General features: G+C 46.4%; 6 protein-coding genes and 1 pseudogene across 8 annotated transcripts; 2 read left to right on the forward strand and 5 right to left on the reverse strand.

The window, feature by feature from the left end:
• The first annotated feature begins 26,781 nt into the window (after positions 1 to 26,781).
• On the forward strand, positions 26,782 to 28,985 carry LOC119311898 (cytochrome P450 81Q32-like). Its single transcript, XM_037587615.1, has 2 exons — positions 26,782 to 27,765; positions 28,109 to 28,985. Exons 1-2 carry the CDS (start codon positions 26,830 to 26,832, stop codon positions 28,721 to 28,723), a joined length of 1,551 nt encoding a protein of 516 aa, XP_037443512.1. The 5' UTR covers positions 26,782 to 26,829; the 3' UTR covers positions 28,724 to 28,985.
• A 1,262-nt stretch (positions 28,986 to 30,247) lies between these two features.
• Positions 30,248 to 33,496, reverse strand: LOC119311900 (TIP41-like protein). 2 transcript variants are annotated; one of them, XR_005151182.1, is made up of 9 exons: positions 33,296 to 33,496; positions 32,482 to 32,667; positions 32,039 to 32,126; positions 31,820 to 31,927; positions 31,692 to 31,751; positions 31,523 to 31,564; positions 30,857 to 30,988; positions 30,528 to 30,714; positions 30,248 to 30,426 (listed from the first exon to the last, which is right to left on the reverse strand). XR_005151182.1 is itself a non-coding variant. In XM_037587618.1 (8 exons), the coding sequence occupies exons 1-8, from the start codon at positions 33,439 to 33,441 to the stop codon at positions 30,610 to 30,612; spliced, it is 867 nt and encodes a 288-aa protein (XP_037443515.1). In that variant the 5' UTR covers positions 33,442 to 33,496; the 3' UTR covers positions 30,248 to 30,609. The 2 variants fall into 2 exon arrangements, 1 of the variants encoding a protein (XP_037443515.1); XM_037587618.1 differs by having other exon boundaries at positions 30,248 to 30,714.
• A 3,463-nt stretch (positions 33,497 to 36,959) lies between these two features.
• On the reverse strand, positions 36,960 to 41,945 carry LOC119311899 (dual specificity protein kinase shkD-like). Of its 2 annotated transcripts, none has more exons than XM_037587616.1 (8): positions 41,744 to 41,945; positions 40,060 to 41,599; positions 39,894 to 39,971; positions 39,569 to 39,721; positions 38,902 to 39,213; positions 38,626 to 38,748; positions 37,882 to 37,969; positions 36,960 to 37,312 (listed from the first exon to the last, which is right to left on the reverse strand). In XM_037587616.1, exons 2-8 carry the CDS (start codon positions 41,434 to 41,436, stop codon positions 37,152 to 37,154), a joined length of 2,292 nt encoding a protein of 763 aa, XP_037443513.1. In that variant the 5' UTR covers positions 41,437 to 41,599; positions 41,744 to 41,945; the 3' UTR covers positions 36,960 to 37,151. The 2 variants fall into 2 exon arrangements, with proteins under 2 accessions (XP_037443513.1, XP_037443514.1); XM_037587617.1 differs by having other exon boundaries at positions 40,060 to 41,613.
• A 5,835-nt stretch (positions 41,946 to 47,780) lies between these two features.
• Positions 47,781 to 51,068, forward strand: LOC119311901 (aspartate-semialdehyde dehydrogenase-like). The gene is made up of 8 exons (XM_037587619.1): positions 47,781 to 48,471; positions 49,043 to 49,129; positions 49,205 to 49,249; positions 49,333 to 49,428; positions 49,554 to 49,655; positions 49,986 to 50,072; positions 50,384 to 50,451; positions 50,555 to 51,068. The coding sequence occupies exons 1-8, from the start codon at positions 47,917 to 47,919 to the stop codon at positions 50,637 to 50,639; spliced, it is 1,125 nt and encodes a 374-aa protein (XP_037443516.1). The 5' UTR covers positions 47,781 to 47,916; the 3' UTR covers positions 50,640 to 51,068.
• Positions 51,069 to 51,699: 631 nt separating this feature from the next.
• LOC119311902 lies at positions 51,700 to 54,544 on the reverse strand (annotated as a pseudogene).
• Positions 54,545 to 58,137: 3,593 nt separating this feature from the next.
• On the reverse strand, positions 58,138 to 58,935 carry LOC119311903 (peamaclein-like). The gene is made up of 2 exons (XM_037587620.1): positions 58,760 to 58,935; positions 58,138 to 58,623 (listed from the first exon to the last, which is right to left on the reverse strand). The coding sequence occupies exons 1-2, from the start codon at positions 58,848 to 58,850 to the stop codon at positions 58,430 to 58,432; spliced, it is 285 nt and encodes a 94-aa protein (XP_037443517.1). The 5' UTR covers positions 58,851 to 58,935; the 3' UTR covers positions 58,138 to 58,429.
• A 3,385-nt stretch (positions 58,936 to 62,320) lies between these two features.
• LOC119311905 (peamaclein-like) lies at positions 62,321 to 63,101 on the reverse strand. The gene is made up of 2 exons (XM_037587621.1): positions 62,927 to 63,101; positions 62,321 to 62,815 (listed from the first exon to the last, which is right to left on the reverse strand). The coding sequence occupies exons 1-2, from the start codon at positions 63,015 to 63,017 to the stop codon at positions 62,622 to 62,624; spliced, it is 285 nt and encodes a 94-aa protein (XP_037443518.1). The 5' UTR covers positions 63,018 to 63,101; the 3' UTR covers positions 62,321 to 62,621.
• Positions 63,102 to 63,891: the final 790 nt, after the last annotated feature.

A 63,891-nucleotide genomic window follows, 5' to 3' on the forward strand; every position in this document is an offset into this window, starting at 1 on the left:
GCGGTAGCAGGTTGAAAAAAATGGTTCGCATAATGACCTGGCCGCAGCGTGATGTCACGCTATGACAAGTTGTCAGCAGATTACATTTGTGGAATATTGTACTCTCTACGGTGGTATGTGGAATTTGTTTTGCAGAGTCGGACACGATCCTTGTGTTCAAAATCTTCTATGGAGTATTCAGAGAAGGAACCCGCCTTGCAATGACGAAGGCAATCTGCGCGCCGGACTCATCGTCATTGAAGCCTGGTTCAGGGGCTACTGAGGGAGTCCTGGATTAGGGAGTCCTCAGACAGTCGGACTATTGGACTATGAAGATACAAGATTGAAGACTTTGTCCCGTGTCCGGGTGGGATTCTCCTTTGCGTGGAAGGCAAGCTTGGCAATTCGGATATGTAGATCTCCTTCTCTGTAACTGACTCTGTGTAACCCTGGCCCCCTCCGGTGTCTATATAAACCAGAGGGTTTAGTCCATAGGGCAACAACAATCATAATCATATGCTAACTTCTAGGGTTTAGCCTCTACGATCTCGTGGTAGATCAACTCTTGTAATACTCATATCATCAAGATCAATCAAGCAGGAAGTAGGGTATTACCTCCATCGAGAGGGCCCGAACCTGGGTAAACATTGTGTCCCCCGCCTCCTGTTACCATTAGCCTTAGACGCACAGTTCAGGACCCCCTACCAGAGATCCGCTGGTTTTGACCCCGACAGCCGTCGCGCCTCGTTGGTCTTGGCGATGTTGATGAACTTGGTGTTGAAGTTGTATGGGTCCTGCTTTGCTCGGACTTCTTGACGACCTGTCGGCCTTGTCGGGGTATGCAAGGGTTATGCCTTGCATGAGTAAGTTGTTTAGGAGACAAGTGTCGGTGTAAAATCGTTGCACACGGCATGACCGATGTGGTTGGCGTCTCGTCTCGGCTAGACGCTGAATATTCGGCGGTCCACCAAGACAAAGGGCGCCGCCTTACACGACCGTGGAAAGGTGGCGTCGTAGAGGTCACGTCACCTTGAGCTAGTGCTACACCAAAGAGCGACCTGTATGCCAGCAACGCCATGGATCTGTACGCCAAAGACTTGTCCGTCGTGGTGGGTACGACTGACTTGACTGAGCGATAAAACAATGGCAGTCTGTTTTTTCAACGATGCCGCCTGGAGAGCTCGTGGAGAGATGGCGTCGTAGAGGACCGCGTCGCCTTGGGCAGGTGCTACACCAAAGGGTGACCTGTACGCCAGTGATGCCATGGACCTGTACGCCGAGGACCCATCCGCCATGGTGGGTGTCTCATCTAAGCTAGACGCTATATCGATGGTCTGCCCAGACACGGATCACGCTGAGGCGTGTACATTGGTGACATGTTCGTCATGGACTTGTCTCAGACTACATCGTCGCGAGCTCTAGTTCCGCCATGCCATTTTCTTCAGGATGTGGGATGTCGTCCCCGTCCAGCGCTATTGGAATGCCATGGACATGTGCACATGCGTCTGTTCGCCATGACTCACGCATCGCGACCTATACGTCATGCCTTGTTCGCCGAGAACGGGTAGACCGCCATGATAGAGCACCGGGGCTAGTGGTTGGGATACGTCGGTGGAGAGCTCGAGCTGCCCCCAAGTCAAAGGTGGCACGCGAGGATGATGGGCTTGGTGAAGAGTGGAAGGAGACATAACACAAGTACATCATGCAGGCCCCATCTCCGTGTGAGGGAGACCCCTTACCCGAGATCTGCCGGTTTTGACACCGACATTGGTGCTTTCATTGAGAGCTCCATTGTATCATCGACAGAAGGATTGATGGCATGCCTCTTCATCAATGATGACGTTGCATCCAGGGAAACCTTTCTCCCCAGAAGGCCTTTGTGTTCGGCAGGTTTGTGCTTCGCGCCAACTCGATCGGCCGCCTCGAGCAGGTCGACAGTTACGCCCCGGCCACCAAATCAGGTTTGGAAACCTAAATTACATCACCGATATCCGAGGAGATCTGGTCTTTGAGGGGTTCACGGCCCCAGTTGTCGCCCTTTCTTCTATGAAGGAAGCTCTTCGGATCCGCTCTTAGATCCCATCTAGGGGTCAGCACTCACACCTGCCTTGGTCGTAGATTCGGAGCGGGTAGTAACGTTCGAGGACGGGAGGATCACCCCTGCCAGACTCTCTTCTACCATGGAACTTCCTACCGGAGACCCAGATGCGGTTTTGGACTCGCCTTTGGATGATAGCTCCGAACTATCAAAGTCTGCATCGATCGGGCCCGATCAGGTGTTTGTCGTCGAACTTAGCCCTCTAGATCCGCGGACTCACACCCAGCTTTCACCCTTACACGAAGTGTTGGGCTTAACGCGATCCCTCACCATTACCAAAAGCTTGCCTTCGAACGGCACCAAGTGCGGGTTGGAGGCAGAGAGTGGGGAATTTTATGACCCGCCCACCACCCACTTAATAGCCACTGTCGAGGATTTAACCGACATGCTGGACTACGCGTCTGAAGACATCGACGGTATGGACGACGATGCCGACGCCGAATCAGGCCAAGTCCCAGCCATCACAGGGCGTTGGACGGCCACTTCAACCTATGACGTATACATGGTGGACACTCCTGATAAAAAGGACGACGAGGATAATCAGGACCCTGATGAGGACAAACCTGTCAATAAGCCACCAAAGCATCGACATCAGCGGCACCGCTCACGATCGCGTCAGGCGAAGGATAGTAATACCGGCACCAGAGACAATGAGACTCTGGATGATACCAAAGATCCCGAACACCCCGTCGAGCCCACATCCGAACAGGATGAGAGGAAAGAGGGTCAGTATAGCCCCGAAAACGCTGATCATGAAGATTTGGAAGACAACAACTGTATGGCAGTCTCCGAAGAGGATGTTAGCCTCGGTGACGAAGACTTTATTGTCCCAGAGGAACCCCGTGAACAAGAACGCTTCAAGCGACATCTCATCGCCACAGCGCGGAGCCTGAAAAAGAAATAGTACTAGCTCAAAGCTGAGCAGGATATGCTCAATGAAAGGTGGACTAAGGTTCTGGTTGCTGAGGAGTATGGCCACGAGCGACCTACCAAAAGTTACCCCAAGCGCAAGCTGCTGTCACAAGCCCTTGAGCCAATACCTTCGAAATACAATCAGGCAGATCAACCAAACCGCCCACCACCTGGACGGGATAAAGCGGCATATCAAGTTGAACACCAGCCTGCACCCCCTCATCGAAGAGGCAAGGAGACAGCAGTTGCGGATTACACATATGACTTACAACAGGACCGGGCCAATAAAGCCGGTCGCACCAGATCGATCTATGGATCAAGAGGTCGTGCCCCGGCACAAGATAAGGGCTATGAAGTCCGGCATGATGAACATTACAATATTCGGGATCAGAACCGAACTCAGATGTCATCCGATCTCCGTCGTGATGTTGCATGATACAGGGGTGCCGCATACCCTATGTGCTTTACCGATGAGGTCATGCAACACCAGTTTCCAGAAGGGTTTAAACCCGTGAACATCGAGCAGTATGATGGAACGACGGATCCGGCCGTCTGGATTGAAGATTTCCTTCTCCACATTCATATGGCTCGTGGAGATGACCTCCGCACCATTAAATATCTTCCTCTAAAGCTGAAAGGACAAGCACGGCACTAGCTGAATATCCTCCCAGAAAACTCCATTGGAACCTGGGAAAATTTGAAAGATGCTTTTCGGGACAACTTTCAGGGCACTTATGTCCGGCCACCAGATGCGGACGACTTGAGTCACATAATCCAGCAACCAGGCGAATCAGCGAGCAAGCTTTGGAATCGGTTCCTAATTAAAAAGAACCAAATCATGGACTATCCGAACGCCGAGGCCTTAGCGGCCTTCAAACACAGCGTCCGAGATGAATGGCTTGCCCGACACCTCTCGGGCAGGAGAAGCCGAAGACCATGGCAACCTTAACTGCACTTATGACTCGTTTCTGTGTGGGTGAAGATAGCTGGTTGGCTCGTAGAAGCAATAGCTCGGGCGACCCCAGCACTTCTGAGGCCAGGGATGGGAATGGTAAACCACGCCGCAATAAAAACAAACGTCGAAGCAACAATGACGACACAGATGATACGGCAGTCAATGTCGGATTCAGTGGTTCTAAATCCAGTCAGTGGAAGAAACCTTTCAAAGGCAACATGGACGGTCCATGCAGCTTCGATAAAATCCTTGAGAGGCCCTGTCAAATTCATGGCACACTTGATAAGCCTACTAACCACACCAACAAGAACTGTTGGGTTTTCAAACATGCCGGTAAGATAAATACCAAACACAAGGGAAAGGGACCTCCAAGTGAGGACGATGATGAGCCCCGTGAGCCGAACACCGGGGGCCAAAAGCAGTTTCCCCCCGAGGTGAAAATAGTGAACATGATCTATGTCTGAAAGTGCAACTATGCCTAGGTGGTTTTGGTAATCCTAACAACATATAGCTCATTGAGCTAATACTGTTCCAAGACAAATATTTCAGGAAAGCTCAACGAATGGCATGGCATGGATGAGAAAAGTGGATCCCTCAAAATGCTAAGGATAAAAGGATTGGCTCAAGCTTCAAGCTCAAGACTCTACATTTTATACTTTAGTGATCCCAGATCACATTGAGTCTATAGGAAAAGCCAATACTATCAAGAAGGGATGAGGTGTTGCTTAATGAGTTTGTTGCTTCATAGTGCTTAGTGATATTCTCCAAAACCCTCAACTACTTTCCCACATCCACATATGACCTAAACCTAAAGTCCAACTCATCCCCACCGATTATTTCTATCCAGCGCCACCGAGTTCAGATGTCATAGCCACTGCCACAAACCCTAGGCAAATCGGTCTCACCGATAGGGATCTTGGTCTCACCGAGATGGGATTGTAATCTCTCTGTTTCCCTTCGTAACATTTCGTCTCACCAAGATGAGCGAACGGTCCCAGAGAGATTGCAATGTAAACTCTCTATTTCCTTTTCGTAGCATTTCGGTCTCACCGAAAAGAGCGAACCAGTCCCACCGAGTTTACCTGACCAACTCTCTGGTTAGCTTATTACCAAAATCGGTCTCACCGAGTTTGTGTAATCGGTCTCACCGAGATTATGTTATGCCCTAACCCTAACCATATCAGTCCTACCGACTTGCATGTCGGTCCCACCGAAAACCCTAACAGTCACTAGGTTTACTAAATCGGTCTGACCGAGTTTGTTGATTCGATCCCACCGAGATTGGTAAATTGTGTGTAACAGTTAGATTTTGTGTGGAGGCTATATATACCCCTCCACCTCCTCTTCATTCGTGGAGAGAGCCATCAGAACAAACCTACACTTCCAACTTACCATTTCTGAGAGAGAACCACCTACTCATGTGTTGAGACCAAGATATTCCATTCCTACCATATGAATCTTGATATCTAGCCTTCCCCAAGTTGCTTTCCACTCAAATCTTCTTTCCACCAAATCCAAATCCTGTGAGAGAGAGTTGAGTGTTGGGGAGACTATCATTTGAAGCACAAGAGCAAGGAGTTCATCATCAACGCACCATTTGTTACTTCTTGGAGAGTGGTGTCTCCTAGATTGGCTAGGTGTCACTTGGGAGCCTCCGACAAGATTGTGGAGTTGAACCAAGGAGTTTGTAAGGGCAAGGAGATCGCCTACTTCGTGAAGATCTACCGCTAGTGAGGCAAGTCCTTCGTGGGCGACGGCCATGGTGGGATAGACAAGGTTGCTTCTTCGTGGACCCTTCTTGGGTGGAGCCCTCCATGGACTCACGCAGCCGTTACCCTTCATGGGTTGAAGTCTCCATCAACGTGGATGTACGGTAGCACCACCTATCAGAACCACGGCTCAAAAATCACCGTGTCTCCAAATTGCGTTTGAAATCTCCAAACCCTTCCCTTTACATTCTTGCAAGTTGCATGCTTTATTTTCCGCTGCTCATATACTCTTTGCATGCTTGCTTGAATTGTGTTAAGATTGCTTGACTTGTGCTAAGTTTGCTAAAATCTGCCAAAGACTAAAATTGGGAAAAGGTTAAGTTTTTATTTGGTCAAGTAGTCTAGTCACCCCCCTCTAGACATACTTCAAGATCCTACAAGTGGTATCAGAGCTTTGGTCTCCATTTGCTTTGATTTCCATAGCTTTTGGTGGTCATAGCCTTGGTTTCACAACCTAGGAGAGTATGGCGTCTAGCGAGGGAAACTACCACCATAGAGGTCCTTACTTTGATGGTACTAATTTTGCTAGTTGGAAGCATAAGATGAAAATGCATATTCTCGGACATAACCCCGCCGTTTGGGCTATTGTGTGTATTGGCTTGCAAGGTGAATTCTTTGATGGAAGAGAACCAAACCGTGAAGCTAGCGAGGAAGAGTAGTAGATGCTGCAATACAACGCTCAAGCTTGTGATATCCTCTTCAACGGATTGTGCCTCTAAGAATTCAACAAAATCAGCCGTCTTGAGAATGCAAAGGAAATTTGGGACACTTTTATTGATATGCATGAAGTTACCGACTCCGTCAAGGAATCCAAATTGGATGTGCTTCAAAGTCAACTTGACAAGTTCAAAATGAAGGATGGTGAAGGTGTCGCTGAAATGTACTCTAGGCTTGATCTCATTACAAATGAGATTGCTGGCTTAGGAAGTGAAGAGATGACCGACAAATTCATCATCAAGAAGATCCTAAGAGCCTTGGATGGAAAATATGATACCGTGTGCACATTGATCCAAATGATGCCCAACTACAAGAATCTCAAGCCAACGGAGGTCATTGGAAGAATTGTTGCTCATGAGATGTCACTCAAGGATAAGGAGGAGCTGCACAACAAGTCAAGTGGTGTTTACAAAGCCTCATGTGAAGCTCCCACATCATCAAGTGAGAAACAAACCTTCAATGAAGAATTGAGCCTAATGGTGAAGAACTTCTACAAATTCTACAAGAGTAGAAGCAAGGAAAGAAGCTCCAAGTCAAGGTCCTACAATGACAAAAGATCTTCCAGTCGAGAGCGAAATTGCTACAACTATGGAAGACCCGGACACTATTCCAATGAGTGTACGGCTCCCTACAAAAGAAGAGAAGATTCACCTAAAAGGAGAAGTAGAAGAGAAGAATCACCACCAAGAGAGAGAAGGAGTAGAGATGATCGTTATGAACGAAGAACATCCCATAGAAGCAAGGATTCGGAAAGGAAGGACAAGTCATCAAGGAGATTCACAAAACGAAGACATCAAGCTCATGTTGGTGAATGGGTATCCGGTGTCGACTCTGAACATCACTCCGAGAGAAGCTATCACTCCGACTCCGAACATACTCAAGATGAAGGTGTTGTCGGTCTAGCACTTGTGTCAACCAACTCCTACGACATATTTGATTCACCAAATGAAGGACTTGGAAGATGCTTCATGGCTAAAGGCCCAAAGGTAACACACCCCGAGTATGTTGATTTCAATAGTGATGAAGATGACTTGCTAGGTGATGATGATTTACTTATTGACAACTCTAGTGATGAATACTATGATGAAACGTCAATTAATCATGCTAATCAAGATAACACGAATGACGATGATAAGGAGAAGATTGAGCTTCTAACTAAAGAACTAAACACTCTCAAGTTAGCTCATGAAACTATCTTAGGGGATCATCGAGAACATTGAAGGACTCATGAGAAGTTACGCTTTGAAAAGCTCACTCTTGAGCAAGAGCATGAGTTCTTAAAGGCAATCAATGATGATCTTCGCAAGAAAAGTTCTTCTTACATTGCCAAGCATTTACTCTTATCTACTTACATGCCTCAAGTCAACTCTAGTAACAAAAACAAGAAGGATTCTTCCTCTAGTAGTAACAATCATCATGCTAAATCCAATATTGTTGCTTCTAGTAGTTCTCTTGATTCCACTAATGATTCTCTTAGCCAAGTTACACTTGAGCAAGAAAATAGTTTATTGAAGGGAATCATAGAGAAAGGTGTTTACAAGAGCCTTGTCGGGAGTAAGCAATTCGAGGAAATTGTACGCAAGCAAGGAAGGCACCGGAAGAACCAAGGTGTTGGTTTTGAACGAAAGTTCAATGCCAATGGAGTTGAGTGGGGAGAAGATCAATACCCCAAGACGAAGTTTGTTCCTCAACAAGAGAAGTATGATCCTACTTCATTCAAAGGGACACAAGCTCAAGATGATCTTCCACCACAAGCAAAAAGGCAAGGATGAGCTTCAAGAGGAGATTGATGCATTTGAAGAAGCTCCCAAGGCCTTGGTCAAGTGGATTCCCAAGACTATGTCAAGCTCTACCTCATCAAGTACGACTACAACTCCAAGGATTCCCATCAACATGGTGTGGTTCCCGAAGAAGAAGAACTAGAGAGTTCTTGAGGGTGACTCCGCCAACATTCTTCACTCGTATCATTTTGGCAAGGACAAGTGCAATCAACTTTCACATCTTGCACTAGTTCAAGGAGTCACAAACCCTCTTGTTGGTAAGACAAGGGACAAGGTAACCTAATGCTTTCATAGACATCATCTTGTGTGTGCATCACTCTATGTCTATGGATATCCTTGTTTGTTCCTTGAGGGACTAACCCGTGTAGGTATTGAAAGTGCAACTCACTCCAAAGGATTGCTCCAAATGATCTACATCAACATTGAGCATCCACATCTTCAACACCTACATGAAGTCATCATCGACAAAACCCAAGGTTAGTTTATCCCTCTATAGGGGGAATCTCACATCTAGGGGGAGCTTTACTCTAAGAATTGAGCTAAAGCAACTCTAATGGTGTGAACACATCAATGCATTATGTAAAAGTGGTAACCCCACTTGAGCTTAAACGATGAGTATGACCTATGATCAAATGTTCTCATTTGACTCCTAAGTCAATATACTCATATATAGATGACCTAGTCATCGCCAATTGCTTGATAGATGCTAGAATTGGTTGTGCATGCTTTTCCACATATTTCATTTGTCATTTTATTGTGTGAGCATGTTGGTTGCATATTTTACTCATTCGAGGACATCCACTTGTAGTTTTGCTTGTTTGGTTTCTTTTTCTTTTGGCCAAGTGGATGGACAAGAATGCCTAAGAACCTTCTCTAGCTATCTATGCTCTTCTTGTCTCAAACTCTATTCATGCTACATCACAAAATTTGATCAAGTCAGATTTGAACCACTCTGTGTGAGGAGCACTCGGAGTCCCCGTTTCGTCATAGACTTAAACTTCCAAAACTTCTTTGTGCTTTTCGGTCTGACCAATTCTTCCATTTTGGTCATACCGAGATCACTAAGTCGATCTAGGTTTTCAATCTCGGTGCAACCGATTTGAACATTTCGGTCTCACCGAGTTGCAGTAACTGCTTGCAGTAATGCATCTCGGTGCCATCGAGTTGTTCCACTCGGTCACACCGACAAGGTCGGGCTATATATACCGAAGGGCAAATTTTTTGGAAATTTCTCCGAACAGTTTCGCCCACGCTCAGGCCGCTCTGCCTCCAGGGTCTCTGGATCGTTCTCCTCATCGCCAGCCGCCTCCCGCCGCTGGTCTCCGCTGCCGTCAACGGGAATCTCCACCGTTGTTGCCGCCGTAATGAGTCCATCGCCGAGCTAGGGTATGGACTTGATCACTGTGCTATCCCTATCTGATTCTTAGCACATTGTGTTCGTCATGAATCTTGCCATGATTGAAACAATCTCATCCAGTCAAAACTATCCGTAGATTAGGTTTCGATTGAAAATTTAGAGTTAGGTTTCCGCCGAAACCATCTCAGACCCACTGAGTTGTAGAACTCGGTACCACCGGTTCGACTAAGGCCATTGCACATGTGATTCACGGTCTGACCGAGAATTGCAAATCAGTGTGACCGAGTTCAAAGCTTTGTGAAACCCTAGCAGTCTCGGTGCCACCGAACTGTGACTCAGTCTGACCGAGTTCACTAGTTTAGGTTCCTAAAGTTGCTTCGGTATCACCGAGTTCACAAATCGGTTGATCCGAAATGCTTTCTGTGGAAAACTAAAACTAAGTTTTTAACTCAATCTTTTGCAAAAACCTCTGTATTTTGTGATGCTTATCCTCTCTATCTCATCTACATCTATTCACAGGGTCAGCAGTCAGTGTTTGCAATATGTCTGATCAAAGTGACAGCCAAAATAGGGAAGAGGAGTAGATTCCTATGAGTGAGGGCACTAGTCCCTCTAGTTCCTATGATGAGGGCAGCAGGAGCACCCCAAGCAACTTACCCAAAGCTGCCACCAGGAACAGGAAGAAGAAAACCTCAGACTCTAAGGATGAAGACTATGTGGCAGAAGAAGATGAAGCCACCTCCAGGAAAGTGCTCAAGAAGGAGTATGGCACTGCAGCAACCACCAAGCCAGGTCTGAACAGGAAAGTCCCTGTCAAGAGGACTCCTATGCTGAAAGTTAGATCATCAACTCAGGAAACTGAGAGATCAGAACCCAAGGAGCCAGAAGTGGCTGAAAAGAAGAGAAAGGAAAGGGTCAAGAAGACCATTGCCAGGGTTGTTGGGAAGCCTTCCATGATGGAAGAGGAAGAAGAAGAGACTGTTGCTCCAGCTCCCAAAGCTCATAAGCTCATGGGTGATGCCATCAGGTCAGGGGCTGCTTCGTCAAAGCCCAAAGAAGTGCCTAAGGTTGCTTCCAAGCCCAAGACTGCACCAAAGAGGAATACCAGGAACATCCCAGCTTCTGAAAAGAACAAGGCCCCAGTGCCTGAAGTTGTTGCAGAAGAAGAAGATGAAGAGCATGTTCTAAGAAAGTTGAAGCCTAAAATTCCAGATCATAACGATGCTCATCCTGTTGCTGAGAACATGAAGCTGAGAAAGGATGCAAGACTCAAACAGTGGAGGTTGACTGATCCTTATGCAGTCAGGAGGAGAACTGTTGTGGACTATAGGTTCCATACAAAGGAACAACATGACTTCTATGAGACTGTGCTGCTGGACAAGAAACCAATAGTCTGTGATATGAGATGGGTAGATTGGAAATACATCAAGGAGAATGAGGAACGGTACCCAGGAGTGTTTGACAGTTTCAGTGCTTGTGGAGTGGCAGACTTTGTTGGGCAGAAGTTCACAAAGTGGAATGATGAGCTCATAATGCAATTCTACTCCACAGCACACTTCTATCCAGATGGCAGAATAGTTTGGATGTCTGAAGGTACAAGGTACCAGTCTTCTAATGAAGAATGGGCAAATCTTATCAATGCAACAAAGGAGAAAGAGGATGACTTGGATGTCTATGCCAAGAAGAAGAAGGATCACAACTCTATGGCACACATGTACAAGGAGATCCAAGATAAAGCTGTTGAAACTCACAAGTTTGGATCTGTACATTTCCTTCTGTCAGGACTGCCAACCATCAACTGGATCCTCAGGCACACACTCTTGCCCAAGTCAGATGATCATAACATGATCAGAGGCCATGCTATCAATCTGCTACACTTATTTGATGTGCCTCAAAAGTTCAAGGTCATGAGCCTCATTGTTGAAACTATCAAGAGGACAGCTGCAGACCAGAAGAGAAGTTGTGGGTATGCCCCATAGATCCAGGAGCTGATTAACTCCAAGATGGGCACTGGCACTTACTTGTTGGACAAGGAACACATGCCTATCTATCCAGACTTTGAAGACAACCAAGTGGTTATGGATGAAAATGAACCATCTTCAGTGCAAGAACAAGCAAAGAAGGAGAAGGCAAGGACTGAGAAAGCTGCCAAGATGCCAACAATTGATGAGGCATCTGAGTACTTCCTGAAGAGCAAGCAAGATCAGCTTGGTTACTTGACAACATCCACCCTAAGGATTGAGAAAGGGTTGGCCACCCTGACTCAAAACTAGGAGAGCCTGGAAAGGATCATGGAGCAGAAGTTCTATGACTTAGATGTGAAAGTAACTGAGATCCAGTCTGTTATTGAGCAACTCCAAGATGACATGCAGGAGAGGAAGGTGAAGACAACCACTGAGGCATTTTCTAGAGTGCCTAGAGCTCAGAGATCAGTTCTTGTGCCTGTGACAGACACAAGAGCAACATCATCTGCACCTACTACAGCTTCAGTGCCACCAGCTCCAGCATCTACTCCACCAGCTCCAACTTCATCAACTGATGCCTTCGTCCTTGGAGTCATATCTACATCACCACATCAAGACCAAGCCTGAGAGATGACATAGTACTATGCATTTTCTAGGAACTTTTTGGTAACTTGTTGCCAAAGGGGGAGAAAAATGTATAAATCATAGGCTTCGAGAGAGAGAGTTTGCTTTTGTTCTCTCTTGTCTTTGTGGTTGAACTTTATTTGCTTTTGCTTGTTTGAGATACCTTATTGCCTGTGTGATACAATGATGATCATGTGTTTGATCATATGCTACATTAATGCTTGTTGGATGATATTATCCTTTTTTATCTCTATATGATCATTCACTTTGCTTGGTGATGAGTGCATGTATTTTGAATATTATCATTTTTTGAGCGCTCCACCAAGATGTATGTGACATGGGAGAGTAACTCATGAACCTAACTCTATGTGCATTTGCAGTCCAAAGCAAATCTTAAACTATGCACAAATTTAGGGGGAGCTCTCACATTTCACATACTTCTCAAAGCGACGATGTTTTTCAATCTTATTATCTTTTGTCGAAGCTTTGATCTATATGTTGTCATCAATTACCAAAAAGGGGGAGATTGAAAGTGCAACTATCCCTAGGTGTTTTGGTAATTCCTAACAACATATACCTCATTGAGCTAATACTATTCTAAGACAAATATTTCAGGAAAGCTCAATGAATGGCATGGCATGGATGAGAAAAGTGGATTCCTCAAAATGCTAAGGATAAAAGGATTGGCTCAAGCTTCAAGGTCAAGACTCTACATTTTATAGTTTAGTGATCCAAGATCACATTGAGTCTATAGGAAAAGCCAATACTATCAAGAAGGGATGAGGTGTTGCTTAATGAGTTTCTTGCTTCATAGTGCTTAGTGATATGCTCCAAAACCCTCAACTACTTTCCCAGATCCACATATGACCTAAACCTAAAGTCCAACTCGGCCCCACCGATTCTTTCTATCCGACGCCACCGAGTTCAGATGTCATAGCCACTGCCACAAACCCTAGGCAAATCGGTCTCACCGATAGGGATCTCGGTCTCACCGAGATGGGATTGTAATCTCTCTATTTCCCTTCGTAACATTTCGGTCTCACCGAGATGAGCGATCAGTCCGAGATTGCAATGTAAACTCTCTATTTCCTTTTCGTAACATTTCGATCTCACCGAAAAGAGTGAACCGATCCCTTTACCTGACCGACTCTCTGGTTAGCTTATTACCAAAATCGGTCTCACCGAGTTTGTGTAATCAGTCTCACCGAGATTACGTTATGCCCTAACACTAACCATATCGGTCCTACCGAGTTGCATGTCGGTCCCACCGAAAACCCTAACAGTCACTAGGTTTACTAAATCGGTCTGACCGAGTTTGTTGATTCGGTCCCACCGAGATTGGTAAATTGTGTGTAACGGTTAGATTTTGTGTGGAGGCTATATATACCCCTCCACCTCCTCTTCATTCGTGGAGAGAGCCATCAGAACAAACCTACACTTCCAACTTACCATTTCTGAGCACCTACTCATGTGTTGAGACCAAGATATTCCATTCCTACCATATGAATCTTGATCTCTAGCCTTCCCCAAGTTGCTTTCCACTCAAATCTTCTTTCCACCAAATCCAAATCCTGTGAGAGAGAGTTGAGTGTTGGGGAGACTATCATTTGAAGCACAAGAGCAAGGAGTTCATCATCAACGCACCATTTGTTACTTCTTGGAGAGTGGTGTCTCCTAGATTGGCTAGGTGTCACTTGGGAGCCTCCGACAAGATTGTGGAGTTGAACCAAGGAGTTTGTAAGGGCAAGGAGATCACCTACTTCGTGAAGATCTACCGCTAGTGAGGCAAGTCCTTCGTGGGCGACGGCCATGGTGGGATAGACAAGGTTGCTTCTTCGTGGACCCTTCTTGAGTGGAGCCCTCCGTGGACTCGCGCAGCCATTACCCTTCGTGGGTTAAAGTCTCCATCAACGTGGATGTACGATAGCACCACCTATTGGAACCACGGCTCAAAAATCACCGTCTCTCCAAATTGCATTTGAAAACTCCAAACCCTTCCCTTTACATTCTTGCAAGTTGCATGCTTTATTTTCCGCTGCTCATATACTCTTTGCATGCTTGCTTGAATTGTGTTAAGATTGCTTGACTTGTGCTAAGTTTGCTAAAATCTGCCAAAGACTAAAATTGGGAAAAGGTTAAGTTTTTATTTGGTCAAGTAGTCTAATCAACCCCCCCCCCTCTAGACATACTTCAAGATCCTACAATGTCACTCACATTCCCAAAAGGGGGTGCAAGCACGCACTGAGGGACGTCTACACCATAGAGCATGTTGCCCCAAAGTTCAACCCATGGTCAGCATGTCCGATCACTTTTGATCACAGGGATCTCCCAACCAGTATCCATCATGGGAGTTCGGCCGCCCTGGTACTCAATCCAATTATCGACGGATACCATCTCACTAGAGTCCTTATGGACGGGGGCAGCAGTCTCAATTTGATTTATCAAGACACTGTCCGCAAGATGGGCATTGACCCATCAAGAATCAAGCCTAGTAACACTACCTTTAAAGCTGTGATACCCAGCGTGGAGGCCCGTTGCACGGGCTCACTGACACTGGAGGTAGTATTCGGCTCCCCAGATAATTTCCGCAGTGAAGAATTAATCTTCGACATCGTCCCTTTCTGCAGTGGCTATCACGCACTGCTCGGACGCACTGCTTTTGCCTGCTTTAATGCAGTCCCGCACTATGCTTATTTGAAACTTAAGATGCCTGGACCTCTCGGCGTTATTACAGTCAATGGAAATATGGAGCGCTCCCTCCGTACTTAAGAACACACTGCGGCCCTTGCAGCCGAGGTGTATGGCGGCCTTATCAAGCCGAATAATACGCCGGACACTAAAGCCAACAACATCTCTAAACGAGTCTAGTCTGTGCATCACTGCGATAACTCGACGGATCTAGATGTCGATTAGCAGTTCGGCCTCCGCCAACTGCCCCATAAGGTTGCGGCTTACGTACCGCGCGTACATAACTATGCACTCAAAATACCTTGGGCAGCACCGGAGGCACATTGCAAAACAAGTCCATAGTACGGCTTGACCCTATTTGGACTACATACATCTTTTTTTTCACTACAAGTTCATTAAGAGCCCTATTTGTTGTATGGTTGTATCAGGGATCCTTTTAAGGCTAGCATTTCCCAAGCATCAGATACTCCTATCATAGGACTTGTTACCAAGGAGAAACGACGCAAATGTGCGGCAGGGCATCACTGGAGTTTTTGAACTATTAATTTTAGGCCCTGTGTTAGACTTTCACTTATGCAATTTTTTTCTTTAGGCATGTAACATGACCTTAATATTCATGGCATTGTCTGTTGAAACACGCCTCGACATATTAATAAGGATATAAAGGAAGCAGATGATCACCATCTTTTTTTATTGGGCTCTTATCTTGGCATCTGTAATCCCTCCTTGCTTTCGACTGACATACGTGCTTCGGCACGGCCTTCATACCAGGGGTTGTACTCGGCCCCGCAAACTCTTAAGTTCAACACCTATAGGGAACTCTTCGGCATCCCGGATATTGCACTATATGCATCAGCTCCAAATCATGTCTTTGGTCTATATTTGGGTTGCCCGGCTCCTGTGCTTACCATCTTACATTCCGCAAGTTTGGTTAAGGTAGTAAAGGGAGAACTACTGCGATTGTATTTCTGGTTCGTCCGGTTAAATACCATAGTAGAGAAAGCCTAAAGTTGACTATCATGATATGCAAGAGCAGGTCGGCGATCCGATGACTTAGTGTTATACTACAAATTGTTTGTGATTCATGTCGTGTTATACGAGGGGCTGGGCTTCGACCAACCGCATTACAAAGGCGCCGTACTCCGGATCGTTGTTCACGCAACAAGGGGCGAGTACTTAGCCCCACCAGTGGACTCTTATGGCTAAGTGAAAGTGATAAAGCTGCATAGTCTGATTGCCTTGTTCATCTCGCAAGACGCCTCCTATATAGGACCAAGATGTTGGATAAAGTGCGGACATGTGTTGCCGAACACCCCAGTAATATTTACATGGGGGCAGAAGTCAACGACTGGTAAAATTTCAAACTTATAAAATTAATGGCCAAACAGGAGGATAAACTAACAAAATCATAAAGCGCAAGCATGAATATGTCACATTATGAGTTCATTACATGGTTTTTTACAAACCGGACTCCACTACTCAAAGATGATATCCTTTGAGCACCGACCCTCTACAATGCGGGCTCCCTCGAGGACCTCGCCTAAGTACTTCTCTGGCCGCCGGTGATCCTTGCCTTCAGGCAGCCATGCGGTCGCAATTTCGGTGGCCTTCATCTTCGCCCATTGTACTTTGACTCGGGCGAAGGCCATCCGGGCACCTTCTACGCAGGCCGACCGCTTGATGGCGTCGATCCGAGGATGCGCGTCGACTAGCCGCTTCACAAGTCCGAAGTAGTTGTTGGGTATGGGCTCGGCTAGCCAAAGACGGACTATTACGTCCTTCATGGCCAGTCCGGTCACCTTGTGCACCTCCGTCAGCTGCTTCAGCTGATCGCTGAGGGGCGTTGGATACTATGGCGCAAGGTACTACAACCAGAACAGCTTCTCCGTTGACAACCCCTCTTTGGCTCAGAAGAACTCGGAGGCATCAGCAACACTCCTCGGCAGATCTGCAAACATGCCTAGAGAACTCCAAACTCGGGTCAGCAAGATATATCTCTTACTTATAAATTTACTCTGCATGAGAAAGGCCTTACCAGCCGCTATCTGCCTTGCCTCTTGAATCTCCTGGCGAGCGCCCTGGGCATCAACCCGGGCCTCCTTCACTCTCTCAAGAGATTTGGTGAGCTCAGAGGCTTGTTCCGAACTCTTATGCTCCAAGGACTCGCACTTGGCAATGGCATCCTTGAGCTCCTATTCGACCTCACCCACCCGTGCCTCGTGTTGTTCACGGGCAGTTCGCTCCACCTCCAACTCCTTGGCTGCTTTGCCAGAGGCCACCTTGCTCACCTCCGCCTCCTTCTTGGCTTGGGCGAGCGTGTTCTTAAGGGACTCGACCTCGGCTGCGCCAACTATGAGTAACATCATGAAACTTAGTAAGTTTCAAGAATTAATGCACATATCACTTCAGACATGTACAAGCACCGCTTACCTTGCGTTTCGTCGAACCGCTTGTTGACGCGGTCGAGCTCCTCATCGGCTAGTCGAAGTTTCTGACTGAGCTCGGAAACCTCTACGGGTTGGGCAGTGGCCGCTAGCATAGATGTCTGTCCCACAAGATATCATGATACATTATCAACTTGTTTTTGATCCTCTGTCCAGATTGTTCTAATCCAGACAGAGTCTCAGGGGCTACTGTCTATACATGGGTTCAACTTAGCATATAAAAAAACTTGTAAGAGAATTACATCGCACACCTCAAAGCCCGTCAGTAGGTTGTTGAAGGCTTCGGTCAGTCCGCTCTTCACGGACCGAACCTTTTCCATAACCGCACCCATCAGGGTGCGGTGCTCCTCCATGATGGAAGCACGTTGCAGTGCTTCCTCCAGAGTATGAGCGGCCTCCGGATTAACAGAGGACGCCGATGGAGCTATTGCTCCTCCCCTTGTCAAAGGGGGGGTGTTGGTCCGAACCCGGAGCCGCATTGGTCTCTAGGACGGTGTTCGGCGAGGGCCCAGACTGTTGAGGCCCCCCACCCTCGGTGGTCATGGGGGTCACTGTGCTCCGCTTTGCAGCATCCGAGGTGTTACCCTCAGGCGCCTTTTGGACGGCCTCGCCCGCCCCTCCTCGGCCAGGAGAGGTCCTTTGAGATGACACCTCGGTGTCATCCATGGCAGGGGGAGAAGGCTCACGATGGTCCGTCGCTCTCCGCCTCTTCAGGCGGTAGAGAATTCCCTGACGAAGTCGAGGGGTTCGGGATATCGCGTGGAGGGATGAAATATGAGCAAAGATACAATTTATACAGAGGCGGATAAGCAAAAAACTGAACAAGTAAGGTTTCGATACTTACGATTCGGCCAAGGGCTTAACCTGAGAAGCTCTCCTTGGGCCGTGTTCGTACTCCGAGTCCGAACTTACTGAGAGGGTAACCTTTTTCCCCTACAGCGTCGCCTCCTCCAGATTCTCGAAGGCCATCCTCTTCTTCCTCCTCGTGATGCGAGGGGAGTCGCTCTCCACCTCCTCTTCCTCCTCATCTTCATCCTGTGAGAGGAAACAGCTTTAGTTTTTCCAGATATAGCATCCGAAGTACCTTTGCAGCGGGGCCCACCTTTGGGTCCCTTGCCCTTCTTCTGGCTCTTCTTCTCCGATGCTTGATAGGGTGCCGGGACCAGCATCTCCTCCAACTGAGGAGTGACTGGGTCTTCGGGCAACGGAGCCAGACTCCTGATCCGCTCCGCCTTCTTTGTCCAGCCCTGTAGAGATGTGGGATGATAAGATTCATATTGATCAAATATACAGACCGGATATATCTTCAAAGAATTAACACTTACCAGAGAGGCCAGATTCTCGGCGACGAGACCAACGTCTTCGGTCTCCATGGGCCAGCTCTTCTGGGCCTTGAACAGCAGCTTCCACATTCCCTCATGCGTCATGCCGAGGAAGTGTTGCAGGATCCGCGGCTCCTCCGGATTGAACTCCCACATGAGGGAAGTCCGGCGCTGGCAGGGAGAATGCGGCGGAAGAGCATGATTTGCACCACATTGGTGAGACCGACGTTCTTGCCCAGCATGTTGGTGATGCGCGTTTGCAGCGTCTGCACCTTCGTCTGGGACCCCCAGTCGAGGCCCTTGGTGTTCCATGACGCGAGCCTCGTGGGGGGTCCAGATCTGAACTCCGGAATCGCCGCCCAGTTGCTACGGCGAAACTCAGTGATGTAGAACCATTCTTGTTGTCAGACCTTGATGGTCTCGACAAAGGCCCCCTTGGGCCATGTGGCGTTGGGCAGCTTGCTTATCATGGCCCCGCTGCAGTCCGCGTGCTGCCCGTCGACCACCTTTGGCTTCGCATTGAAGATCTTCAGCCATAGACTGAAGTGTGTGGGGGGTGCGGAGTAAATCCTCACACACGATGATAAACATCGAGATGTGGAGGAAAGAGTTCGGGGCTAGATCATGGAAATCTAGCCCATAATAGAACATGAGCCTCCGAACAAAGGGGTGGAGTGGAAAACCTAACCCTATAAGGAAATGGGGGAGGAAGACGACCCTTTTGCCGGGCTCCGGAGTGGAGATGATCTGACTCTTCGGGGGAGCATGTGCGCGATGGTGGCAGCTAGGTATCCCGCACTTCGGAGATCCTTTATCTCCTTCTCCGTGATGGAGGAGGCCTCCCACTTGCCCTTGGAACCGGATCCGGCCATGGTTGGAGGAGGTGGTGGTGGTGGTGAGGAAGACGGAAACTTTTTGGGCTCTGAGAGCTTGGGAGATTGGAAGGCGTGGGGAAGAAAGGAGAAATCCATTGCCCTCTTATAGGCGGTAAAAATTTCAACCGTCCCCCCACTTATGCCTTGAAACTCGCCTATACCCAACGAAAGCGCATGTTGTAAACGGTTGGATTACCAAAATTCTATTGATGAGCAATACCGTAATAACTGGGCACGATCTCTGTTTTGACAAGACGGACCAATGGGGCTTGGCCTCAAAACACGGAACGCAGGGTGTGAAAACGGTTCAAAACGCTGAAGGGTCAAGTCTGACGCTTCGCTGGAAAATTTGTCAGTAAAGACACTGTTCCTACTTTTTGCATATCCTGCCTTCACGGCTAAGGGTTGTGTTAATTATGCAAGGCCGAATACAGTCCTTTTATGGGGGAAAGCTGACGTATATTGTTCAGGGAACCCGTCTCGCAATGCCGAAGACAATCTGCGCGCCGAACACGTCGTCATTGAAGACTGGTTCAGGGGCTACTGAGGGAGTCCTAGACTAAGGGGTCCTCGGGCGTCCGGTCTATTGGATATGGGCCGGACTGATGGGCCGTCAAGATAAAAGGTAGAAGACCACCTCTCGTGTCTGGTAGGGACTCCCATATACATGGATGGCAAGTTCAGGTGTCCGGATGTACTATTTCCTTTTTGTTAAACCAACTTTGTACAGCCCTAAGCCCCTCCGGTATCTATATAAACTGGAGGGTTAGATCAAAGGTAGGAACACAACATCGATATGCTAGCCAAGTTAGGGTTTAGCCATTACGATCTTGAGGTAGATCAACTCTTGTAACCCTTATACTCGTTGAATATAATCAACTAGGAGTAGGGTTTTACCTCCATTAAGAGGGCCTAAACCTAGTTAAATAATGTGTCCTTTGATATAGTTACCATTGATCCTTAGACATACAGGTTGGGCACCCCTACCCGAGATCTGCCGGTTTTGACACCGACACCGTGCCTGATGGATGGATGTGTGCGTTAGTGATTTTTTTAAACGAGACTTGCCCCCGGCCTCTGCATCTAAGTGATGCCATATTATTAAAAGTCTCGAAAAGAGCACAAGATCTTACATTATTACAACTCGCAAGCGGAGAAAAATAAAAAACAAAGATAAAACTCAATACCACAACCAGTATGTATAATAGGACAAGATCCCTAGACTCCTATCCTATTATGAGACCGTCATCCAAAACGGTTGAATATAGCATGTGCTACCATCTCCCAGTGGTTGCACCCGGTGACCAAAGGCTCCCTGGAGTTCATAGGAATGAGTAAGGACCACATACGGATCCGAGCCGTAGCTCTGAAGATTACCTGCAAAAAGTTTAAGATGTGTTGTCTGCTAAAAATCATGTCGTTTCTACAGTTCCACATAGCTCAAATAAGCGCGCATATTGCAATCCGAATACGAGACACAGTAATATGATCTACTCTAGCTAACCACGTCCCAAATAATGATTCAATGTTAACTGGAGGAATCGTGTTAAAGGATATATGAACCGTTCGCCAAAGTAATTTTGCGAGAGGGCAATCTAAAACTAGGTGTTGTATTGTTTCATCCTGAAACAACATCATGCACTGCCAACCCAATGTTGCTTTAGTAAAATATCTTTGGTGATGATCATTTGCTTGTGTACAAACCATATAAAAATTTTAATACACAAGGAACCTTAACTTTCTAGATATATACCGATCTTGGGATTGGGCCAGAGTAAATTAGATCCACATACATTGATTGATCGTAAACACACTGTTTCTAGCTAGCTTCCAGTGAAACGAATCAGGTTGGTCGGATAGTTGAACCTCCATCAACCTCCGTACCAAGTGCATCCAGGAGTTCCATCGCTCCCCAACTAACGATCGCCTAAATTGGATATTTAAGGGTACCGATTGTAATAATGTGCCACATAATCCTCCTTACGTTGTACAATATTATATAGGATGGGATACTATATGGCTAGAGGCGTTTCCCCTAACCACATATCTTCCCAAAATCTAGTTGTCATTCCATTACCAACGAAGAATTTGGCCCTATGGAAGAACAAATCTTTCGTTCTCATAAGCCCTTTCCAGAAAAGGCGAATCATTAGGTCTCACGGTCACTTGGGCAAGAGTTTTACAGTGCAAGTATTGTTGCATAATATATGTGCCCACATACCCTCCGTCTCAACTGATAGTCTATACAACCATTTACTCATGAGGCATTTATTTTTAGTTACCAAGTTCTCAATACCAAGACCGCCCTGGTCTTTAGGCCGGCGGATGATATCCCATCTGGCCAGGCGATATTTCTTTTTACCCTCATCTGACTGCAAAAAAAAACGAGACTGAAAAAAGTCTAATCTCTTCCGTACCCCTTTGGTACTTCAAAGAAAGATAACAGGAACATCGGCATACTAGTTAATACTGAATTAATAAGTACAAGCCGACCTCCATACGACATTAGCTTGTCTAAGCTTTTTCTCAATTCGATCTTTGATGCATTTCCATTCTTTATTCGAAAGTTTGTGATGATGAATTGGTATGCCCAAGTAACTAAATGGCATAGAATCTAATTCACATCCGAACAATTGTCTATATGTATCTTCTGAATGGATGGATCTTCATAGGTTAATGGATGGATCTTCTGATGGATTGATGCTTGCGTTGGTGATTGAATGAATCTTCCTCTCTGGCCATGCGTGAGTTCCTCTCTGGCCGTGCATCGTCTTCACGGGCTCTGGGTCGCAGGAGTCCTCCTGATCGCCGTCGACAGCATTGCATGGCATCGTCTTTCTCCTCCGGGTCGTGAAAAGTCTCCTCCGGGATGTGGACTCCATAGCGTCTGTCGTCTTCATGGGCTCCAGGCAGTTTCCTAATAAAGAATAAATTAGTAGCATTGGTATTATCCTTTAAGAAGAAAAAAAATGAAAAAAAATATAAAACAGGCAATTACAAAATTCGCACACAGATTACAAAAAAATAATGTTTTTTATAATATACAAGAATATGCATATGATAGGGGAATTTTTTATTCAAAAATCCTAAAAAGGAATGAATTAGTGACATTGGTATTGCCATTTAAGAAGACAGAATACCTAAAATTTGTAATACAAACAATGATTTTATAAAATTTGCACGCTATATACAAAAAGATTATGCTTTCTAAAAATGAGCAAGAATAAAAAATATAATAGTGTAATTAGTGGGATTGGTATTACCTTTAAAGAAGAAAGGAAATAAATAAAAAATCAAAATAATATAGTTTCCTAAGAAATAATGAATTAATGATATTGGTATAACCATTTAAGAAGAGAGAAAATGGAAAACAAATTTAAAAAAAGAATCACAAAATTTGCACACAATATACACAAACAATGTCTTTATTAAAATATGCAAGAATAAACATATGATAGTGGAATGTTTGCAAAAGAAAAGTTTCCAAAGAAGGAGTTAATTAGAGGCATTGGCATTACCCTTAAAGAAAATAAAAAGTAAAACAAAATTAATATAATAAAGTTTATAAGGAAAAACGAATTAGTAGCATTGATATTATCGTTCAAGAAAAAATAAAAAGGAAAAAACTTGCAAACAACTTTGCTGTGAAATTGCACTTTTTAATATGCAAAGATTAATCATATAATAGTGCAATTTTAGGACATATTGTATAGAATTTGTTTGCATGCATTTACACTTACCCAATATCTAAAACTAGCCACAAAAGAAAAGAAAAGCAACTAATAATGAAAAATTAAAACAAATGCAAAAACAGATGTAAAAGGAAAAACAGAAAAAACAAAGGGAGAAAGAGGAAGGCTAGATTGCACCTGGTAATGTGAAATAACAACACAAATCACAAAGCAAGATCAACGACACACAAAAACGATAGATACAAATAAAATTCCAGGCGACTTACATGCAGCTAAATGGGTTAGCTAAATAGGTCCTCGGCCTCTCGCGATTGCAACACCAATGACGTTGGGACGACCTCATCCAAGGGCTATATAACGTGAATCCAGTGGGTCGTTAACCCAGCTGATTGACGCATAGCGTCCGTTTTAAGATGTTTCTTTGGGTTTTGTTAGAATTTATGTCATCTTTAGGAAGGCGAGATGGCGGCAGCTCCCTGGATATGGAATAGCGTTCTACCCATCTAGCCTCTTCCCGGTGGTGCATCTAGCATCGTCGGTGGCCGTGTGGACGTGTTTGTCCGGCGTATCTGTATTTAGTTGATTTGATCGGATCTTGTCATTGTTCGTCTGTATTCATGTGTTTTTAGGTTGGATCCTTCCGATCTACGCTACTCTTCATCGGCGGTGATTGTTGTTTTGTTGCGCTAGTCCTATGAGGCCTTAGCATGACTACTTTTCGACTATCTACTATAACAAGTTTTGCGAGGCTCCGGCGAAGGAGACGCGATGGCGGTGGCGTGCCTTCATCTCGCTTTAGTGCTTGTAGTAGTCATTAGGTGGACTACGGATCAGGATGTATTTTGTATTATTTCTGATGTTTGTTGCACTGAAATGATTAAAATGAATATATCGAAAAATTTCACGCAAAAAAACAAACATAGTGTGCTGCCTACGCACATGAGAACAAAGCAAAAATGGTTGCATCTACACATGATGCACAGAATGAGTGCATCTACCCGGACATAGTTTGCTGGCTATGCACATGAGCAACAGAGCAAAAATGACAGTTCTTTCTCGGCAACTAGCCGCCGCTGCCTGCCAACCCTACCCGCCATAGCTTCCGGTGCCACTTCAGTCCCCTTCTCTCTCCATCCAACGGTTTTGTCGGTGGCAAGAGGAGTGGGGCATGTTTGTCTTGTTTTATTTTTCTTAGGGCTTTGCTTCTCTCGTATCATCCAAGATGTGATGTCGACGATGGCATGTTGGAATAATCTATCTTCGATCTCTCCCTACCTCAGCGATGTACGATCCGACGTCAACGATGGGCCTATGAGAGTATGTCCCCAGATCTGTTGGTTCACTACAAATCTTGGCAGCTCATGTGTCTTTCAAGGAGAGATTTTGGCTGGCTATTGATGTGGCGACTGTTGAGAAATGTAGTAGAAAAAAAATCACCCTACGATCAACCAGAAACACTTTGAAGATGCAATAACGGTGTAGAGAACTAGAGAAGGCTCCAAAAAATTGTGTATCCAAAAGGCCAAAACCTCTAGTATATATAGGTTGGAGGAGGAGGAGAGGGCGCCACACAAGGGGGAAAGGTTTCCCCCCTTTGGCCGACCAAGAGGAGGGGAAAAAAACCTCCAATTCGGCCTCCCCTTTCCTTCCACAAGGGGGAAGGGGCGCCACCTCCTAATCAGACCCAAGTGACCCAAATAGCTTTCCATCATTTGGCCTTTTAAGGCCGTTGATATTTAAATAGTTATAAAAGCCTCCTAATCATATTTAGAGCCTCTTTAATAATTTAACATCACTAGAAACTATTTGCACTGATATATAATTTATCAGTATTACCTGGTAAACCTCGAAACCCTTTCGGTGACCCCGAAACACTTCCGGTTCTTCTCGAAACTATTTCAAATATTAATGAAACTATTTCATAGATATTTTCTCATTACTCATGTCCCACTAACACTCAGCAGATCATGATTAGCTTAAGTCTGTCACCCTGTAGGTTCGGTAAAACAAAGACATGAATAAAATCCCTTTCATTAATGACCAATGGCAGAACCTTGAACGTCCATATCAATCCCTATGGGTACACGGATAACATTTGAATTGAATCTTTGGTTATCATGTGTTATTTCCTTTGCTTCGCGACACTTTACAAAACCCGAGGAGAGATATATCGGTATCCTCTTGAGTCATACACATGCTCACTATACCGGTCTCCTCGTTACTGGTGTTGTTCTTCTTTCTCATTGATATGTTCCGGCATCCCCGTGACATAGTCACCTGTGTTTGGGGAGACAATGATGGATGCCGTCACACCAAGAGGGCCCTAAGAATATCTCTCCATCGTCGGAGGAAAATCCCACTCTCGAGCTATCTAGTCCCTTGTTAAACTTTCCGATGAACCAGTAAGGTGTCGTTATGATCACCGTGTTACAGATGACGTTTGAGAAACCCCAAAGTTCATCGTACGGTAAGAAGTGACTACGATACTCTCATGGTCTAAGGAAAATCACATTTTAACTCTCTGTGTTATAACAATTGGCTTCTGACGATATTATCTCAAAGTATAATAAGCAAGTTTGTGTCGATTCAATATGATCACTCTTCTAACGTCATATTCTCAAAGTTGTTTTAGGACTATCGTTACACTTAACGACATTCAAAGATCCGGAAAGCATGATCACTAACAACACTTGAGTTGGTCTTAGAGACAAGAATAGAAACCAGGTTTTATCGTTTATCACTCCACACATGCATATGATTTTTGCACTGAATCGCATATTTCAGGATCATAGCAGTTATAGCATAGAATATAAACTCTTAACTATAAACATGAAAAATATAATAATACAATATTATTGCCTCTAGGACATATTTCCAACACTGATTTCGACATCTTCTATGTTGTTCTCTGCCTTGGTCCAATTTCTTCCACCCTCTGAACTGGTGGTGATGGATTGCAAACCTGTTCCACGTAGAGTGATGCTCCAGTCGATGTTGCTTCGATGATTTATAGATCTCGTCTTAAGGGGCGAGTGAGTATTGCGGTCTTTAAAGCCTGGTACGACGAGGGCTTGCAGGTGTCGTTTTTCCTTGTTGTTGGTTCAATGCAATTTCCAATCTTCGATGGGCGGCATAAAATCGAGGACGTTTGTAGTGTGTTTTTAATGTAATTTTATGTTTTACTGGTTTCTCGATATTAATCAGATGAAAGATGCCCTGTCGTTATTTAAGCAAAAAGTAAAAAACAGAGCAAAAATTGCTGCATCTGCATCTGCCGTGGTGCACATGATTACTTTCATTGACATTGTAGTCCTTGGGAGTTCCTTATTTCCAAAGCAAAAAAGGCTCCAGATACCGCGTACGGATGCGGATCTCCCGTTTGATTTGACTTTGCAACGAGAAGCAAAAGGAATCTCGATCCAGCGCCGCACGGACAACAAGGCAAGCCACGACTGTTTGCTGTACGAACCAATAATTCTTTCAACATTTCCACGATCCATGGATCGCCATGGACGTCAGGCATGGCGTATGCAAGTTAAGCCTTCTTCTAGATGAAGATGAACCACGCCATATATAGGCCGCCATGCAGGATGGTGCCACACAACACACATCCAATCAACGCACATCACTTCCCCTTATAACACAGTTAACCATGGATAAGGCATACATTGCCATCCTCTCCTTCGCCTTCCTCTTCCTGCTCCACTACATTCTAGGCAAGGTCAGCAATGGCAGGCGCAGCAAGGGCGCCGTCCAGCTGCCGCCGAGCCCCCGGGCCATCCCGTTCCTCGGCCACCTCCACCTCCTGGAGAAGCCGTTCCACGCCGCTCTGTGCGGCCTCGCCAAGCGCCTCGGCCCGGTCTTCTCGCTGCGCCTCGGCTCGCGCCGCGCTGTGGTCGTCTCCTCGCCGGAGTGCGCCAGGGAGTGCTTCACCGAGCACGACGTGATCTTCGCCGACCGGCCCCAGTTCCCCTCGCAGCTTCTGGTGTCCTTCGACGGCATCGCGCTCTCCACGTCCAGCTACGGCCCGCACTGGCGCAACCTCCGCCGCGTTGCCGCCGTGCAGCTGCTCTCTGCGCACCGCGTCGCCTGCATGTCGGGCGTGATCGGGGGCGAGGTGCGCGCCATGGCGCGCCGGCTTTTCCGGGCCGCCGTGGCGTCCCCCGGCGGCGCCGCGCGGGTCGAGCTGAAGCGGAGGCTCTTCGAGCTCTCCCTCAGCGTGCTCATGGAAACCATCGCCCAGACCAAGGGGACCCGGTCGGAGGCCGATGCCGACACGGACATGTCCGTGGAGGCCCAGGAGTTCAAGAAGGTGGTGGACGAGATCATCCCGCACATCGGCGCCGCCAACCTGTGGGACTACCTGCCGGTGCTGCGGTGGTTCGACGTGTTCGGAGTGAGAAACAAGATCCTTGCCGCGGTGAGCAGGAGGGACGCCTTCATGCTGCGTCTCATCGACAACGAGCGCCGGAGGCTTGACGACGGCGGCGCCGAAGGCGACAAGAAGAGCATGATCGCCGTGCTGCTCACTCTGCAGAAGACGGAACCTGAGGTGTACACCGATACCATGATCATGGCTCTCTGCTCGGTGAGCTATCCTTTTTCCACCTCCTCTTCTCGTTTGGTCTCTCTCTAATCCAAGTTAATTAGCACTTATACTACTCCTCAATCTTCACTATGTAAGAAAATTAGCTGCATCCTCAACACTCCAAGATGAAACCAGAATACTATCGTGTTGTGCTTTGTGCTTTGTGACAGTACACCGACGATTGTTATGTCTCTTCTCCCCAATCTGATAAACTAAAACTCGTGGAGGCAATCATACTCATGTCACGATCTAACTGCACTCATTTTCTAGGTGAATTTTCTGTAGAATTACTCACGCCACGATCTCACCAATAACCCTCGTTTTCTCAATGGACTATGTGCAGAATTTATTCGGGGCTGGAACGGAGACCACGTCGACGACGACGGAGTGGGCGATGTCGCTGCTGCTGAACCACCCGGCGGCCCTCAAAAAGGCGCAGGCCGAGATCGACGCGGCCGTGGGCACCTCCCGGCTGGTGACCGCCGACGACGTGCCGCGGCTCGCCTACCTGCAGTGCATCGTGAGCGAGACGCTGCGGCTGTACCCGGCGGCGCCGATGCTGCTGCCGCACCAGTCCTCGGCGGACTGCAAGGTCGGCGGCTACAACGTGCCGAGCGGCACGATGCTGATGGTGAACGCGTACGCCATCCACCGGGACCCGGCGGCGTGGGAGCGGCCGCTGGAGTTCGTCCCGGAGCGGTTCGAGGACGGGAAGGCCGAGGGGCGGTTCATGATCCCGTTCGGGATGGGCCGCCGGCGGTGCCCCGGGGAGACGCTGGCGCTGCGGACCATCGGCATGGTGCTGGCCACGCTGGTGCAGTGCTTCGACTGGGAGCGCGTGGACGGCGCGGAGGTGGACATGACGGAGGGCGGCGGGCTCACCATCCCCAAGGCCGTGCCGCTCGAGGCCGTGTGCAGGCCGCGCCCGGCCATGCGCGACGTGCTTCAGAGCCTCTGATCTGACGATCCAACTTCGTTCTTGGCATCATAAAATGCATGGACTGGTGAAGGTGCTGATGTAGTAGTAAATAAAGTTGTGACCTTGTGTGAGCAGAATCAAGCTAGCTATCATCGTATGTAAATTACAGGTACGTGTCGGGGTTTTGTGAGAACTAGCTAAACTATCTAGGTAGCGCTCGTGGATCGTGGTAGTACCAAGCCAGCAATTTGTAATTTAGTTTGTATCAAGAATGTTGTGTATGGGATAACAAATTATTTCATCTCTCTGTAAAATTGCAAATCAAAAAATGTAGGGAACGGACATTCAGGATTTGGGCTTACGCCGATCTGGACACGCGAGGGAAGGGCAGCTTCACTTAGAATCTGAGACTTCAAATAAAAAGAATAACAATCATTTTTTTTCTGTATTTGCAAATAAGCGAATGATGGAAGAACAGAAAACGGAAGCTGGAAATATCCACCTGTGAATTTTCATTCGGTTTTGTTATTTATACGGTTACCTGAAAACGAAATTTGGACTAGTCAATTCCTTGGGAGAAAGAGCAACGTTCCGAGGTCAAGGTTGGGGGCGATGCAGTGAGGCCGGTCTAGAACCTCGTTGGAGACTGGGACAATGGCGGTGGTGAGAGGAGGAAGATAAATGGGCCAGCCATTGGGTCGATCTCCAATGGTTCGGCCGAGCAGAAGTGTGTAGGACGTTTAGACTAGCTTGGTTTCATTTTTTTGGGTTGAGATCCTCTGCAGTACTGTATGGTGTTGTAGTGTGGATGACATGTGGGTCCAGGTCCCACATGGCAGTGACTATACAGTATCGTACAATACTGCAGAGGATCCTAACTCCATTTCTGCAGAGGATCTTATGATTTTCGTCACACTGTTACTACTCCCTCGGTTTCTAAATATAAACCCTTTTAGAGATTTCAATAGAGATTAAATACAGATGTATATAGACATATTTTATAGTGTAGATTCACTCGTTTTGCTATGTATGTAATTCATATTAAAATCTCTAAAAGTCTATATTTAGAAACGGAGGGAATAGTTTACAGCCTATGACAGACACAGAATCCCGTAGCTAGAAGGAGTCCAAAGATGCGCGTCACTGAGCAACATTTCTGTTGTTGATTCTTTGTTTGCTTACCTAAGCACCATTGGGTTGGGTCAGGAATGGTTTCCGTTTGAGGTGCAGCCGTGCAGGACTCTGGCTGAGACTACGGGTGCACAAAAGTAGATCACCGGACGCACGTCTGTTTCCACGAGACCACTACTACGGGTGGATTTTCACGGGCGTGTCCGGCACTCTACCGCGCGCGCAAGCAAAACATGCCACGGCCGGTCACGGCAGCACATCGTGCTTGTTATTTAACCCGTGATGCAGGAGAGCACGTGACCATGGGCCATGGCACGGCACCGGCCGTCCAACGCGCCGACGTGCGGGCCGGCCGACCACAATGTGCGTATACGCTACAAAGGGAGCGGGGTGACGAGGCAGCGTTAACAGTTCAGTAAATCGGCGAAGATGGAAAAATGAACTGAAGCCTGTAAGCATCTTATTCAGTGATGAATGAGTATTGCCCAGATTGCCAGAGCGTCGTTCTTATCTGTCAAGTTCACAAGCCCAAGGCTACAATGGCCTACCATTACTCGTCAATCACAACAACTTCATGATAAATGGGTAAAGCAACGGTAGCTCACATCTACTCCCTCCGTTCGGAATTACTTGTCTCAAAAATGGATGTATCTAGAATTAAAATACGTCTAGATACATCCATTTCTGAGACAAGTAATTCCGAACGGAGGGAGTACAACACATGCAAACAGAGTTGTGACCACGGTCGAACAGTCATAGATGTACCGAACACACGGTAGAGGTGTCTTGGCAGGTTAACTGGGTATCTTCAGCTTCTGGGTCTTCTGCATCACGACGGGCAGCTTGCGGGCGACAAGATTCGGGTCTGCGTATGCCGCAGAATCGGAAGGATACCCTTCCTGCATTATGTGGAAAATGGATTAGAAAATTAAATTAAATTGCAGTTAACTTGTTCAAAAGAAAGTATTTGTGTGTGTGTGTGTGTGTGTGTGTGTGTGTGTGTGTGTGTGTGTGTGAGAGAGAGAGAGAGAGAGAGCATACCGCAGACATGGCAGCAAATGTTGCTTCCCTCCAGCAGAGTTCACGCAGTACAACCGGCTTCGCTTCCTTACTTCCAAAAGAACAATGTAAACGGGTATCCCTCAATCTCATCAGCGCACCATCAACCCTAAGCTGTGGAATGTGGTATATGCAGGGGTAATAAGAAGTTGTTAGGCTCCTGTGACTTATGTATAAATGGATCTTAAAATAGCTATTAATGTTCAAACATCTGCACATGAGACTGACTGCCGGCGTTGTGCCCAAAACCACACCAGCTTGGTGGGTGTCATGCTTGAATTTAAGCTTCCAGAATTCTAATCCCCTTCAAAAGGGTATTTCTTTTAGATTTTCAGATAGTAAACCTTAGACCTGGTTTGTTTGAGAAGAGTGAACACACTGAAGAATTGTAACTACTATAACACTAAGCTCTTGCCATTCTTTGTGGGAAAACTGGAAAAGTGGAAATTATATACTAAAAGTAATACTTCCTTCGTCCCATAATATAAGAGCGTTTTGACACTAATGTAGTATAAAAAATACTCTTATATTATGGGAGGGGGTACTATTTAGCGATTTGCTTCTTGTGTATGACATTACATGGCCCTTATAGAATTCTCTTCCTACTAGAGACACATCAGGTGTAAAATGCAGGGCAGTAGATCATACCCAAAAGCGCAAGAGCAGAAACCAACCGGTTGGCATCACCCTCTGCAGACATGCAATCAAAGAATATCAAGTATGTTGAATTAACCATAAAAAGAAGTATATGAAACTAAAGTTGATGTTACCATACAAAAAGTCCAGTTAAAACTAAGGATAACTAGGGAGAACTTACCACTCGCGCTGTAAGGAATGAAATACCACTATCAGCTAGCTCATCTTCATACAAGATAACCTAAGTATGTCATGTCAGGGTAAACCAATGTATAGAGCAATCATGAACAATTTAATCCGTTTCCATACCTCATCGTAGAAAAGAATTGGTTCTTTTGCAGAAAGGGCAACAAGGTCGATCCTGTCATCAGTGTCCTCCCAACACAAATTGCTACATTTATCTAAACTTGTTTGCGTCTGGAAAAGAAATAATGATAGTCAGAAACCTACCAGTACAAAAAGTAAATCAGCCTAAGGAGGCAAATGAAGCAAAAACAGGTGAAATTAGAGTAGAGGTAAGGTCCATACAGCGTCTTGGTTCAGAACCACATCACTCCCACAGTATGGTGTCGTGAATGTATAGTCATAATCAAGTACCACTTGATCAGCAGGATTACTGCAAGAAAACATATACTGAATGAACCTTCTCTTGGTTCTTTGCCTAATAAAGCCACAACACGTTAAATTTCTAGTTAATTATTCTACAAACAGAGACTAGAGTGGAGTGAACATATAATCGTTGATTGAAATAAGAAATGCACAGCTGACCTTTTTTATAGTATTTATTGACATTTTTTTATAGTAATGCACGACTGACCTTCCCACAGTAAACCATCCTAAATGTATTTCTTTAGCTTGACCCTTTAAGACAAACAGCAATGCTCCCATATCATGGTGACCCCAAAGAAATCCAATACTTTTCACTAGAAACACTTCCTAGCATGAGTAACAGATTACAGGTATACAAGAACCTTCTGAATTTCCATTTTGCTGCAGCAGGAACTTGAACAGGTGGCAATGCCTCTTGTTTCCATGCCTTGAGAGCATCAAGCGCATTGAAATGTAATTTGACGCCAGTTTGAGCATTCTGAATAGACACAAAACTCTCTCCAAACACCATCTCAGGTAAATGTGTAGTCTGAAGTTTATCTTCATATCTGAAGAAGAACATTGCATATAGGTTTCAATTAATTCATACACAACCATTTATATGGTTACAGACCAAGGATCTACTAACAGTGGACAGATCCAATATTAGTTAAGAATGCAAAATGCACTCCTTAGAACAAATAGATCAAAACCAGTAAGAAATGGTATACATATTGCCTGACTGCACGCAGCAATAGAATGATGGGTATGCTAGTACTATTTGTTAATAATCGATTACTGGCTCATTGCTGGAGATAACAGAGGAACGATGATTCAGATTTCATGTTCCAGTTTGCAGTGCAGCAGTTAATTGGTGATGACCAACAGAGTAAAACACATAACTGATTTCAACTCCCATGTCTGACAAGCATAAGCATAACAAACTTAAGTAGTCTTAAATTCCATGAATGACCAGCAACTAAGCAAATCAAACCAAATTCCTTTTTAATGTTACACGACAAAAGGAGTACGGACACAGGACAAATAGGAAATCTACCAGCAGACTGAATATGATTGAGTACCAGATAATGTTCAAGCTATAGCAAGCCAAGAATCTGAGTTTCCAAATCTCTACTGCGCCAATCAAATGGAAAAGGGGCAGAAAGGTTAGGGTTTAAGGTTGGGGATGGCTCGTACAGGCTCACAGATGCGGAGTTGAGGATGGGGCCCTTGTGGGACTGGATGACCCAGCCCTTCACCCGCACGCCGCCCGGAATCGCCTCCGCGCCGGCCGCTTTCAGCTCGCCCGCCGTCGGGCCGTCCCACGCCGCCGCCGCAGCCATCTTCCGCTGCGTCCCGTCCCGGTCTCTTGCTCTGGTTCGGTCGCTAGTCAATACGGATCCACTCTGTGCTCTTAGAACAGAGCACATTGCCGTTAGCATCACGACCGTCTGATTAAACGTTGATGGCTGTGATTCATTGCTACTTCTGTCAGAACAACGTTCCGTGACGTACGTAAAAAAACATGTTAATGTGTTTTTTATTCGCGAAACAATATTTTTAGCTAAATATTCCCTCCGTCCATAATAATATATAAAGATAAAAATAATACAAAAACACAACTGTAGTTTCATGACAAGTCCATTTTATAAAGGTCAGGATAAAGTTTCATTCTAAATGTCAAGTCTAGCCAATTAAGTACGAAACATCCGGCCAAAGATAATACCTTCAACGAGGTGTCCACGTGTAGCGTTATTGTCAGGTCCGTCGGATTCTAGCAATATAGGCATATCATAGGTTTTCACTTGGGATGTTGGTGCTAAAAACACCATTATAATGTAGACCCATACACTCACACCACCACGAATACACACTCACACAACGCCTACTGAAGACTAGGTTGAAGTTGTGGAGCTTTAATATCGGTGACCGAGGTTTGATCTTTGGTGGGCTTAGGGTACTACCACTACTGTTTTAACCATCCAACTATTGGTTCTTTTACCACTGGGTAATGTGAAGTGATGTTTTAGTCATCATCTTGGCGAGAGATTTTCCAAGAACTCAACTACCATTATTACACATGATATTCAGTTTTTTTTTATTTTAGATAGGTTTGTATAAGGGAAAACTTTGTTTTTGCCACTCTAGTTTTTGCCAACTTTGCTTATGCCACTCTATAATTTGACATTTCACTTTTGTCACTCTTAGCTTTTGACAATATATCACTTTTGCCATTCCGTGGCAAAAGCAAGAGTTTTAGAGTGGCAATTGTGATACATGTCAAAAGCTAAGAGTGCCAAAAGTGAAATGAAAAATTATCATTTTTGCCACAAAATGGCATTTGTGATGTATTGTCAAAAGCTAAGAGTGGCAAACGTGAGATGTCAAATTCTAGAGTGGCATAAGCAAAGTTGGCAAAAACTAGAGTGGCAAAAACAAAGTTTTCCCTTTGTATAAGATACTAAACGGCTATGTCTGAACCTATCTAAACCCGATCTGAACATGGATTTTTTCAACTAGTTTTTTTTAGTATTTTCTTTTCATTGCCACTTTGATCATATGTTAGAGATACTGGTGAAACTGGAATATTAGTTCTTTAGCGAAAGGATTTGTAGTATGTCCTTGAATCAGACAAAACACGCGTTTACAGTATTTGTTGGTCGTCTTAACTTCTTGTATGAGATAAGCTAAGTTAATTTTGTGTGCATTGATGATGATGTTTAGATTGGTTTTGTGCAAATGGTTTGATCCAATTTTTTGAAAAATGAAGGTGACCCATATGCATCATTATGATGGACACGAACATTTTTATGAAGATCATATCATTATATCAAATAATCCATTTAAACCTAAATTTAGATATGAAGACCACATTGTATCAAATAATTCATGTCCGGTGGCCGGCTGCGTCCCATGAGCCAATATGTGTCCCATGTTCTACTCTATCTCGTCGGAGTCCGTGCCCTGCACGGTGCCGGTCGATTTGAGGTCGACGATGAATCCATTGTGGTTAGAGCCTGACACGTCCACCACTATGCGGTTGCGGCACCAGGGGATGGCAGCCACCCGTATTCGCGTCGGAGAGTGCAACTCCGCCTCGTCAACGTCTATCGCGACCTTTGCCTCGCATGGCGGGCCCGTCGCTTCATACCCTCAGCGGACGGACCACATATGGCCACCAAGTCGGCGCGCGGGCTGCGCCTCTACCGCGGCGCTCGGACGCCAGACAGACCACACTGTCTCCGGCGAGACAGCAATGACGCGCCTTGCGCCGGATCCAAGCGCCATTTGGGCAGACGCCATGGATTCTCGCAGGATCGAGTCCGACCGCTGTTTGGCGTTCTCCTCGCGAGCGCGACGGAGCGCAATGCAGACGTCCATCTTCTTCTCTGACATGCATTGACTGAGCTACCGGTCTGATAGAGGACTCGGATCCACTGCCCGCCATGCCGGAGAAGGTCGGAGATCACTGGAATGGGGCTTGGAGGCTAAGTGGAGTGAACTGGTTAGAGTTTGGTCCGTGGAGCGGATGAGAACGACTATATGTAGGGTCGGGTGGGCCCGCGTGGGCCGGATCCGACATGGCGGACGCGTGGAGCGTGCCCGGGTCTCCCCATATTCGTTCTAAATTGGGCTGGATAGGAGGGGTGTCAGTCAGCGTTGGCGTTTGGGGCCAGTATGAGGCGTCCGTCTGGGTCGGCTTTTTTGACATGTCAGTGATAGATGCTCTCAATGCATTGAGATGCAAATATTTTTATATTTTATAAAATAAAAGTATATTTTTGGTCCCTCAAGTTTCAATGAAGCAGATAATTAACATTTTTTTTGTTTGACATTTCCTCCCTCATCCCTCATATTTTAAAACTAGACATGTTTAATCCAAAACCAGAAACAAAGCTTTTTTGTTAACATCAGTACAGACACAAGCGCTCATATACACGCGCATACCCTCATCCCTATGAACGCACACACGCACACCCTACCCCTATGAGCACCTTCGAAAGATTGAGCCGGCGTATCATCTTGAGATTTACGAAGTCACCATAGACGCCTCGTCGTCGACGGAAAGGTCTCCTCCCACTGAATGCGCATCGCCGGAAATTCTGAAATAAATCCAGAAATAAATACGAGCATCAGGATTTGAACTCTGATGGACCGGGGATACCACATTCCCTCTAACCATGCAACCACGGTTCGCAACCGGAAACAAAGCTGTATTGGGCTGGCATGTCCTCGGTTTTGACTAAGAACATCTTAAGTTACTGCCACCCCATCTCAACTCATCTCATGTCTCTGGGATGCAGAAGCAGCATTTTGTCAAACATCTTGTGTGCGTTCGGTCTCCGCACCGCCGGCGTAACACCGAGCTCAAGTCTGGTCACCTTTCGCTGGTGGCCAAGGTCCAAGGACGCACCACGCACGCCACCACTCATCGTCGACGAGCAGCAGGGCATCAATGAGCGAGCCGGATGAGGTGGTAGATGGCGCATACGACCAGGAGAACTGTCCAGCTCCTGAGCGAGGCATCGCGTAGGCGGCGCGTGCCGTGGCGGCGCCCGCGCGTCCAGGCCCGTCGGGAGCAGCAGGCCAGCGTTGCTGGGCATGACGTACGCGTTGTGCTGCATGCTCCCGCGTCGGCTACTGCAACGGCCCAAAGCGTGTGGCGGCTCATGTTGCCGCCGAGGAGGGCCAGCAAGGTGTGCACATCGCTGGCGGCCAGCCGGCCACGGCAGCTCGCCGACGATGAGGCAAGTGTGATTACCCCGGGAAATGCATGCCAACTGTTCGATAAAATGCCTAGAATAAAGTTTCAATACCAGCCCAATACCGCTCCATTTTCTGGTTCTGGACGAAACATGTCTGATTTTGAAACAGATCCGATGTCTACTTCTTGTAAACTTGAGGGACCAACAATATACACTTTTCTCAAAACAAAACAGATATGAAACTCAAACAAATATTCATGTTTGTCTCGATCATGTGCAAGAAGGATATATATATACACAAGCATGCATAGAGTGGTGTTCTTCAGTTCTTGCATATTAACTGAGATTCATTTTTGCGCTTGCAGCATAGAACGAAGACAAGTTGCGACTTCAGTGAATGAAGGTCTTCGCTCAGGCTCAGTTGACCAGCATTGCTCCATGAGTTTCTTCCATTCCGGGTTACATGAAGTGGGCACTGGCGGCCTCAGTGTGTCACTCAAAATGCCCCCTGCACACTCCCATTGGGAACTAATGTTAATCTTTACTCAAGAAGAGTGAAGGTATGTTTTCAATTAAATTAGCATATAAATTTACCAGCTGGTTCCATGAACTTGAGAATCACATGCCCAGGTCCCTAAACTTGTAGAAATGAGTAAATTCAACTACCTAGGTAACTAGTAACTATATACTGCAATTTTGCTATTATTTACTGTTTGGCTTTGTGTAGGTCATATGAAAATAACGAATAACTGATGTTCTTTTGTTTAAATTAAGTTAACATAGATCCTTAAAACATACTCGCTTTGCATGAACTTTCTTTTCAAGAAGATCTCAAGCTTTAACTTAATTACCTACACAAAGCTATTTTAGTTTGAGCTTATCCCTACTCACAAGTATATGATTCTACTCATGTTTAAGGACTTAAATGTGTGGTAAATGTGCGGTTCCCAAGTTTAAGACCCAAGTGGTATAACTGCAGAACCATGGAAGTTCAGAGAAATGCCATTTATATATAAACAATTCAGAAGATGAGATTTCTACTACAGCCTACAGATGGATGATCATACTGTTGCATACCTATAACTCCTCCATAGTGCATGCCATCATATGGATCCTCACCAGTGAGAATTTCCCACATCACAACACCAAAAGAATAGACATCGACCTGTGTTACCATAAAGTTGGCGTATTTGAGAATACAAAACAGAAGAACATGTCAGGCCTAAGTATATTCTAGAAATATTACAATTTTTTTGTCAGTGTGTGTTAAATTCTGCAAGAAAATTCTTTTTTTTCATGAATCAAATAGGAGGAATGCTCCAGTTCATGTTTAAAGTGAATTCTCATTAATCATTACTCCCTCTATATCACAAAAAAGTAACGTCTTGGGCATGCTTTCAGTCAAACTTTTAAAACTTTGTCTGCAAATATCATTTTAATTGTTATGTTTGAAAATTTTAACATCATATGTATAGATCTGTCTCAAAAAGCATTTCTGGAATATCATGTTTTTCAGTCTTGTACATATATTGGTACTATAAATTAGTGGTCAAAGTTATATCTCGAAGACCATGTCAATATCTAAAGTCACTTATTTGTGATATGAAGAGAGTATATCACTCCCGATGAGCATGTCAAATATCTTCAACTTTATGCCACTTTGAAAAATGTTACATTCATATGACTGATAAGTATGTCGTATAACCTTTGTGCATGAATGTCAAGTGAAATTGTGAAACAAACACAATGCTATAATTTGTTTTCTTCGCAATTTGTAGCACCTTCACACTTCCAGGTCATTAAAAAGATTCATCATAATACCTTTTCAGATACTTTGGTGCCGCTCATTGTCAACAATTCTGGGGCCATCCATGGAAGAGTTCCTCTCATTCCACCAGAAACCATGGTGGCTTGTTTCATCTTTGATAAACCAAAATCAGCAACCTGCAGTCATTGTTTCTCTATTATGCCCTTCATTTATATGCAGAAGTCCATCATATGTATTTTATAAATGCATATCATTTTCTTCAACCATTCACATTTGAAACTCAAATACAAAAAAAAAAATGCTATTGGAAAACTGGAGTTCTGGCATACCTTGCATATTGGACGAGAGGGATCCTTAACATTCACTAGCAAGTTATCACATTTCAGATCAAAATGGACAATGTCCTTTGAGTGCAGATATTCCATTCCAATGGCGGCATCCATTGCAACAAGTACCCTCTTGCGCCAATCGAGATATTTGTCCTTGCGACTGAGTACTTTCTTTAGAGATCCATTGACCATGAATTCAGTTACAGTAGCTAATGTCCCCCCTGGCCCGTTATTCACAACCCCGTAAAGTGCCAGAATATTTGGATGGTGAAGTTTTGAGATGATAGCGGCCTCCCTCCAAAATTCTGTTATCTGCATGATATTTATGTTTAATGATGAATACATGCTGTATTTCTCAATTTCAACCCTTGCATTTAGAATAACAGTATTGTTCCGCTAAACACAAGCTTCTTATATTTCTTTTTTACACTAAATATGTTGGCCTATACGGCATTGACAGAATGACATTGTTTTAACAAACAGTGAGTTTCTAGTTTACAACAGATGCAATTGATATGGCTACTCTTTGGATCCGTACGTGGTCCTCACTACATCATGTGGAGGCGCGAATACTCTAGTTTCTAGTGCAGCCTTACCTGGCCAATTTCATAAACTGGTCCCCTTGATTGCAACTTAAAATAACGCAGGTGAATTTATATGGGCTTACCAGTTTATCTGCCTGGGATGATTGGTATGAAAAACAACTGTTATTTATCCGTTTAATTGCAACATCTGTTCCCCTCCATTTTCCATGAAAAACAGTTCCAAATGCTCCGGCGCCCATCTCACGAAGATCTTCGAGGTCGTCGTTGCTTATTATCTGCCATTTGTATGACATCAACTTTAGGAAGAAGTCCGTGTTAATGAAAACGGTAGGAAATGTGTTGTGAATAATATTTTCAGATAAATGCCTTTCTTATGTCTCTGACAAAAACAATCCTAGCTTGACGTGCCTATGTTACAGACTAGTACATGTGGAACTAATTACAAACCTGGACATTACTCATAAGATCTCTGCCCAACACTGCATTTGCAGGCAGAGATTTTTCACTGCTCTTGGTTTCGCGTAGCTGACGGTAGAAGACAAAACAGAAGTTATATGGTTAACCGTTCCATCAAACACCATATGAAACATGGGGTGCGGATATGATGACATACCTCAGCCTCTGGGATTGATGGTGCAGCATTATCTTCAGCTTCATGCAATGGAGCTCTGATTTGAGGATTAATGATGCCAGTGCCAACTGAGCGAAATCGAGTGATTTCTGATGCATGCTCATCTGTTGTTGGACTGCCGGGTCGTTCTTGTATTGTATCACTTGAAGCACGCACAAGAGTATTTGGTTGCAGATTTATTCTTTTGTCTAAAGGTGTAGAAGCAAAAGGAAGCACCGATGTTGCAGGACCTGCAGGCTGGTTCTTCTGGATGCTGTTGGTTGGAACTGACCTCTCCGGGTACTGCAAGTTTGCACTGATGTTGCCGCCAGGACTAGTGGATTCATGACTAGGTTCAGATATCTCCATCCTGTTGTGCGGTTGGAAATTAGTGTTCTTCCTTAATGAATTTGATGGCTGCGTCGTCACACTACTGTTGTCCAATGGTATCTGAAGCTGTTTCCTTGGTGATATTTTTTCCTGTGCCCCAGTAGTTCTGTAAGTATCTGTGGCAGTCTGTTGATGCTGCGCCGTGGATTCAGAAGGCGCAGATGCACCAGGGGAAGCTTTACTAGTCTTTCTGGCTGCAGAGATCAAGCTCTCTTCATTACCTTGTGCCTTATAATACTGGTTGATCATCCGTCTCTGGGTACTTGGGGGCGTCCTCTCCAGCTGACCACTTGCTGTCACTGGCGGTACCGCTATGCTCTGCAAGGGCTTGCTTTTGATGGACACTGAAGCTTCCTCTGTTCTGCCTGCCAGCGGCCCTGCTTCCACACTGATGCCAAACATCAGCTGGTCCAGGTCATTGGCTGAGGATCGACCGACGCTGTGTGCTCTCGGCTCATAACCTGGTGTGGTGATGATCCCATTGACAAGAGCGATGAACTGCGCTTCTTTCTCGGCATCGGATGAGCCTTGCACCACGAAACGCACGTGGCGCTCATCGTCCTTGCGAGAGAAGAGGTACATGTTGATCATTTCTCTGTTTTCCTCTAGCACAATGCACTCATCAATCATATGCCGGAGGTCATCATCGGAGGTGATGGAGATGAGCATGCTCAGTTGCTCCCCAGGGAGGTGGTACTTTATCGTGTGGGCTCTCCTTATTAGCCTTGTTGTCTTGCTGACCAACTCTTGCCAAGAAATGTCCCGGCTAATTTTCATCAGATGCCTGTCGCCACCGATGTACCGGAGCTCGCCGTCACTTGGCCTTGGCAAGAAAGTGCCGCCGAAGTTGCAGATAAGCTTTACCTTCGTTGATTTAACATCGTAGTAATCTCGAGGGAGCTGTCTGCTGGTGAAACTCAGTGGACCAGATGTTGGCAGATTCTTTGGTCCTTTCAGATCAGAAATGTTAAATTGTTCCACCCAGTCCATGTTACTGATATGGGTGCTCTTCTCCTTGGGAGTAACTGGAACGATGGACTCCGATCCTTGTATTTGCTCTCTCTTGCACAAATTCAGAAGAAATTTCTCACCAATCTTTCAGAACTAGCTCAGTACATGGCGTTGGTCCTATTTTACCAAGAACTTTATAGACCTAGGATATACAATCTGTCAGAAGAAATTTCTCCTTATATTTGTGTTATAAGAATCTGAGGCAGCTAAAACTAAGATATACAAAGATTACATAAGCTCAAGAGAAAAGGAAGCCACAATTGAAAGGAGAAGACGGGTGACTGACCTCTTGAGAGTTCAGGCTGCTACTGGGAATCAAAACTTCATGGTTGCCAACAGCTTCATAGTGCTTATCTCCCCGCCAGTGGTGTTTGAGGAGATACTAATATGATGAACAGGTGAGTGGATTCAAGTTTAGAAAGATTGTTTTCGAGGCAAATTGGATTGGAGTTGGTGAGTTGCTGACTCACCTTTGAAGCAATATTTGTCATGTGGACTGTTGAAGAAGATTCCATCATCAGCTGCCACTTAACCTGGGGCAAGGGGCGGCCCTTGATACCTTTGTTGTCGTTGTCAAATGGCAACATGATATAAACCATCGTCGCTATCGTTTTATAAATGGTCCAACTTTGCCCAAATTTTTATCGGACAATATACTATATGGCCGCCCATAGCCCAGTTGCATTTGTCATTTTGTTTCTTCTTCTTTAAAATAGAGGCCGCAACTGCTGAAATTTGACTTCCAGTTGTTGATAACATATTTGTTACAGTATCATTTATCAGTATTCATATTGCAGGCAGGTGAGTAGTGGCTGTCATGCATAGGCATTTTAAAATTGAAAATGGTACTACTGGAGAAAGCGTTTCTTTTTTTGCGAGGATACTGGAGAAAGCTTTGACGTTTCTTTCCCAGGTAAAGGTTTCAGGTTGACCTATGACTTTTTACTAGCAAAGTCTTAACGTTTGATGTCCCGCATTGGTCCATGGACGTGTGTCAAATCTCTCGCAAATTGGACGCAAACCAGGGGGGCTTTCCGGGAGTCTGGACCTCTGCCACATACGCATATGACAAGTGGTCTCACTCAAAACTCCTTTTGCGCGCCCACTTCCCTCTCTCGCGTGATCGTTCAAACCGTTTTGCAGAAAGAGGTGCCGCATTCATGCCAATCCAGAGCGAACTCGACGGCCCTGCAGCATGTCGGGCATTAGGGGCACGTCGACGGAGAGTGTCGCCCTGCCGCATCCGCTCCCTCACTCTCCGCGTCATGTTCAATGCCGACTCTGGGCAATGGGACGACTTCCTTCTGCATCGAAGCCGATTGCCCATCTGTTTGCCTGCCCGACATAGGAGGGGGGGGGGGTTGTATGCTGCTTACCGGCTTCGGAGATGACGGCGAGGACGAGGGGCCATGGTTGGGACGAGGAGGAGCACACGGAGGCCAAGAAGAAGGGGAGAAGCAGCTCGTGATGTTGGAGAGTGATGACACCGCTGCCGCTTACGCAGATCTGAGTCGTCGCCGGTGCCGGTGCTAAGAACCAAAGAAGGGCTTGTCCTAGAGCAAGAGGTGAGCGAGTAAATGGGGGAAGGGGAAGGGGGTTAGATTTCACGTCATCCCGCATTGACCGATTTTCATCTCCGGCTAACTCCTCTCGATTTCTCCTTCCACCGTCGCGTACGCGCTGCCTCCCTTTCCAGCGAGTCAGGCTCTAGGATGCTTTAAAATTCGTGCCTATGCGAGGCAGCCCCCCCCCCCCCTTTTACAACCAAACACGTTTTTCATGTCCCACAACCAAGCACGCCGTAGCGTTTCATCTTTGATAAAGAATATAAGAGCAACTCCAATGGGCCGACCCAAACGGACGGCGCATTTGTCCGCTTTATGTCTGTTTGGGTCGGCCGCCCGCCCGGCGTCCGTCCTGTTTTGCATTTGTGTCGGCAATGCCCAACGCGCTGACCCATTTTCACGCCCGCACACAAATTTTTAAAAAGGCCCGCGGCCATAGATCATTGCCAGCGGCCATGTCTCATGCCAGCGCCGGCATACATTGCCGGCTTCAAAAAATGCATCACACAGTTCATGATGGCGCACTCGCCAGCGGCCGGCACACATGCCAACACACACAAAGGGGTGAGACTTGAGTTCGACCACGCCATCACGGCCCCGTGGTCATGCCAGCGCACAAGCCGGCATACAAAAAAGAAGGCGCTCGCGGCCACAAGATCACTCGTCGGTGAACTTGAGCATGTCGGCCTGCATCTTCTTGAACCATGGCCTCTTCCTTGGCGACACTGTGTTGAGATCCACCTTCATGATCTTCACCCCGGTCATCATGCTTGCGAGAGCCACTTCTTTGGCCTTGGTCTTGGCGTTGGCGGCCTCGATCTCGAGCATCTTCGCTTGCTTCTCCGCCTCCAACTCAAGCATCTTGGCTTGCTTCTCCGCATCCATCTCTAGCCTCCTCCTTGTTGGAAATATGCCCTAGAGGCAATAATAAAAGGGTTATTATTATATTTCCTTGTTCATGATAATTGTCTTTTATTCATGCTATAACTGTATTGTCCGGAAATCGTAATACACGTGTGAATACATAGACCATAACATGTCCCTAGTGAGCCTCTAGTTGACTAGCTCGTTGGTCGACAGATAGTCATGGTTTCTGACTATGGACATTAGATGTCATTGACAACGGGATCACATCATTAGGAGAATGATGTGATGGACAAGACCCAATCCTAAGCATAGCACAAGATCGTATAGTTCATTTTGCTAGAGCTTTTCCAATGTCAAGTATCTCTTCCTTAGACCATGAGATCGTGTAACTCCCGGATACCGTAAGAGTGCTTTGGGTGTACCAAACGTCACAACGTAACTGGGTGACTATAAAGGTGCACTACAGGTATCTCCGAAAGTGTCTGTTGAGTTGACACGGATCGAGACTGGGATTTGTCACTCCGTATGACGGAGAGGTATCTCTGGGCCCACTCGGTAATGCATCATCACAATGAGCTCAAAGTGACCAAGTGTTTGGTCACGGGATCATGCATTACGGTACGAGTAAAGTGACTTGCCGGTAACGAGACTGAACGAGGTATTGGGATACCGACGATCGAGTCTCGGGCATGTAACGTACCGAATGACAAAGGGAATTGTATACGGGGTTGTTCTAATCCTCGACATCGTGGTTCATCCGATGAGATCATCGAGGAGCATGTGGGAGCCAACATGGGTATCCAGATCCCGCTGTTGGTTATTGCCCGAGAGCCGTCTCGGTCATGACTACGTGTCTCCCGAACCCGTAGGGTCTACACACTTAAGGTTCGGTGACGCTAGGGTTGTATGAATATGAGTATGCAGTATACCGAATGTTATTCGGAGTCCCGGATGAGATCCCGGACATCACGAGGAGTTTCGGAATGGTCCGGAGGTAAAGAATAATATATAGGAAGTGGTATTTCGGCCATCGGGAAAGTTTTGGGGTCACCCGGGATTGTACCGGGACCACCGGAAGGGTCCCGGGGGTCCACCGGGTGGGGCCACCCATCCCGGAGGGCCCCATGGGCTGAAGTGGGAGGGGAGCCAGCCCATAGTGGGCTGGTGCGCCCCCCTAGGCCCACCCCCTGCGCCTAGGGTTGAAACCCTAGGGTGGGGGGACGCACCACATGCCTTGGGGGGCACTCCTCCCCCCTTGGCCGCCGCCCCCTTGGGAGATTGAATCTCCCAGGGCCGGCGCCCCCCTGGGGGCCTATATAAAGGGAGGGGGGAGAGGGGCAGCCGCACCCTGAAGTCCTGGCGCCCCCTCCCCTGCTACACCTCTTCCTCCTCCGTCACGTGCTTGGCGAAGCCCTGCCGGAGTGCTGCTGTTCCACCACCACGCCGTTGTGCTGCTGCTGGAGCCATCATCATCAACCTCTCCTTCCCCCTTGCTGGATCAAGAAGGAGGAGACGTCACACGCTCCGTACGTGTGTTGAACGCGGAGGTGCCGTCCGTTCGGCGCTAGGATCTCCGGTGATCTGAATCACGGCGAGTACGACTCCATCATCACCGCTCCCTCTAACGCTTCCGTACGCGATCTACAAGTGGTATGTAGATGCAAACTCACTCCCTTGACTCGTTGCTTAGATGAACTCATAGATGGATCTTGGTGAAACCGTAGGAAAAATTTTAATTTTCTGCAACGTTCCCCAACACTCCTTTGGATCTCCATGAAGGCGTTCATTTGCTCCTCTTTGAAACACCGACACTCCTCCTCTCTTGAGTCCTTCTTGTTCATCATGCCCTCCACGCTTGCGATCAAGGTGTTTGATGTCGCATCCCGCTTGTCCTCCTTCTTGGAGTTGGTCTTCCCCTGCGGCTGAGCCGGCTCGCCGTCCCCAACCTCCTCCACGGCTTCCTTTCCCCCGCATGACTTGAGGGCGGCATATTGCGCCTTGAACTTCTCCTCATATTTGATGACCCTATAGCAATGACAGAGGTTGAAGCACTTGCAATTGTGTTGGACCTTGAATGTGTCCAAAGCTTGAAATGCCTACAGATGTTTTCATGCAAGCATGTTGGCACAAATGGGATGCAAATGAACACGCAAGCATGAACTTGATGACACAAAAAGAGGGCGGCTTGCTACCATACCATGTCTTGCATGCGGATGCCGCTCACAGGGTGGGCCTTGATGCTCTCAAGAGTGGCGCAAAACATGTTGCATTCTTGTTGGATCACTCTCCATCGCTTCGAAATGGACACCCACCCACGCGTGCTCACAATTTGGTAAGGAGGAAACTTCTTGCGCTCATGAAACTCCCGGTGGACACGAATCCAAAAAGTTGAATGCTTTTGTTCGACGTCGGTCTTGGGGTCTTGTCCAATGTCCCTCCAACACTCACAAAGAAGCTTGTCCTCGGCCGCCGTGTATGCCTTCGTGCGCTTGCTCTTGCGCTTCGGCTTTGGCTCGGCAGCTTGGTTGGCGAGCTCGTCCTCAAACAAAGGCCCCACTTCAATGTCGCACTCGTCTTCTTCCTCTTGCATGTAGTCATCCGGAAACTCGTGGTCGAGTGGGAAGCCGTCCAGGTCCATGCCGACCGTATCACGCATGAAGGCCGACTGATCATAGCCAGCGCCCGGCGTGAACACCCCGCGGCCGTCCTGGCTTTGTGTCTCGTCGGGGCCATAGCCAGCGGCCGGCGCACCACCCTCGAAGATGAGGTTCTGCATGTAGGCCTCGTCGCCGGCGGCCGGCATTTCGTGAACAGGTTGCGGGCGTCCGGTAGCACGCCGGCCGATATCTGCCACACGTGTTTCCTCGTGCCTCCGGATGACGAGCCACCGGCAGCCGGTGTGGCATTGAGGTCGATGGGCATGGGCGCGGGCGTGGAAGGCACCACCACGCTCACGTCGGGCGAGCACTCCCCGGAGAGGCGCGAGGCCTGCAGATACACATGGAAGCTGGGGATCGGAGTGCATGCCGACGCGCGGGGCGAGTCGGGCAGCACCATCCGAGGGAATGCGGACGAGCCAGTGCTGGCCGCGGCGGCCACGTCGGCGTTGACGAGGCCGTGCTGGCTAGGGTTTAACCCTAGCATGTAGAGCGCCTCCCTCGTTGCCGCCGCGACGCGGGCGTTGGTGACCTCCTGCTGCGCGGTGGCGGCGACGGCGGCAGCCGCGACGGTTTCACCCCTCGCGTCCGCGGCGTGCCTCCGGCTCTTCCTCTTGGCCGACTCCACCACCCGCTGTTCGGGCGTCAGCGCCTTCTTTGGCTTGGCCGCGACGGCAGTTTTGCGCGGGGCATGGGGCTTGCCTTTGCCGGAGGGGGCGGTCTTCATGCCGGACGACGCGAGGGAGGCGAGGCCAGCGGCGGCGGCGAGGTCGAGGTTGTCGTCCATGGCGGGTGCGAGGCAGGAGCGCGCACGGGCGGGAGGGTTTTGAGAAAAATGAGGGGAAGTGGTGCTTGCTGCCACTGACCGGCAGGCCCGAGGGGAGGAGTAGGCGCGCGCGTGCGCGTCCGTCCCGTGTCCGCGCCGACGCAAATTCGACTCAAAATTGGGTCGGAAATGGGTCGCCCGTGGACTAAAAGCGGACACGCGTCCGTTTAAGTCAGCGCGTTGGGCCGATTTTTGTGTCCGCGTCGACCCAAACAAATACCAACGAAAGAAATGTGTCACCCCGTTGGAGTTGCTCTAAATGTTCAAAATACAAAAGCAGCATTCCGCTGTCCCGTGGGCACGGCACACTGTTTCCAGCGTTGGCAGTTTGGCAGCAAGCAAACACCAATTTGGCATCGGGGTCATTCCCCGACGGCCCGACCCCGAGCACGAAACGCCAGAACGGGCAGCCAGCACGATCCCCTCCGGGTGCGCGTCCACGGAACAAAAATCCAGGGAGAAACCCCACCCAATCCCCCTCCCACCACCCACCTACCCAAATCCATCCGCCCTAAAACCCTAGGCCGCCGCCGCCGCCGCCGCAATGCAGACCGCCGCAGCCGTCCACCGGCCGCACCTCCTGGCGGCGTCCCCGCTCGGGGGCCGCGCCAGCCGGCGGCCCTCCACGGTCCGCATGGCGCTCCGCGAGGACGGCCCGTCCGTGGCCATCGTGGGCGCCACCGGCGCGGTGGGGCAGGAGTTCCTGCGCGTCATCACCGCCCGCGACTTCCCCTACCGCAGCCTCCGCCTCCTCGCCAGCGAGCGCTCCGCGGGCAAGCGCATCGACTTCGAGGGCCGGGACTACACCGTCCAGGACCTCGCGGCGCCGGGGGCCTTCGAGGGGATCGACATCGCGCTCTTCAGCGCCGGCGGAGGCGTCAGCCGCGCCCACGCGCCCGCCGCCGTCGCCAGCGGCGCTGTCGTCGTCGACAACAGCTCCGCCTACCGGATGGACCCCGACGTGCCGCTCGTCATCCCCGAGGTCAACCCCGAGGCCATGGCCGACGTTCGGCTCGGGAAAGGGGCTATCGTCGCCAACCCCAACTGCTCTACCATCATCTGCCTCATGGCTGTCACGCCGCTGCATCGCCACGCCAAGGTAACGTTGCACAAATGTTGCCTTTCGTTCCCTGCTTTCTTCTGACATTAACACTTGAAACTACGTAATGTTAAAATAGTTTGGAAAATGGGGAATGCTCGTGACCAAAGAAAATCGAAGCCTGTAAATTCGAGTCCTGAAATAAAAGACTAGACTCATCTTTGGAATTAGACATGCTTCTGCATAGGCAGATTTAATTCCACATATTTCATTGCCTTTCTCCTAATTGTGACGCCTTTTAAGCTATGAACATTGCAATTTGGTAGATACTCCCTCTGTCCCTAAATATAAGACGTTTTTGCAGTTCAATTCTTATATTTAAGGACAGAGGTAGTACTTAATAGTGTTTCATGAATTACACTATGCTTGTCAATTGCTTTTTTCCTGATTATGCATGATTAGTTATACCTATTTATGTGTGCCAATCTGCTTCATATATTAGCATAATTTTTACCATGACTCGAGTATTTTATAATATAATTACAGACGTGTTGTGTAAAAGTATGCTTGTTGAGTGCATTGATGGACTGCCAAATAAACTGATGCAATCTTCTGATCGTCAATGTGACAGGTCAAAAGGATGGTTGTCAGCACATACCAAGCAGCAAGTGGTGCTGGTGCTGCAGCCATGGAAGAACTCAAACTTCAGACTCGGGAGGTGGGTTTTTCTCCCTTACTATCTTGCTCGTGGTGCTAATTCAGTTTAGCTACTGACATTGCATACTTTATTTAGGTCTTGGAAGGAAAGCCACCAACCTGCAACATTTTCAGTCAACAGGTTATAACTTCAATACCTTGTGCACATGTTGAATTGATTTCTTATTGTCATGAGACATGCTGAATGTATTTTTCCTTCTCCAGTATGCTTTTAATATATTTTCGCATAATGCGCCTATTGTTGAAAATGGCTATAATGAGGAAGAGATGAAAATGGTGAAGGAGACCAGAAAAATCTGGGTAAGTGGAAGCTTGATCTATGCCCCATAAGTTCTTTGCATTACTCCATCAAATTTTCTCTTAAATTGAGTAATTGACTGTTGAGCAAACAGAAATGCCATACTAACTCTCTGCTCTATTTCTAGAATGACAAGGATGTAAGAGTAACTGCAACTTGTATACGGGTTCCTACAATGCGCGCGCATGCCGAAAGCGTGAATCTACAGTTTCAAAAACCACTTGATGAGGTTAGCATACTGTAATTGTGTTATGTATCAGTTAGTACATAGACTTCTTTCCTGAATTGTTACAATCTCAGGTCCTGAGTCACTGGGTAAAAATATGTTTATTGGCCTAGCATTGCTTTGTTTTCCTTGTTTTTGGCAAGTAGAATTGTAAACGGTTTCTTGTGGATCTTGTCTGTTGTCATTGTTGGGTAGGTCATTTAATTAATTTCATGTTGTCAATGTTACAACACTTTTGACACTTGCTACAAATTCCATTCTTGTTCCCTGTCAAAAAAGAACGCACCTTATTAGTTGTTCAAATTCTGAAATTGTTTGCATATGTTCTTGAAGGACACTGCCAGAGAAATCTTGAGGGCAGCTCCTGGTGTTACCATTAGTGACGACCGTGCTGCCAACCGCTTCCCTACACCACTGGAGGTAATTGGGTAGTTTGATTTTCTGAAGATGGACATCTTTGGACCAGCGATTTCGTTGTTTTTATTCATGCACATTCCACCCATGAGATTCGTTGTGGTCTTGAAGACAGGAGATTTATTATTTACTAACAATATGCACACTCAACCCTTTCGCGGAGCTGCACTAGCCTATTACTTGTTACTCTCTCCGTCCCATAATATAAGAACGTTTTTGACACTAATGTAGTGTTTAAAACGTTCTTATATTTTGGGACAGAGGGAGTAGAAAAGTGGAGCAGATTTTCTTTATTCTGATGCAACTCTAATTTTCAGGTATCGGATAAAGATGATGTATCAGTTGGTAGAATTCGTCAGGACTTGTCGCAAGATGATAACAGAGGGTAATACTCATTTTTAACAGTTAACCTTTGTAACCATCTGTTTGTCATCACTTGTACTTCAGTGTTCCTTTATACTGGAATCTAATCAGCTCTTCAATGGCAGGTTGGAGTTATTTGTATGTGGAGACCAGATACGTAAAGGCGCCGCGCTGAACGCTGTGCAGATTGCAGAGATGCTACTGAAGTAACCGCCTTTCTGTATCTCTTTTGTTAAACATTGCTTCCAGCCATTGGTGGATTGATGTACTCTAGTCAGTTTGATCTCAGTTTTGATCGTTGTCATTTTTGTAATCTATCAACCTAGCAGAAGCGCAAGACGGGTTTTAGTCATCTGTTGCACACAGAAGTGCAGTCAGAAGTTGAGAAAAGGAGGTTTTTCACTTGTTCGGATTTTGCCTTAGGTTGGTCTTTGGTGTCAATTGCAAGTTTGTCGTTTGTCTGTGGAATGGGGTGAGCGGGTTGCATTCAGGCTTGAACATTTCGAGGTGCGAAACCTGGTCTGCTGTAACTTTACCACGAAAGCCCTTGACATAACGAGGCATCCTGTGGGGATCTATATATGAAGGGCAACATGTGTACCATTCAACAAAATGTTTGGCTAAATGCTGTAACTTTGAGGTGCAAAACCAAGGGCTGCTGTAACCTTGCCCTGAAGCCCTGAAATAAAAGAGGCGCCTTGTGAAATCTATATTGTGTGCCATATGACTTAGTGTTGAGCTAAAAGCTTCCATTACTATTTCAGTGAGTTTGAAGCGGTTTAGATGATGAAGGTGCTAAAATAGCTCTCACATGTGGTTTAAAATTTCCAGGGGCTGGCTTTTGTACCAGCAGGAGGAGAATTGGAAGCAATCAAAGTTGGATCCCACATCTTCCTCGTTCAGAGCTTCCAGACTTCCAGTGCTGGCCATGGGAACTTTCACTGTCATCAAACTCAGCAAACACATCATTTTCTTTCTTTCTTTCTTGTGTGTGAAAACAAACACATCAATTCGAAAATCAATTGCAGTGCAGTTTGCTGCTGGCCTGGGCAGGAGGTTGGGGGCACATGAGGAAATTTTGGTGCAAGGCAATTTAACCATATAACAACAAAATGGTGGAGCTAAAAACTTTCACTGAGCCTCGCCTCGCCTCTGCTTCCAATTCTCATCAAACACAATCAACCATATGAAGCAACCACCGTACTGGCTGCTACTTTTTTAACTGCGAACAGTGCAAACGTAGAAAAATGTTACGACTACAAACTCAAATCACCATCAGACGAAATGTTCATTGTCCCACGCAAACAAACCCAAACAAAAATTTCATGCATGCCATCAACCCTTGAACCGAACACTACGGCTGACGTTCGGATTGATGCCAGACATTTCTCCTCCGTATGGACCGGAGGCCTTCTTCACGCCATGCCCCTGGCTTCTCCACTTGAGACCCTGTTTCTCACTCTTAGCCCTGTATTTCTTCCGTGGGTTCTTGAGCTTCCTGTTTCTGGAGCGAGTCAGCCCTCGGTTCTTCTCGATCTGGCGCGAGATCCCCCTCCTCTTGCCATCTCCTTCGCTTTCTCCCGCCAGCGGCTCAGTGATGATAGGGGCGCTCTGTTCTTTGCGCAAGCGCTTTTCGGTCCTCTGCCTTTTGACATCCTTGTAGAATTCATCTTCAGACTCCGACGCTTCATCGTCGCCATCCTTGTTGTCTTCACGTGTATTGGTTCCTACCCGTGCAAGAACACGTTGTTCGTGTTTTTGACGTCTTTCACCAATCTCATCTCGCTTTGGAATGTCATCATCACCAGAAACAGACTTGAACTGATGGCCAGAAGAGGGAAAAACAAAGGTTAGGAATAGCTACAGCCGTTATAACAATGGGAAGGAACATAGAAAGCGATAGACAAAGCACAAGAACATGTTTAATGGGTTGATCTAGCTTGGTAGATGAGCAATAGTCAACAATTATAAATTCATCAAGTATTTCAGACGATATCTTTGGTAAGACGAGGGTTACAAGGTTTGCGTTCTAAAAACAACACTTGTATGCACTTGATAGCATAAGTCATTCTATTAACATGACAGATAATAACACAAAGGCTGTTCTGGAACAGTAGAGCAGAAAGATTACAAACTCTAACAAAGCAGCAAGATTCAAGCATGACCCAACATTTTGACCCTAAAAATGACCAGAATCGTTGGCTAGTTCATATTTATCGAAACAAATGTTGATAGGAATGCGGAGATGTGATGCCAAGGTTTTTAAAGCTGGAACGCAAGCATAGCTAGTGTTCCTTACTGTAGCAAAATTCATTATTGATATGTTTTACCAACAATGGTACTCATCCCAATAATTACCATGTCCTATTATATTATCAAAATTCCAATTCCCTTTTGCAGAGTAAGAAAAGTCCTACTGCACCCGAGAAACCTAGGGATCAATATTTAAAACACACCAGCAACTCCAAAATCATTTAATAATCCTCAAAATTCACGAACATTCTGGATACAATGATAATTCAAATAATGTATAGTATGTGCTGGCTGATAATATCTGTAACATGGCTGGGTGTAAGGATGTAGTTTCAATTCAGTTAAGGTTCTATCAAATTACCATAAGTAACATCACGTAGGTAGAAAATCAGCCCACTTTTGGCAAGAACAAAAAAGATCAATACACCATTTGAGATCAACACTTGGATACATCAAAGAACTTCTAAAAAACTGTGTGTCCTGATGAAACAAACAACTTGAAAAGGAGCCAAAGTAGACCAGAAGTCTGCAGGTTTTGTTATCTCAGTGAGACTTCAGATTTAGCAAGACTGTAGGTTACTATCAAATTACCCCCTTGCAGAAAAAAAATGTTTTTTTGAACAATCTTGCAGAAAAAATGTGACAAAAGGAAAGTGGCAATGTTAAAAAATCGTAGATTACCAACTAAAAATGTAACAGATATCAACTTGGTCGAGATCAGAATGACTCTCTAATGTAGTGTTCAACTGAATACTAGCAAGAATCTACAGCAAGAACCATATGGTCATTGAAATTTCGGTCCTACATGACACTATGTGTACTTGCCTGTGTAGTTTTGCAGTTATGAACTTGTAATTTGCACCATATGCATAAACGACTATAGTCAGTTAAGCACAGTTTGGATCATTATCACAAGATATTTAGATTTCGCTGAAGTTAAAAAAATTGCTAGTTATGAAGGTACCCAGCAAAAATAAGAAACCAGCATGAAAATACCCCATACCTTGTTTCTATTTGAGCCAGTGGCATTCACCAGGAGCTTTCCAGGTTTGATCACTTGACTGAATTTCTGCACTTCATCATCAAAGTCATCCAATGTCTGCAGATTTTTCCTATTATTGGTTGCCCTGGTTTTTGACAACTTTGGCTTCAACCCCTTCTCAGCCCTTTTTCCTTCATCCTTGCTCTTCTTTTTGGCAATTTCATGGTGCCCATTAGAAGGCCCACTCTTTGTCAATTTGGCTACTTCAGCACCCTGTTTTACTTTGTCTCCAACCAGTAAATTGCTAGATTTGCCCTCCTCATCATCCCTCTCATCACCGTCGTCTAATCCGAAATCTTTCATTGACAGCTTACTGTCCTTCTCTGCTTGTATCCTCCTTATCTCTTGATCTCTTCACAGTCAACATCATCAGCATCATGCTCATCGCCGTCATAGTGTAATGTCTTTCCGCTACCCCATCCGAACTGTCATCACCCGCTAAAATTTGTTGGATTGCCTTGTTCGCTCTCTTGATTCTTGCCATATATATTTTGCCCCATACCTCGTAACTATCTGCGCCCTTGTCGCCGTCCTTACCTCCTTCTCTGTCATCACTTCCATCGCCGTCCTTGCCTTCTTCACCATCATCAGTTTCATGGCCGGGAACACCCTCGAGATCGTTGACAGGCTGCACCGGATCCTCCTTCTCTGGGTGACTTGAGTCGTCGGCGTCGAGGGGGATGGCGTCCCGCTGCTTGGGGAAGGCGTCAATCTCGTCGTCGTCAGAGTCGTCGGACATCGCCGCCACCTTGCTGGATCGCTTGGACTGCTGTGTGCCCGCCGCGGGTGGCGGCCGTGTCGACCTCAGCCTCTTCCCCATGTCGGGTGGCGGCAGGCGTATCGAGGACTCGGGGTGGGAGGAAGCGCTGCGCAGAGGCGGAGAGGCTGGTTCAGGGTTAGGGTATCTCTAGCCCATCCCAATAGTGAAATATAGGGATTTTAGTTTTTTTTGGAGAAAGCGCCTCATTTCATTTAGTTTTCTGGTAAAAAAATAGCTTTTCATTGTCCAAAAATTTCTACACTAGCTATGGGCGCATTCATGGTGTGGTGATCGGCGCGCCAGCCGATTAGCCCGGTTGCTATAAAACCCACCCCAGTTGCAATCAAATCCTAGCCCACCCCAGTCAAACCCCATTCTTGTCGCCGTCCACCTGATTCTCCCTACCGCCCGAGTCGAGCTTAAGCTCTTAGTCACGGCAAGGAGAACTGCCATCACCGCTAGCCCCGATTTGCCCCATCCACGTTGTTGCTTGCCTCCTTGCCTCCCTACTCCATGTCTCCGTCCTCGAGCTTCACCACCGCCACCCCGAGGCCTTCCTCTGTCGCCGACCCCTTCCTTCGTCCTCGGGCATCACTGTCGGCCCCAGCACTGACCTCGTCATCCATCCTTGAGCACCACTGTCGTCCCCATCGCCAACCCCCTCCTCTGTCGTCAAGCACCGCTGCCGTCCCCATCGCTGCTCAATGCTGCCATGGCAAGTTGTCGCATGACTTGGTATGCGCAGCTCATACTGGGGCGGCGCACCCAAATCATGAAGAAGCAACACACTAGCGAGGCTCGATGAGCGGGGATCATTGCGATTGGCCTTCCTTCGAGCTCGGACAAGGACAAGGAGGGGTAAGCCCCGTGCTCGGATAAGATGAAGCCTTTTGATTGGGCCAAGGCATTGAACCCCGTTTGGCTGCCCGCATTGAATGAGGAGGTGGTTACATACAGGGCTTTTGGTTGGCAACACTTAAGGGTTAAGGCCGTGATGATGCAATTACCCGGTGTTTGGTTGCTGATGACCTAATGTTGCCCCTTCTCAGTAGTGGTGACCTTATCAGAAACTACACTACAGGCGGTAGCAATTTAACATCATTTCAATCCTAACCACTAGATAAATGACAATTTGTCTTAATAGACCTAGATACTAACGAATATCAGTACCAAATTAATATGGATCAATGGGGGGTGGGAGGGTGGTTCATCAATGGCGATCAAGGGGGAATATCGGCATTCTCCTCCTCCTTCTCTTCTTCTTTAGATCCTTTTGTAGTCCTTATTAGCCCACATTGCCTCGGCCCACTCCAATCTTTTGCTCTTCCAAGCTTCGTTATCATGTGCCTCCATACCATGGCCGAAGTCAATATCATCAGCCATCACATCATCTTCATCTGGCACATAATCATCAAGACCCCTCTCTAAGCTCCAGTTAGGAAGAATGCAACATGAAAAAATAAGCTTAATTTGGGTGAGAAAAAGGTGCAATGACTTCTGATCAAGAATCCTAGCTATATTATTCAAAGCACCAAATACCCTCTCAACTATAACTTCGCGATTGAGTAGTTCGTTGATAGTATTAGATAGTTCCTTGTAGAGAATTCATTAAGATGATACATGGTTCCCTTCAAGGTTGGAGAACCACATGTCTGACATGCATATCCAATATCTCCTAGGTAGAAATTACCATCTGGGATATTGATCCCATCAGATCGAGCCATGCTGCCAATCATGTTTGCATCATGGAATGGTCATTCCCAACCAACTAACACATATGTGAATTGAGATCAAAATCAACATTAACAAGCACACTCTGGCTTGTGTAGTGATTTCTACCCCTGTATGATGTAGTCTGTGACCTCAACACTCTAGCAGTCACATGAATACCATCAATTGCTCTAATAGAATCCTGTGATGGCATGAACAAACTGTTATGGTTCCCTCTTCCTAACGTTTAAGCGTGACAAAAGAGGCACTTCTTATTTGAAGCATGTTCACAGCCTCTATATCGCAGTGGCGTACCTAGCGGGTGTGCCATGGCACACTGGAATTTTTGGACATATTTTTTTACCATGTAAAAATGAGCCAATTTTCAAGGCCCATCCAAGCTAATTGAAATAGATATCATTTTTTTAAGTGTGCGCATCCTACATTTTATTTCTAGATCCATCACTGCTGCATCGTTATGTTTATAGTTGTAGTTTTATTCTTCATCCTCACTCTATCTTAGACTAAAATTGGATCATAGCTGATCACACTGGAATTTTTGGACATATTTTTTTACCATGTAAAAATTGGATCATGGCTGATCATAGTTGTGATTCAGACTTGAATAATGTTGGTACACACGAACATAAATTGGATCTCGTGTGTACCAACATTATTCAAGTCTGAATCACAACTATGAGTGCAGATGCTTGAACTAGTAGCATCATCCGTTCATTCCTATTGAAATCAATGTTGTTCTTTTTAGAAAAGAAGGAATGCCTCCGGCCTCTGCATCAGAATGCCGTATACAACCATTTATTAAAAACATGTCTAAAAAGTCTCAGTACCAGAACAAACTCTCTCAGAGCTGAAAATTAATAAAAAGTAAAGACAGCCACAACAGGTGAAAATTGATCCTAAACCGAACAATGGAAGGATCAAGGATGGTTGTATGGTGCTTATCTCCATAGGAGACGGCTAGGACGAGACGAAGGCATCGATGAAGGGGACGAGTAGCTGACGAAGAGCAACATGTCCCGATGCCAGAGATCTTGGTCCACAATACCGTCGTTTCCAAGAACGAAGGTTGAGTTTGTCCTCTAGCTAGAGGTGAACGATATAAAAGAGTGTGAAACAACATATCTCACGCCATATAACGGGTACATATTTTCTTCTCCCGCCAACTCCTTGCGTGTTCCCTGCGTACGTTCGTCGTTTCCATCTTGCACTCTAGGGTATGAGGTGTATAAATCGGCACCTCACGTGAGCAACCAACCAAACGAGCTACTTTTGTATCTACTTGGCATGTTTGAAGTTTGTGCGAGCAACCAAATTAACACGCCCTACATTTGTGTAGTGCATCAGCGGAAAAGTGTTGGGAGGTCAAAAGTTCTCACTTGGTGGAGCAGGTCATATAGTTTCAAAATCTGAACAGACCAGCCAAGCTCAGATTCCATCCTTCCAGGCATGCATTAATCGTGCTGCCATCTCGGTAAATTTTCAATCATCCACGGTGAAAAACAGTAACAACACTGGGCGAGTAAAAGTCGTCTCCGGCACTGGCTTCTGTACCGGGACGAGGACAAACAGCCGACACTGGATCCCACGCCTTTCCACTCGGAGCTTCACTCCGGTGCCGGCCACGGGAACTCGCACCGCAACAGGCCGAGCAAAGCCATCAACTCCGCCATTGATTGATTGTAGCACAGTTTCAGTCCAGTGACTCAGCGAGGGCGGTGGGCGAAATAAATCAATCCCTGACGCGTCACATTCAGTTCGTACCGCTTTCAGGAGAGGAGTAACTGAAAGCGAACGCAGCAAGGCCCCATCCCATCGCGCCCGCTGTCTCGCACCGACGCGCATCGAAACTATGCTCACACACAACACACCACTCTTGCTCGCAAATATTCTTAGCTGTAATTTTACCCATAGAAAACAGTAACTAACAAGGAAATTACTGGACAAACTTTACTGATGCGTCATGGTTCATTATTACAGCACAGCGACATTTTTACCGGCATACCAGTAGCTAGGCCAGCATTATGCACATCAACATATAGTCGGAATCGGGTCATGCACCAGACGCTACAGATCATGGTTTACACGCTTATAAGATATACTAGTAGTGATCCGCGACATGGTACGACATGATAGATAGGGATGCATGAAGCTCAGGCATATGGTGTGTAGACGCCATGGGCGGTGGAGGATCGATGCCTGGAGAGTGGTGGCGGATCATGGGCACTTGGGCCTCTTGCGCGCGCCGTGGCCGGTGGTCTTGTCGCGGTAGCAGGGGCACTCGTCCTTGTTGCCGGCGGTCCCCGACGGCACGCAGTTGCACTCGGCGCAGCATATCCCGCAGTACTTGAGGCAGTCGTCGTGCCGGCTCGCCTTGGAGCACCTCACCCCGCACTTGCCGTCGCAGAACGCTGATCAAAAGCACACCCACCGCCAAAGTTAGCATAGATGGCAGCGAACACGTACAGCGAACGAACAAAAGATTACTGACAGACAGGCGCATGAGCAGAAGCAAATGAAAGTGAAATGGTTGTGACTTGAACTGACCTGACCCAGCCATGGCGGCACGGAGGGACGAGGCTGCTAGGAAGACGAGGAGGAGAAGGAGAGCCAGAGTGGTGGTGCGAAGCTTCTTCATCGTGGTGTTCTTGGTTGCTTGGCTCTGGCAGAGCCCTCCTGCTGGTTGGTGTGAGCTTGACGATAGGAGGAGGCTGGAGGAGTGAGTTGGTACCTGTGTCTTGGGCCTGTGGGGTTATTTATAGGGCCCAAAAGCTTGACAGATTTCAAGATGGTCCCAACTAGAGTATTTTGGACCGTTCATAATTTTTAATCCAAGGGTCGAGAATAAACGCCACGAGAGGCAATAGGTTACTGACCGCTTATATTTGGTAAGTATCGGAAAAAGGAAAATGGTAAAAATATCACTACCATATGTTAGAGCGTCTGAGGAAAAGGAAATTATTGCATTTATAATTAATTTACTGTATGTGATTAAAACGGAGGAGAAGGAAAGTATCGCACTCCTAATTTATGCGATTAAAGCCATTAAATGCCACAGTTTACATGAAAATATTACAATGCCCGAGAATAACATGACATGAGATAATTGGAATATTTTTCTTCTTTCTATAATGTACTAGTAGTAATAAGTTAAAAAAACACTTTTATGGTTAAGTAAAATGACGAACTTCATAAAACAAACGAGGCAACCATCATAGTGGTTAGCATGGGTAAGTAAAATGGCGAACTCTATAAAACAAAAGAGACATGGTTAAGTAGAACAACATGACACGAGATTAATTATTTTTTGCTGCGCGTGACACGGGATTAGATTGGATGAGAGATTTCCCCCCATGATTTTCTCTTCTGCCGATTCGGTGGGAGACGTACCGGTTGCAGCTTGTTAATTTCACATGCTAATTATTTGACCCACCATTTGATGATATTAACGTCTACTCTTACCCCTCTCCCTGTGGTACGAGGGATCATGTTAAAACTGCTCTCAGAATTCAGTGAGCTTGCGACTTCCGCTGCGACAGCTGACGCTACTGCCAGTATCAGGCGGACGAGGCGGCCCATGAGGTTTATCAGTTTATGGGCTCGACTCTGACGATGACGACGAGGTTGGTAGCTCTGCGACGATCGCATCACGGCACCACAGCGACGACGCCGGCACGTTTGTGGCCCCGCCGACAACAAGGAAGAATAGTGTGTGGTAGGTCGCTGACACTCGGATCCCAAGAAGGCCACTGGTCCTTCCCTCCCGCTGGAGTTAAGCTTGGCGGCCTGATCATCATCGCCCGATTAGCCGCTCAGGTTGCGGAGGCAGAACTGGAGATTGCGAAGGCGGGAGCTAGAGCTTCACTTTGCGGGGCTCACGGCTGGACATGGGAAACGGGCGCCAACAATCATTGATTAGGTTTAGAGTAGGATTTAGTTAAAAGTTGTCTGAAATGTAATGAACTTCGTTTGATTTATATGAAAATCAGACGATTTGAATGAATTTCGTTCAGTTATTTTAAAATCTTTTAAAAATATACAATAAGCATTAGATGGTTGTCTCCCGTATCCGTGTTTACGGACTGGTCCGATCCACAGACAAATACAGTGTCCATTGCAAGTCAGCTTTGAAGATACCCTAATAAAGCATAGATAATGGCTCCGGTACGTACAAATAAAAGAAGTTACCGAAAGGAGCATGATATCCCTGCAAGGCAGGTAAGCATGGACTCACTCATTGGTCACCTGTTGGCTGTTAAGCACCGGCGCCACGCAGCTGTAAGGCCAACTCCAACCGGCCGTTTCAAACGGACACCTAGGAATGGCTGTTTTGCCCATGGGTATGGGTACCCGCGGGTACCCTACCCGAAAATAATAGGTATGTGCAAGATTTGAAGAGATTTTGTGTCCATGGATAATGGATATTCATACCCACAAAATATATGGGTATGGCATGGGCATGAAATTGTGCCCATGGATAACCCAATGGATACCTATAAAATATTAATAAATCAAAATAACTCCTATGATATGTGGGGTCAACATCCAACTCCTATGACCCAACTCTAAATCTTGTATCCCCTAAACCGACCATAACTCATAGGCCCACATGCACTTGCTCTCTGCTCCTCCTACGTCCTATGTGTCTCCTCAAAACGATGAAATCTTGACTTATCGTCATCGGACTCCTATTCATCTTTTGATCAACGATCCCTGATTCCCACCACTGCCTCCCACAACATCATGCTTTCCACCTACCATTGCTCATACTCACTTGATTCCTCCAAGAGGCCACCCACCAGAGGAGTCTGCATCGGCGCTATACTGCTTTGCCCATCGTCACTTGAATTTTAGACTCATTTTTTTACTTTTAAATTTTTAAATGTCATACATTGTACCCAATGAATACCCATTGGGCATAGGATATCCAATGGGTTTGGGCATGGATATCAATTTATGCCCATGAGTATTGAAGTGGGTGAGTATAGAAGGTTTTTGTGGGTATGGGTTTGGGCAGAAGGAGGTTGTACCCACCCATACCGTACCCATTGCCATCCCTACAATATGTCAACCTTTTATTTGTTTGGGTTGTCAAGCCGGCCGGCGTCTGCTTCATGCCCGTGTTCTTTTGTTTGAGTTGTTAATTTGGCCTGTGTCTGCTTTGTCCAACAGACCGACCCATTTGTTTTTTTTTTCAAGAAACACATTTTTATCATCAAACATAGCAAGTAGATAGAAAAATAAATCTAGCATTTTCGTATAGTATCATATGTCATGCCGACATACAACATTGTACCAAAAAGATCACACGAGCCCCGGGTTCCGCGACCATAGTTCATGCATCTCGGTCCTAGTTCATAAAATAAAAAATAACCACGCGTCTCGGTCTTAGATGAACTTTTGCTTCACCTTAAACCAAGTCTTATTTTTTGGGGGTCATTTTTCTCGTTTCGGCCGCCATGATCTCCACTTCCTTGGAGATTAGCGCAAGCTCCACCTCCTTGGCTCTTGACTTGGCATTGGTCTCAACGATTTCGAGCTTCTTCTTTTGTATGTCAAAGAAGGTCTCCAGCGCCTCCTCATTGTCTTGCCGCTTCCTCTCTTCCCTCTTCTCATTTGACACCTCATTTTGGGTCATGAACCTCTTCAAAGTTTATTGCAAGACAGAGTGTCGAAGCATTATGCTTTGCATCCACTTTGGAATTGGTCTCCCCCCTCGATCTCTTCTCACTTTCACTTGGGTCGACGACCAATGAGGCCCTCTCACTTCTTTTTGGGCGGCATATTGCTCCTTAAACTTTGGGCAATTGTGGATTTTTCTCCAACAATGGCTCAAGGTGAATGGTTTGCCCCATGTTGGACCTTGAAGGTATCAAAAACTTGAAACACCTACATATAGAGATGAAACCAACAAAATACATTCATATGCATAGAAGGATGATATGTGCATGTATGAACAAGGAAATCAAATGTATACCATGTCTTTGACGCCAATGCCACTCACATGCCGGACGACAACATTCTCATGGGAGCCACAAAACTTGTTGCATTTTAATTGGGTAAAGCCTCACCTCTTTTGAATTGACACGTCAGTCCGGTTACTCTTAAATTTCACTTTCCAAAAGGAAACAAAAACAGAACAAGGAAATTACTGGACAGACTCTACTAATGCATGATAGTTTATTATTACAGCACAAGCACATTTTGACCGGCATACCAGTAGGCCAGCATTATGCACATCAACATATAGTCGAATCATGCACCAGGCGCTCTAGATCGTGATTTACACGCATATAATATGTAGTAGTGATCCGCGACATGGTGCGACATGATAGATAGGGATGCATGAGGTTGAGGTACATGCGTAGGCGCCATGGGCGGTGTAGGATGGCTGGAGGGTGGCGTCGGATCATGGGCACTTGGGCCTCTTGCGCGCCCCTTGGCCGGTGGTCTTGTCGCGGTAGCAGGGGCACTCGTCCTTGTTGCCGGCCGTCCCCGATGGCACGCAGTTGCACTCGGCGCAGCATATCCCACAGTATTTGAGGCAGTCGTCGTGCCGGCTCGCCTTGGAGCACCTCACCCCGCACTTGCCGTCGCAGAACGCTGCGCAAAAGCACATCCACCAGTCACCACGGTTAACATCAACACAGGGAGGGACCGAAGAACTTCAGCATAATGGCGATACATACAACATCAACACATCACTGAACTGACCTGATCCAGCCATGGCGGCACGCAGAGACGAGGATGCCAAGAGGAGGAAGAGGAGGAGAGCCACAGTGGCGGCGGTGGGGCGAAGCTTCATGGCGATGTGCTCAGGATGTGCTTGAGGTTCTTGGCTCTGGCAGAGCGCTGCTGCCTGCTGGTTGGTGTGCGCTTGAGGGTAGGGGGCTGGAGGAATGAGTTGGTACCAGTGTCTTGGGGCATTTGGGGCTATTTATAGGGCCCAAAAGCTTGACAGATCTTGAAATGGTCACAACTATTTTGGACCGTTCATAATTTTTAATCCAAGGGTAAAGAATGGACGCCACGAGAGGTAATAGGTTACTGACTGCTTATATTTGGTAAGTATCAGAAAAAGGAAAATGGTAAAAATATCACTACCATATATTAGAGCGTCTGAGGAAAAGGAAACTGTTGCATTTCTAATTTATGTGATTAAAACGGAGAAGGAGGAACTTATTGCGTGCGTAACTTACTCCCATGTGATTAAAGCCATTAAATACCACAGTTTACATGAAAATGTTATAATGGCAGAGAATAACATGACATGAGATTAATTTGGAATAATTTCGTTCTTTCTATAACGTACTAGTAATAGTTAAAAAAGGAACACCTCTATGGTTAAGTAAAATGACGAACACCATAGAACAAACGAGACAACCATCATAGTGATTAGCATGGTTAAGTAAAATGACGAACTTCATAAAACTAAAGGAACATGGTTAAGCAGAACAACATGACACGAAATTAATTATTTTTTTGCTGCCGCTGACACGGGATTAAACTGGATGAGAGATTCGGAAGAAGAGATGTTTTTTCCATGATTTTCTCTTCTGCCGATTTGGTGAGAGATTTCATATTTGGGAGAAGTGTTTTATCATCAGCCCGATGTAAGAGGTGACCGGTTGCAGCCTTCTTAATTTTTTTTCTGCGAATACGCAAAAGTGCGTATCATT

Source organism: Triticum dicoccoides, chromosome 5B (genome assembly GCF_002162155.2).
Source record: "Triticum dicoccoides isolate Atlit2015 ecotype Zavitan chromosome 5B, WEW_v2.0, whole genome shotgun sequence".
NCBI classification, from domain to species: domain Eukaryota; kingdom Viridiplantae; phylum Streptophyta; class Magnoliopsida; order Poales; family Poaceae; genus Triticum; species Triticum dicoccoides.

Coding starts and splice junctions, on each gene's coding strand:
- LOC119311905 (XM_037587621.1), bottom strand. CDS start 63,017: ATGAAGCTTCGCCCCACCGCCGCCACTGTGGCTCTCCTCCTCTTCCTC. Junction 62,816..62,926: donor TGCCGCCATGGCTGGATCAG/GTCAGTTCAGTG, acceptor GCTTTTGCGCAG/CGTTCTGCGACGGCAAGTGC.
- LOC119311901 (XM_037587619.1), top strand. CDS start 47,917: ATGCAGACCGCCGCAGCCGTCCACCGGCCGCACCTCCTGGCGGCGTCC. Junction 49,130..49,204: donor TCAAACTTCAGACTCGGGAG/GTGGGTTTTTCT, acceptor TACTTTATTTAG/GTCTTGGAAGGAAAGCCACC. Junction 50,452..50,554: donor TCGCAAGATGATAACAGAGG/GTAATACTCATT, acceptor CTTCAATGGCAG/GTTGGAGTTATTTGTATGTG.
- LOC119311899 (XM_037587616.1), bottom strand. CDS start 41,436: ATGGACTGGGTGGAACAATTTAACATTTCTGATCTGAAAGGACCAAAG. Junction 39,972..40,059: donor CATCAATCCCAGAGGCTGAG/GTATGTCATCAT, acceptor TTCTACCGTCAG/CTACGCGAAACCAAGAGCAG. Junction 39,214..39,568: donor CATCCCAGGCAGATAAACTG/GTAAGCCCATAT, acceptor AATATCATGCAG/ATAACAGAATTTTGGAGGGA.
- LOC119311903 (XM_037587620.1), bottom strand. CDS start 58,850: ATGAAGAAGCTTCGCACCACCACTCTGGCTCTCCTTCTCCTCCTCGTC. Junction 58,624..58,759: donor TGCCGCCATGGCTGGGTCAG/GTCAGTTCAAGT, acceptor GCTTTTGATCAG/CGTTCTGCGACGGCAAGTGC.
- LOC119311900 (XM_037587618.1), bottom strand. CDS start 33,441: ATGGCTGCGGCGGCGGCGTGGGACGGCCCGACGGCGGGCGAGCTGAAA. Junction 31,752..31,819: donor CAATTCTTTTCTACGATGAG/GTATGGAAACGG, acceptor TGACATACTTAG/GTTATCTTGTATGAAGATGA. Junction 31,565..31,691: donor CATTCCTTACAGCGCGAGTG/GTAAGTTCTCCC, acceptor GCATGTCTGCAG/AGGGTGATGCCAACCGGTTG.
- LOC119311898 (XM_037587615.1), top strand. CDS start 26,830: ATGGATAAGGCATACATTGCCATCCTCTCCTTCGCCTTCCTCTTCCTG. Junction 27,766..28,108: donor TGATCATGGCTCTCTGCTCG/GTGAGCTATCCT, acceptor GACTATGTGCAG/AATTTATTCGGGGCTGGAAC.